Source organism: Strongylocentrotus purpuratus, unplaced genomic scaffold, assembly GCF_000002235.5.
Source record: "Strongylocentrotus purpuratus isolate Spur 01 unplaced genomic scaffold, Spur_5.0 spur5_scaffold_21, whole genome shotgun sequence".
Classification (NCBI taxonomy): Eukaryota; Metazoa; Echinodermata; class Echinoidea; order Camarodonta; family Strongylocentrotidae; genus Strongylocentrotus; species Strongylocentrotus purpuratus.
The window spans coordinates 6,180,071-6,252,159 of NW_022145607.1; the positions used below are offsets into that span (position 1 = coordinate 6,180,071).

The 72,089-nt window shown below is 37.3% G+C and overlaps 2 protein-coding genes across 4 annotated transcripts; one reads left to right on the forward strand and one right to left on the reverse strand.

The window, feature by feature from the left end:
- The first annotated feature begins 826 nt into the window (after positions 1–826).
- LOC115928156 (protein FAM228B-like) lies at positions 827–9,367 on the forward strand. The gene is made up of 7 exons (XM_030995005.1): positions 827–1,193; positions 2,047–2,273; positions 4,653–4,730; positions 5,158–5,349; positions 5,934–6,102; positions 6,619–6,763; positions 7,170–9,367. Exons 2-7 carry the CDS (start codon positions 2,184–2,186, stop codon positions 7,300–7,302), a joined length of 807 nt encoding a protein of 268 aa, XP_030850865.1. The 5' UTR covers positions 827–1,193; positions 2,047–2,183; the 3' UTR covers positions 7,303–9,367.
- A 4,222-nt stretch (positions 9,368–13,589) lies between these two features.
- On the reverse strand, positions 13,590–27,201 carry LOC582978 (centrosomal protein of 126 kDa). Of its 3 annotated transcripts, XM_030994942.1 has the most exons (10): positions 26,960–27,201; positions 25,589–25,720; positions 24,501–24,658; positions 23,977–24,051; positions 20,991–23,141; positions 18,669–18,794; positions 17,708–17,782; positions 16,392–16,462; positions 15,617–15,649; positions 13,590–14,261 (listed from the first exon to the last, which is right to left on the reverse strand). In XM_030994942.1, exons 1-10 carry the CDS (start codon positions 26,989–26,991, stop codon positions 14,130–14,132), a joined length of 2,985 nt encoding a protein of 994 aa, XP_030850802.1. In that variant the 5' UTR covers positions 26,992–27,201; the 3' UTR covers positions 13,590–14,129. The 3 variants fall into 3 exon arrangements, with proteins under 3 accessions (XP_030850802.1, XP_030850804.1, XP_030850803.1); XM_030994944.1 differs by lacking the exon at positions 23,977–24,051; XM_030994943.1 differs by lacking the exon at positions 15,617–15,649 and having other exon boundaries at positions 13,593–14,261; positions 26,960–27,200.
- Positions 27,202–72,089: the final 44,888 nt, after the last annotated feature.

Here is a 72,089-nt window from a genome sequence, read left to right on the forward strand (position 1 = left end):
CGGTTTCCGTCTCTAAAGAGAGAGCCGGCCGACCCTACCCCAATAAGAGGCTAACGAACGAAAGAGACGGAAAATTCGGTCTAGATCTAGATCTACCTCAGTCATGGTTGCATTCAATAGTCTACTAGATCTAGATCCATATCAATAGATCTAGACTATTCATAATCATTCCAGAAAACACGATTGAAACATGTTGAGTTTAAAACATACGATTTCAATGAATGAAGATCTGAAGGAAACTTTGAAAGAAGAGGAAAATACAATGTCAACTTCAGCCTTGTTCAGGCACAGCTATCGGGCAGAGCCACACAAGCTACCCGATTCCAGCCGGCTAAGCCCATCGGCTCTGCACCGCACCGCACCGCGCCGCTGGGCTGAGCTAGCTGGAGCTGCACTCCTGCAGCTGCGTTTTATCTCTGCAGAAGTGTTCTCGGTGTCAAATTTAGAAAGCAAGAAATTGTCCCCTTACATATCAACATATAAATACAAGAAAAGCTTACCTATTCCCCTATTCTACAAGCAGACAGAAGTCGGTGTAGACCATACGAGTTGATATGAACGGTCTTATTCACATGTTTACAATGTGAGGTCGATAACTTGACCTGAGGTCACGATGGGTCATTTCCATAGAGACTGCACGCGAAAACTTTGGGAATCGTAATGCGGTGGTATTGATCAAGAAAAATAGTTCGTTTTCATACAACATTTGTTCTGTACCACAAAGTGTTTATTGATTAAAAGTCATAAAAGTAGATACAATTTTTGAAATATACAGCGGTAAAAAACTATCAACGTACTTTCATGGACAAATCAATTTGCAAATTTATGAAATGGTGAAACAGACCGCGTAACAATAGACCGCGTCACATCACCATTGATACCGCGGAAGCATGTGTTTGTTGTGAGAGCTAGGATCATCAACAATGCCGTATCTGTGCGGTTGAATGACAGACAGACACGAGAATACCGCAACTATAATATTCGCTCTTCGATCTCTCTGTGAGCGTGAAGTACATTGGATCAAAATGGAATAATGCAAACATCGGTATTTTCGAGGTCTTAAAGCATAAAGTGAAGAAAATATGATGCAGAGCATGAGATCTAGAGACAGACTGGAGAATGTCAGGATTCATTCTCCAGAAGTACGGGAGATATTACTCGACGATGCACGCGAAAATGATACTCAGAAACTAGTATGTATTACTATTTATAATACGTGTGGGCGTGGAATGAGTGTAAAGTTTTCTAGTAGTTGAGCCTGCTTAGTTCAAGCATAAATTGATCAATGACAGTGACCATGAAAAAAAAAATATTCTAGAGAAGCTGATTAAGTATACTCCAAATCTTAAGACTTGGACTTAAGACTTGCGCAGTGTGATTTTGTACATTCACTGACAAAATATTGGGGCTTTATAAGTTCATGACTTTTAATTTTTTGACCTAAATTAATTTTCATGTAAAAGTTTTAAAAAGTTGTATAATATATGTTCTCATTTCATATGTAATTATACTGTTCCTGTTTCATTAGTAGGCCTACTATTATTATCTTTTTTAAAAGTATGATTATTATTATTATATTATTTTATTTTATTTTTTTAATTATTATTGTTATTATTATTATTATTTTATTATTATCACTATAATCATCAATATCATTTGCATTATTATTACTTCAACTTTTATTGTTATTTGTATTATTATTGTCATTATTTATTATTACTATTATTATTAATATAGTATTAGAAGCAGTAGTTGTATACAGTACGTAGTAGAAGTAGTATAGACTTTTTTTTGTGTGTGTGAAGTATTATAAACTTATCATCATCAGTATCATTATGACTATAATTAAATAAAAACAGCATTCAATTTGTATGACTGTAGTTGTCTCCTAATAGATTGTGAGCTTATTTTTTAGCTCATGTACAATAAAAAGTTGACTCATACATGTATTTAGGGCAATGTTTTTGCTTCCAAGTATACCAGATACGTTTCTACTCAAAAATATTATTGATCCTACATGTATATACATGTGTATTGTCTTTTCAGTTACAACGAGACATACATTTCGGAGGAAACTAGAAGAATTACCAGAGCAAACGGAACCATCCTGTTCTTCCCCTCAGCGTCCTGGGACCTCTGAACGGCGGCGCCCTTGGAGTACGCCTGTAGCTAGCAGGAACAGCATGATGTCAGCAGGTAGTGCTGGATCAGCGTTGGACCAGACAACAAAAATACAGAACTGGTTATGTCAGAAGGCAGTCAGACATGTACAGGTAAGGGCAAGACCATGGTTTCATCAGGGGCCTAGAATGATGGGAGTAGAAAAAAGTTATTGGAAGATACACTTTCTAGCGAGGAAAACAAACATAAAGGAAATCAGCCATAACGTGATGTTTTCATTTCAAAATAGTGAAAACAAAATACATACCATCTGTTTGGAGCCAGAAGGATATATTAACTCTCTGCAAAAATGATAAGTCAAGGCCCTTCTGGCTCTAAAAGACAGAATTAGACCTAAATAAATTTGCTCTGGAAAACTATTTGGAAAAAAATAGAGAATTAAAAACCAGACTTACCAGAGAAATATAATAATAATAATATTTAGCTTTTATATAGCGCTTACTGTAATACAAATGTCTCTAAGTGCTTTACAAATATACTATTACATGTACATAATTTGTAATTCTTCAAACTTTTGAATTTAAGTTTGTGCTTACCTCGAAGAGCTTTTATATAGTTCTGCAATTTGTATGATCGCACTAGTCAGATTTTGAATGTTTTCATTTTGATTGTCAAAAAGTTTTTAAATGATATTGTATATCCTCATTGAGAGGGAGAGAGAGAGAGAGAGAGAGAGAAAGAGAATATAAGGTAAACATGTTTCTGATGAGAGTCAGAAAAACTTTGTTTGAGGCATGAATATTGAAGGCCTACATGTATTATAAGAAAAGTTTGAATATAAATCCTTGAAATGCTTTAATTCTATCTATGATATTGTTTTGGGGACACTGCAAATAGTAAACAGGTCAACAGGATCATGATTTCTCAAATGACATCCATCTGAGAGTTAGAAAAATATTTAGTGTCATCTCAGATAAATATCTGCGATCATAATTGTGAATACAAGAGATATCTATGAATAGTTTGTCGGAAATTTAAGTGTAACAACGATAATCATGAAAATGTAGGAGAAGGACAATAGTTTTTAGAAAAATCTGTATCATGTTTGTAAAGTACAGTAAAGTAAATGGTCCATGAATTCTTTCACATGGCTATACAAATGGAATCACACATTTTTCAGGGAGATTCTAATGGTATTAAGTCAAGCTTTCTGTTATCTCCTCAAGTCATTCAGGAGAAAGATTATTTGCTCACTTGACAAAAGAAGTAATGCTCTTTATTTGCTTAGAGGCGAAGAAGACACTTGTGTATACTCAGAAGATTTAGATAGAGAAGAAAGGTGTTATCTGTTTGGCAGAGATCACCATAGTTGCAAAAAACAAAACAAACGTGTTATATGATTGAATATAATTATGAAGTGTATAAAATGCTGAAGCACATCTTTGTTCAATGACATTTCTAAATCAATCTTCAAAAAGTTCGCACAAAGTTTTTTTTTTTTTCAACCAAAAGTGTTCTGTGAGCTGATTAATTGACTTTTGTTTTCTCAAGAACATTCATATTGGGTGTGGTTTCGCTTGTGGCACCAACATCGATGCCTCTTATTGTTATAAACCTCTGGTAAAAAAGATGAATGTGGCATCTCAATCAATAGTACATTATTCCATTTACGTAAGTCAACCAGCAGGAGGGAAGACTATTTGTATAGAGGGGTAAACATGGTTGGGAGACCCTGTGCTGAAGGGGATAAATTGATTTTCCCCCTCTCAATTATTCACCAAGGACTGATGAATGGAATAGGAATTTTGTAGACAAGGGGATATTATCTGCAAGCTAAAGAAGTGAGAGAAAGAGACAAAAGAGAGAGAAAGAGAGAGAGAGAGAAAAGTGCGCGCGAGAAAATGAAATAGAAAGAGAATGAAGGGAGAGAGAGAGAGAACAAAAAGAGGAAGTGAACAAGAAAGAGAGAGAAAGAAGAAAGTGAAGGAGATATATTCATTTCATGAAGAACTGTAAGGGGGTATGGAACTACATGTACATGAATGGAGGACTGTGTGGAGATCAGAAGTGGTAAACAGGGAGCAAATTACAATTACGAGTCTTAAAAGCCATCAGTTTCTGTAAGACTATTCATATCTCGAGACAACTAATTAGGTCTCAAGGTACATGTAGAATAGCTACTTGTGTTGTTTGCATAGAGTCGTGGATCTATTAGGTGGTAGAAGTAATAAACAACCTGTCCTCTAATGCAAGAGATACAAGAAGCTGCATTGTGCAAATAATGGTTTCCCAGCAACCTCATCTAATGGTGGAACATGTTGTCAAAGTAACAACACAGTACATGTATGTTATACTCCCATTTGATCTCTATAATTCCCTGACAGCCATTTGAGTGCTTGTGTTCAGTGTTTATTGAGGTTCCTGTCATTTGGATGTGTAATTCTGTAGACTTGCAGAAGTTGGTCTTTATGTTTACCTGGATTTGAAATGTAATATTTTTTGTTTGTTCGATTGATTTTTCTTTTATACAGGAGAAAGCAGATCCAGAATCAAAAGAAACCAAGAAGATGTACATGGGTGTTTTAAACACAGAGAAGACATTTGTCAAAGTAAGTAACACATTACGCAAGTATATGGGAATATATATAGAGAGAGTTTGATGCATAAAGTGATGATTCATTTGTACTATCGCTGGACATGTAATTGACAACATTTATCCTGCAGGCTCTGAAATTAACTTTTAAAAGAAACATTTAACTATTAGATAGACAACAAAAACTAATAGACATGAATATTGTTTCAGTGTTTGTTTAATCAACCTGCATAATAAGATCTTTCACAGAGAAATTTATAATTTGCAGGCTATCAACGTGTTGTTGTGTCATTACCATTCTGTGTGTTTTCATGTCTGTGCTAAAGTTGAAAGAAAAAAATTAAACTGCATTGTTTTGTGTCCCTGTTCCTCGAAATTCAATAAGTTGAAAGTAAATGAACAAACTTTTGACCACATTACCCTTTGTCAATTGCTTCATATAGGATGTAGATAACTACCTCATGAACAAAGCATTTCTGGATCTACGGAAGAAAGAGATGCTGTACAAGAAATGGAGTGAGAAGATATCAGAACCTATAGATAGCAGCATTTATCAGGAGATGAAGAACTTTCCCAAGGTGGATAAGAGAAAGAGAAGCATTTACAAGGAATACCTCAGGCATGGCAATAAGAAGGTGAGAATAACAATGGAATCCTTTGAAAGTTTGATTTTTCATCAATTTGACAATTATAACTGCTTATTTGAGCTGAGGAAACAAATTAGGAAAGGGATTAAGGATTATTGATTATTAGGTTGAAATTTAGAAACTGCCCATAGTTTGCTCCAGTGAAAGTACCTGACTGATTTTAGCAATTATATGATATAAATCCATTGGTTGTTGAAAATGATTACCGATGTCAAAGGTTTTAATTTCTGCCTCATCCATAATTCTTGGGAAGATAATGACGATGAACATTAGATTTGAAATTGTATTCTATTGTTTCATATGTCTTATATTATATACTGCATAAGTAATAATGTAGCATTGGTTTGTGCCATGCAAGGGAAGGGGAGGAGGAAGGGAGTACTGCAGTCTTACAAGGTATATGAATTGTAAGAGAACATCGCCAATGAGTGATTAGAGGGAGTGGGATACGTTTGCATCAATTTCTTTTCAAACTGCACCCCTTTTTTCAATGTTCTCCGTTTTTACCCCGCCATTCTGTAAATGCCTTTTTTAAACCATGTCATGTATACATCTTTGTTTTGTGCTTACAGGGCTTTGTGTTTCTAGATACCTATGACACAGAGGAGTATGATCCAATGAAGCTTGTAGTTCCTAGACCAGCTCCTCTTAAGATCCAGAGGAACACCACAGAGGACCCAACCTTACAGCAGGAACGAGAGAGAAACAATGAAGACAGGACTACCTTAGCTTGCCAAACAGGTGAATATTATTAGTGTAATATTAATATGAAGTATAGTGTATACTAATTATAAGACATAACTATTGTATACAATATATGCAATTATTGTACTTACTATTTATTATAGTTACCATTATAGGGCAGTATGCTATATACTGATCATTGATGTATTCCTTGTATGTACAGACTACTGTGTGCTGAGAGACAAAGGGGCATTGATTTCATATAAGAGTATATTCGATTTGTAGGAGGTGACATGTTCAGCTTAATTTTGGTATCATCAACCCATCCCATGCTCAATTGTAGCTCTGTCACATTGAAAATAATAGGTCGGCCTTATAAATACAGAATAGGTACATTGAATGTGTTTGAGAACTGTGGGAATATGTCACATTGATTGTTATTATATATTTCACAATTCTTCAATTACATGTAAGAATAAGCTGCAACTCCACTCCTAGTGATGAATAAGATATTTGTTCATTGTTCATACATTATGTAGTTGTACAATAATTACCTTTCTTTTCCATGAATAGGTGAAGTTCTACCAGACAAAGCTGTAGAGCGCCATCGCTTGCCCCCACTTCCACTGGTACCACTTGGTCGTCATGGTACCGAGTGTGCTACTTGGCTGGCCATGCCCCTACATGATATAGAGAGTCCTGTTAGGCTAGGGAGCAGGTAAGATCAAGTTGTTTTTTTCTTTTTCATGCATACAAATATTTGTAGAAGGAAACAATGCACTTGTTTCCTGTATTATAATGTATTATGGAAATTAAAAGATCCATGTGGTACTATTGGTAATAAACATATTGAATGGAACAGATTGATTGATAAATGTTATTGCATTTTGTATAAGTGAGGAGTATTTCTAAACGTCATTTTATTCCAGTAAGGAAGACAGATTAAAAAGGAAAAAAAATGCTAAAGTTATATTGATATTGGATGAAATGTGTGAGAAAAGCTCACAAGTTATTTCAAGGATTCATTTTGAAAATGATATTGAAGTGGGGTGGTACATACCATTAATGTCAAGAAAATTAGTTTATTAATCCATAATTTTTATTTTCTGTCTTTCTTCCTACAGACGGAGAATGCAAGGTGTATTCAACACTACCCATTATGATTTCTCGCAACCCTTCTATGACCCTGAGAATGTTAGACTCCATCAACAAACGCTGCAATCACCAAGTCAATCACAAGCGACTGTCGTCTCATAATGCTGTATATATATATTTTTGTTTGTTTCAGAGATGTATAATATTTCAAGGTTTATTATGCAAAATATTTCAACCTGTGCTCTGCTTTTGCATTTGCAAAAATGAAATCTGCTTTTCATTGTTTTGCGAAAAAGTTGTAAATGCTTTATTTTGTGCTTTGCGTTTGTTATGCTTTGGCAATGAGTAATTCAAACATTTTTTTAATGTAAAAATGCATATTTTAGTAGTATACTCTCTCCGAGGTCGTTGTGATTCAGGGTGAACTACATGTGTGTTGTGCTCAGTGAAGCCATGTGCATATATATATTCATTAGGTTGTACTGCAATTTTCGAGAGAATATAAAAGATTTTAAAAAGGATTCCTCAAGAGAGGATTATTAAATGAAAAATATGAAGCTTTTTCATGCAGATATTTACATGTTCCGTCCATACATTCTGTAAAAAGGAGCAAGATTCGTGCTTAAATATATTCTGAACAATGTGCTAGAAAGAGATAATGCTTAATGCAACTATGCAATTGAACATATAGTGTGCCATTGTGCCCAACTAAATCCAGTGTAAGTATGTGGCAAGGCTGCATAATTTGTTAATATATCCTTCCTTAGATTTTGAAAGTTTTTGTGAATCTCATCTTAGAATGAATCATTCCACCAAATTGTGCATATGAAGGACAATTATTAAGCTTGCAGTCGTTGGTTTAGTCAGAATTGTTTTCTCAAGAAAAATTGAAGATTGATTACAGAAAAATATGAAGCCATAGAATTTGTAAAGTTTTATTTAATTCAGCATTTTATTATTTGTATTTTAATAGGCAGACCTGTTGAGTCAGAAGAACAAACTAAAGTGTCTTGATTTTGAGAGAATGCCTTGCACATTATATCCAAATATGCACAAGTGACCTTCGTTTCATGCAATTTCATTTGCCTTTGTAGATGACGTAGTTTGAATTTTTAATGTGCTATTTTGATAATCTTAAGGACTGATTTTGTTCAGAATGATGGGAATAATAAGATTGTGATATGATATGCATCTGAATAGAGAGAATGTGTGAGAATTATAAACACAATTTGAAGTGAGAGGGAGGGGGAGAGAGAGAGAGAGAGAGACTGGTAGGTATATAATTTTTTTATTTTTTTTATATCACATTTTTCTACACTAACGAATGCCAGATATTGTATGTTATTGTAAGATTTATTTTATTCGTTTTCATGGCCTCAAACCTGTACATTGGTGAGCTAATGCCTAATGTCCAGAATATCTAAAAAGATGAAACAAAAAGCCAACAAAATTGTTTCACATCCATTTTTTAAACAATTTGTTTCATGTTGACCTACATTATATTTCTTTATATGATTCTATATTATCTCTGTTTTTAATTTCATAAAACTACCCCAGAAATATTGATATCAAAGAGTATGAAAGATCATGTGACAGATGCCATGGAGTATCACTTCCTATCAGATAAATTGACTTATGGTATACAATGTACATCACCTCGCTATTGATTCAAACCTGTAATTGCTATCGTAGACACAAAGAATGTATTCATGGGCAAAGGGAAGTAAATTTCTTTTCATGGTCATGTTAATTGATCAGTTATTAGATTCACCTGCTGGTAGCAAGCCACCATTCTTTGTCACCATTCACTCCTGTAATTGATCACATTAATATCACCTTCAGGATATATTGTACTGGTTGCTATGCACACCACATATAAACAATGATCAACAAAATATGTAAAAGTGTCAATTAGGGTCAATGCCATCAGTTTGTCATTTGTGAGGCCCTTTTGGCTTTCACAGATGACGTATTTGAAGTAAATTTAGCTTTGGATTTTGATTGGAATATGACAAACAACTGTTAGTTGGTTTTGAGCTGGGCTTTTGAATATTTTATTGGAAGTACCATTAGCCATACATGAATTAGTAGAATTAATTACTGATGTACAGTGATATCTGTAGAATATTTGAAATAGTTGCACCTGAATTTGTATGATATATGTAATAATGATAAAAATACAAATGTCACATTTGAAATGAAATACATTACATGATATATAAACAAATCTTCATCAGTCTATCTATCTTTTGTTGTGTTTTTGTGTATCCTTTTTTGTGAGTGATTCCTTTGAAACTGATACCCCTGTCACGATAATCGATAATTAACAACATTTTTGACCATTCTGGGTAATGTAATTTTTTCCCATTTTATTATTAGTCTGTATTCGGACTCCTCTGTGTAGCTGGGGTAATACGAAATCATTATCTATCTGAAATGGAGGAAGGGGAGGGAAGGGGGTAGGTGTCTAAGGGAATAATAAATTTAGTAGTCAACAGGTAAAATTTATAGATTAAATTCCTGTGAACATTTACCTTTGTTTTAACAAATGGGATTCAGGACATTATCAGAGCCTTTGCCGAGAGCCTGAAGGGTGTTAACCCGATGTGATATTATGAGCAGAAAAAGCCCTCTTGGTTGTCGGCAAACAAAAATGTTGCATGAACATCACACATTTCAGAATGAAACACTATATACGGTACATGATCAATAACACTCTACACCCTTCACATACTTGTTCTCATGTCTTTTTTGTTGTTGTTGGGGGGGGGGGGGGAGGGGGGAACTAATGAAGTTAAGCAATAGCCAAACACATCTGATATAAAAACAATAAAAGGGGTTATGTGGAATCAATTCTAGGGCATATAAACTCAAGAAATGGAGAAAAAAAAACATGTTGCTTTACACCAGAGCAAGTCAGCCATAATTTAATCTTCTATATAGTCTGCTATCTACAATCTGTAATAAGAAAAGGTTATATCTCAAGGCAGTTTATTTACACACACTCAATAAAATATCAAATCCATTCACATTACTTGTCTATATTTCTTGTATGACAGCAAGTCCTACAATACACAAGTAAGTGATACCTCTTCATTAAATCACTAATTCACTGGTTGTGCAAATGTCCAATTGCAATTATTCGTATGAATATTTTTGTGCAGAATTGAAGATCCCCTACAAATAGTCAAATATCATCTTTTTCCTTTAAAAAAACACAAATTAAATGACTTGAATATAACTGGTAAACAAATTGCACAAGTTACCACATGCTGTCCTGACATGTAATACAAAAAAGAACCAACAAAGTACCAGTTTTGTCAATATTAACTTGTTACTTATAACTGAATCAAAACAGGCACGGTGTGCAAGGTACCTGGCAAGTACATGAAAAATCCTAATGAATACATTTTTGTTGCCCCTAAATCAAACATGTCATTCCCTAAACAGGCTTGAATACTTTTTGCCATTACTTGCTTAAAGAAAGGAATATCTGTTGGTAATGAACTATATTATCACTTCACTAACATGAATAATTTATGCAAACATAAGCATACATGTTGCTTGAAAAGTAGCCTATTTGTTGATACTAAAAAGTTGCTTCATTCAAGTGTAATGGGAATCTGCCAACTAAATGTATATCAATAAGTTCTACTAAAAGTTTCAAAAAATTGATAATGAATTTGCAATTTCTGAATAATCTACACCTTCATGTATACAATTTGATATATTAAATTCATTCTTGACCAATTAACGGAATGCTTGTACTTTTTATTTGTTTCAAGAAACACATGAAAATATCACAGGCACATATGACCCCCCCAAAAATAAAAAAAATGTTGGGTTCATATAAGGCCTATCTATACACATCACACACATGAAGTGCTACACCAGAAATCACCAAGAGGAATCAAACACTTCAAAACATAAACATGTCTGTTTGATACCAGCTTGGAGCAAATATGAAATTTACACCCCAAAATAAAATAAATTAATAAATAGAAGTTTCTTTGATATATGTAAATACCCTTTACTGTATTCTTAGGCACACAAATGATTTATATACTATGCATTGAATCATCCTGGATTTGAATTGAAAATAGATCTACAAAGCCATTACCAGGTTGTCCTCATTAGAGTACCAGTAAGGAGACTGGCAATTTCTTTATAACATTAACTGTGGCATCTACTGGAATGAACCCAGAAAACTGACTTTCAAGTGGACGGAATGCTTTACAAAGAGAATACAATAATGTAATTTAGGTTAATATATTTATAGCTATATTGAATAGATAATTATGTAGTGCTCGCAAAGAGAAATAATAATAATAGGCTAATCTTATGTTTATAGATTCCTAGATAATCTAAAGAACTTATCTCAAAATTGTGTCTTGTCATTTTTAGCATTCATATCATAATTGCATCTACTTTTATAAGAACAGTTATTAGCATGAAAGCGAGACAATACATCATTGTTTCAGGAAATACTCCAATACACCTTTACAATTACAAAATTTGATGATATCACATTTTTTCAACCGTTATACTAAAATTGCTAGTTTGAGCCTTAACTATATTTCAACTACCATTTTCTAATAATCTATTTTGCTTGCGTCCACATGCGTTTACGGTAGATTGTCAATGCACAAATACAATGTAATAATTACTGATTACAAGAGTATCACTACTGTTCATGTTTAACATATTTTTTTAGCCCTAAATGTACAGACAGTACTGAAATCAAAATGTACTCTCATTTGGCATGAGTTGAGAAAATATCAGAAAACTTATTTCAATACTTCTGTAGGAACACACTGATGTACCTACATGTACCTAAAATAACAAACATTTAAAGGTAAAGACCAGTATTGGAAACGCCCCAATTTCAAAAAATGAAATTGAAGCTCTCATTACCAATCATGTGAAAGAATATGTTTTGACTAATAAATGATGATAAAAAAATTTGCCGGGAAACCGCCTACTAATTCATATATTTGGTAAATTTGTTTCTCTCATGGACTGTGAGAGATATAGGGTAGTCCCATATACATATTTCTGTGTATAGTGCTTGTAACTTTGCGAAGAATGGGCCAAATTTCTTATCATTTTGATGATTCCAGAACCTTGCAGATGCTAGATGCTAGATGATCAACCTTTTCTGATCGATTCCACAACGTTTCTTTCACAATGCAATCGCATGACCATAACTGGTCTTTACCTTTAAATTAGCCTAATAATTTGTAGTATGAACATTTTAATTTCTCAGTTTATAAAAAATCTAAACCTCACTTTTACATCTGCTGCTTTGACCCTTGAAAACAATGGAATCAGTGGAAAGGTATTGCTCGGCCTGGTTTAAATGAGTATGAAGAGTAGAGATTTACATGCAACTGCTTCTCAAGCATTTGTTTTATGCTTTCAGTTAGAACACAAATTATCCTGTGCCAACTTAAATAAATTGAACATTCATCCTCCATTAGAAAATCATATAACATATAAGAGGCATAGGCAAATCTCTTTCTCCACACACACTACAAGAAAGACCCCTTGTACACAATGGCTCAGTGGTCAGAGCAATGAGCTTAGAATCAGAGATAGTAGGTTCTAAACCAAGTCAGTGTGCTACTGCAGTTGGGTGATACTTTAATCCTCAATCCTCCACAACTCGTGTAGGACTTCAAATTGTACTCTTCTTTGCTTAGCATCTCAGAAAACACCACATACCGTAAAGCCAAAGATTTCTACACATTTTGGGTGTGGTTCAGATTCACAACAGTCTTATAGCAAAATAACTAAACCACAATATGAGGTTTTTGTAGAGTAAATTGCTAAATAAAGACTATCATTAAAAAATTCACAATATTTCATGTCACAAAAGATTCTGGTTTCAAGGTGGCAAAAGGCAGACAGATTACAAGGTCTTAACTCACTGCATTAGAAAGGCACAGGGTTTTGATAACTGAATGCCTTTGTACAGTTATGGTTAAGTATATATGTAATTTAAGTAGCAAAAAGTGTACCATAACAATGGCATGACCAGTACAACTGGCACACACTGTAATGGGCACAACCATAGTTAATATACAAATAATACACAGCAGTGAGGGCATTAGTAAGAATTACCCACACAAGGTACCTTTGGAACAGTCTAACACGCCCAAGGCAATAGCCAAGGTCGTTTGGACTGTTTTGAAGGTACCAAGTGTGGGTAACTTTACTAATGCCCGAACCAAATGATGTGTATTATTTGTTTTATAAGATTATGTTTTATTTGTTTTGTAAAATGATGTTTTATAACATGATCTTGATAATGACCGGTCATTACCATTGGATAATGACCAGTCATTATCCAAATTACGTGTTAGGCAAAAAAATGCATGGTCACATGTACGCTTTCAACCAATCATTTGATTAGGATCCACGTCATCATCTTATAAATACTAATATTTCAAACTTAAGTATTGAATTGAAAACCGGCCCGGGCCCCGAATACTCTACCTTCTCTCATCTTAGAAATGGAGATGAAGAAGATGAAGTACACTGGAGCTATACTGACATTCATGTGTAGAACCTTACACATTATATCATCAGCTTTTGAAGAGAGCTAAAAGGGGAGGGGTGGAGGGAGTCGCCGACCATGTAAGCCTTATGTAGGTGTATATGGAGCTTGGACAGCCAAAGGGATTCAATGTAATGGATGGGAGCCTGGCTCAGCAAGATGGAATTTGTGAGCGAAGCAACATTGTCACAGACTCTGATGACCCTTTCTGGTCTACACTACCGATAGAGACTTGGTAGAGTCAGAGCTTCCCATAGGTGACTCTGAATGGGTAGCTAACCATTAATGGGAAGGTAGCAAGCACGATCAAGGCCCTGTAAATCAGCACCAGCTAGGATACCACTAGAAACTAGAAGAGCTAGATGATCCATCCGACCTCCATCACTGGTAGAGCTTTTGAGTTTACATTCCTCTAGGTAGGTAAGTCTGCTCATCTGTGATGCCCCATCCTCACACTACTCCTGTCAGCAGACTGGGCCCTCGATCTGTGACTTGCTGGTCTCGTGACCCCATTTGCACCGGGTCGTGAACTCACAGGACGGTGACCTCTGAACCCTGGAGTCTGGAGAAATAAAAAGAAGTTATAGAAGATACAAAAAAGACTTAAGTTTTAAAAGATTGCTATCGAGACGCTATGATTATGAAGGCAATCAAATACTCTGACAACTATTGAACAATGTATAATTACAAATAATTATAAGGTTTGGAAATGAATGTAAGAAACAAAAGAGGAAACTGTCTTCAGAGTAAGACTATGATATCCGGAGTAGTCTCATGGTTCCATATACATGTACTTAATCAGTTGTAATAATATACCGTTATTTCATTTATTTCATTATTATCCAATCTTTTTTACCCATCGGCTAAGGGAACTGGGTCATTCCTGTACATAGCCTATGGGAATAGGAGAATTCAATACAGTCAAACCTGCTTTAGTGACCACCTGTCTACAACAAGGACATTTTTGTTTCCCTTGAAAATGGTTTCTCATTGAAACATGTCAGTACTAAAGCAACCTGTCCACAAAGACCACTTTTTTGTGTTTACCTTGGGTGGTCGCTATAGACAGGCTTGACTGTAGTTGATGAGTTAATAACATATAATGAACATACAGAATGGATTGTTTTAAAAATGAGCAACATACTCGATACAACCAGCACACTCTATGGCATAGTAGTAATAAACTTGATACCTACATGTACATGTACTTTGGCATTCTAACATGCTACTAAACATACTATTTGCACTCAAAAGTGTAATGACACAAAACAGACTAGCAGAATATACACATCACAGAGATAAAATTATCATCTATACATGCAACATAATGGTGAAATGAAATCTATAGAATTAAATATTTATGATGTCTCTAATTACATATTAAACATGATGACCTCTGTGATATCACTAACTTTCTATATTTATGACATTTTTACGGGTGTATGCAACCTAAGTATGGGTCTCTACTGCATCGGATTGAAGAGCAGTTATATTCTAGTTTATTCAAGTTTATTTTTCCACATCTCATTAAAAAAAACAGCAAGTACCTAATACTACATTGAAAATTACACAATAAAGAAAAAATACATTTAGTAAGTGTTCTGAATAAAACATTCACAATCACACAAAGCATAAATGTACCGTTAAACAGGCACTGTTTAGAAGAAAGAGAGAGATTGAGAGTGGATTAGGCACTTATGGGATTCTGACTCTGTTGAAACATTTCACATGCAACTACAAGAAAATTATCACAAACAAAAATAAAAAAATAGGCAAGGTTTGTTTTCTCATAATCTTGAAAAAAAAGGAAAAGAAACTACTTGTACTATGGCTAAAAGTGATGGATCACAAAACTTGCTCTACTTGAACGTTTTTATCACAAAAACTACCGTACTACTCAATGAATAAAGAGCTTACATTTACATCATCTAAGTCTTCTTTGAGGGTTGTCTAATGAGGGTAACAATGAAAGCAAAAATGATGTAAGGATGAAAACATACAATGCCATGAATCACTAATGATTATGCAAAGCTTTCCTGATGTAAAGTACATACATTTGATGGATAAGTGTTTTAAGTGATAATAAAAAGGATGAAATAGTGAATCAACTGCAATTCAAGGACTACATGCATACTTTCGATATAGACATCGTATTCCAACTGTGCCATGTAAAATACATACAGAACTTTTTCAATCACTTGGTGGTTAATAAATATAGACTAGATATATTCTAAACTATATAATTACATTATTAGGTTTCATGCTTCATTAATGTTATGATGTAACGAAAATAATGTTGAAACAGATATTTATGTAACTTGAAGGTCAATCCTCTTCACAAAGAGAGAAATTCATATAAATTCTTACTTTCTATCTCATGAGCCATATCATTCTGGTAAAATTAACACAGGAACATACTATTGTGCAAACAATTTATCCTTTTACATGAAAGAGCATAGCAATCAGTATTTAAGACTGTGGTCCTTAAATAACCTCATTTTCTTTTTCTTACAAAGTCAGTGCAATAATAGCCTTCTATTGAAGTTATCCTTCCTCAATCACCTAGGAATCTAACCCATAAGTTTACATGCAGTTCAATAACAAGCTTATAACATTTTCTTAACACTTGGGTAATATAAATGTATCAGTCTACTCTCAACTGATAAAAGACTTAACAAGCATCCATACTTACATGTTGTGGCGGTCTGGGTGGCATTACAGGGTAGATGGGATTGAAGGATCCATTCATGTCAGCAGTGACAGCTAGAAAAACAACAATTAAACAAAATATTGAAATATATCGCACTTGTTAAAATGATTGATATAAGCAGCTTGGACATGGAGAATTACATTTTTTGTATTTGTAGGATCTTTGGTGAACTGGTTCTAGCCCTAATGTAAGGTTATGCTCGTCTAATAGAACTGAACAATATCATGACATGAATGCTACATCAATGAAACATCTCCTACATAGATGTTCCTTATAAGCATCGGTTTGCATGGTGATGTAGATATACAGTAGGCTTATGCACTTGTCATTTGTAAGACGCACCTATTGACCCCCGGGAATGGTGCGTCATTGTACCGATGTGAGTCGTACATTTTGATACCATGACGCACCTTCCGTCACAGAAAGTGACACACCATTACATTCCATCGACGCACATTTGAGTCAAACATATGACACACCATTTCATGAAAATGACTAGCCAATGACGCACATTTGAGAAACACTTCTGCTTGGAGAAAGTGACAGTCCCATTGACACACCAAATGACGCAACATGGTAAAGTGACTTACTATGACGCACATATGGGTCAGTATTGTGACGGACATTTTGCGGCCATGACGGTACTGTGCGTCACGATTTTGGGGAACATGACGCAACCATGACGCACCATCCCCGGGGGTCAAAAGGTGAGTCTTACAAATGACACCTGCATTACGGTTGCACCATGTGAGAGGGGGAGGACTGGCGAGTCCTAAAAAGGATTGTTGGTAATCATCTTATGTGTGTGTGTGTAGTTCTGAAAGGGTCCTTTCTCAGGACTCCCCAGTCCTCCCCTCTCTTACATGGTGTAACTGTAAGCCTACTGTATATTTCCTACATATGCATAATCCTTTGTAGAGTGAATGAAAAGAAAAGATGAATATAGGTTATCCATGCAATTTGTCTTTCTCCAAGGATGGGTTGCTTGAATATTATCTGTGGCTAGCTGCAATCTATTTAAGTTAATTGTGAAGTTATCACCTTTCTGGTACTATGCAGGCACTAATGTACATGCGTGTCATAGTTTATACCCTTTGGCCCGAATTCACAAAGGAGGTTTGTAGACAAATCTAGGTTTACGTGCGTCATATGACGCGTTTTGATGCGTTTCAGACCAAGGTTTAGAAACGCTTCATATGACTCACATAAACCTAGGTTTGTCTATAAACCTCCTTTGTGGCCCTAGAGTTTAAAATAACAGAATGATTAGATTTAAATCCCATTATTCAAATACTTACTCTTAAGTCTTGCATTCAGCCGATCTAAGGACTCCAATACCTTGGCCTCCTCCATGGAAAGTGCACTCGGATGTACTGAAATTATAAATATAGATACATGTATGTAACTTTAATGGCCAGTAATAATGAAAGGATACTCCATAAGAAAAAAGTTTCTACATTTGTGTTACTCTGCAGGATAAGCCTCTGCCCCCATCTGGTGAGAACGACAAGCTCATCTTGCCTTATAAGGGTACTAATTGAAGCGATACAGAAATTAGGTGTTAAATCAGTCTGTATACCGTATACCAGTGGTGTATGCAGGATTTTTCCAAGGGGGGTTTTAAAATCGGACCCAAAATTTTGCAACGACTCAGCCAGCCGCTGAATAAGTGGGGGGGGGGGGGACACTTTTTTTTTTGGGGGGGGGGTCTTGAAATTTGAAAATTTGACATTTTGTTCCGTTGGAATCAAATCAAATCAAAACATACACATAAAAAACTGAAGGGTTTATTTTTTTTTACCCTAAACCCCCCCCCCCCCCCCCCCCCCCCCCCCCGCGTACGCCCCTGCCGTATTCTATTACTCAAATCAGCCAGTTTACAGATACAATCTGCGCATGGGTAGATAAAGGCCATTTATACAAAAATGGTAAAACCCACAGAGATGAGTACTGGATATGCGCTCATGAAAGTTATGTAACATTATTCATTTATGCACCAACGGTACATTTTATGATATGCAGGTGGAAGTATTCTTTTCAGGAGGTCAAACAAAAGGTATTCATGAAGCACAACTAGGACTTTGGCAGTTATTATTCCAAGATTCTCAAAGTGGAACTTCTCCATGTGTAAAAGATCTGTGGATATTTGGGGTCATTTGTACCTTGTGCTTATCGTAAACTCCCTTATTACGAACTTTCAATTCATGTGAGACATCACCAAAGGCAATTGAGAGAACTTTGTGAAGTCTTTGTTCTTACTTTTCTGCTCATGATGAGCCTGATGATGGGGTCTCTGCTGATCCAACATGGCTACGATATCTGAATCGTCTGCATTCTGCTGTACCATCTGCTCTGCCTGCTGGAAGGTCATCAAACTTTCTGTGACTGTAAGAGAGTGCAAACAAATACATAGTCAGACAAGGGGGAAAAATCCATCAGTTTCTTTGATAGAAATAAATTGTCCTCACGTCAAGTTGTTTATGTACATTGGTTCAACACAAACAACAATAGTGGCCCGAATGCACAAAGGAGGTTTGTCGACAAACCAAGGTTTATGTGCGTCATACGACGCGTTTCAACGCGTTTTTACAAACCTTGTAAAAAACAAAAGGAGGTTTGTCGAAACAAAAGGAGGTTTGTGAATTCGGGCCAATGTGTTTACTACAGGTATGTGAGTTGACCTTAACAAAGTGAAGGAAAATTGTTTAAAGAGAAGGTTGAGTTCTGGGAAGAGGTGAAAAATAATTTGTGAATATTACTCATTCTTATTATGCAAGTATGGAAGAACATCAGTTAAGACATGTTCCCTGAAAAGCATGGCTCTTCAAATGCCTTCATATTCTAAATATGCATGTAACATCGTAAAAATCGGGGGGCCGGCTTTTTATGCCACGTGTTCGTATAGTCCCATATGTGTATTTTTATGATACTGGAGAGATTTCACCATGGATATTTCAGATCCAAGTATAAAAATAAAAGAGTATTCTATGGTGATAATTTTGTCCATGTCTTAATGCAGATATGTAGTGGAGATAACTTAAATAACGTTGTGTTTCAAAACCCCTGGTTTAAATTTTTATGTAAGGTGAAACCCATTTTGTTGCCCTATTTAGGACACCAAAACGTGACATGAAAAAACCTAGTTCCTGGTAATGGGTATTCTCTAAATTTGTATGACTATCTGATGTTCAATTATTGTCTGGTAGTAAGTGCTGAATCTATTTATGCTCATGTCATTAAAAATCTTAGGTTGCGTGGCAAAGTTTTTTCATAATCACAATATTTCACATCTTGTAACAGTTGTTATGCATGGTGTCCACCATGTACACGCATTTCATTTGGTGCTTCTGCATGATGAATGCACATTATATGAACAACTTTGACAATTCCCAGTTTATTTCTTGGAAGAACTCCATGGATCAAATCAATTAAAAAAAGATGAAGCTTGAAATGTAATAGTTAAAAAAACAGCACATGTTTGAAATTCTAAAAATTCTTTGGTGTCCACCCATAACACGCGTTATATGAAAAATACAAAATACAATTTTGTTTAGAAAACTTCATTTATAATCTTTCTAATCTTTCACAAGAAAGGCTTTCCACATTGTGTATATAAAATTCATTGAATTGTTCAATTTTGATTCAAATAGATATTTTTAAAAAAATGATGAACCTTTGGTGTCCACCCTAGAGGACTGGGTGATGAATGTTATATGGCATTGTGCATTCTCATGAAAAATGAAAACAATTAAAAGTTAATTGTTCTAAAGTTATTTTCTTCTTCAAGGAGAACATACAGTATCACTATCAATCAATAATAATAATTATGTAAGTAAGTAAGAATATTTATTCTTAAAGTTTGTGTAACGGTTGTTATGGTGGACACCAAGGTTTTTGATTAAACTGACCATGGAAGTGCATGTGTCATTCATATTTTTATAACAGAGTTAGCAACTATTCAAGTTGGTAATTATGTCTCACTTCACAGCAAATACACAATTAATAACATTCTCTAAAAATGAACCATATTTAGGCAGATTTTAGAGGGTTTCATTTTTAAGCATTCATGTCACACTTTCATTACCCAGTATTGTAAAAGTACACATATACATCTTTCTGTGCAAGTGTTTGTAATTTTACCAAGACTTGGCCAAATTTCTTATCATTTTGATGATTCCAGAACCTTGCAATACACTTTTATACACACAAATTCCTATATGCTAGATGATCAACCTTTTCTGGTCGGTTCCACAACGTTTCTTTCACAATGCAATCGCATGACCAGAACTCAACTTCATCTTTAAGCAATAAACAAGTTTATGTATTGCGTGCCAAATCAGAACGTTAAGTGTATAATATTTTAAATTAAGAAGAAGTATATTTGTAGATTAATGGTATGAGATTATTTAGTTATCTTTCAAAAGGCTCTAAACACTGATGGAGTCTCCATATCATAACAAATATAAGGCGAGGCTAAACCATGCAGATTCAACCTTCACCACTAGCTAATGTACATTTGTGTTTTAATTTTCATTTCAAGGTAAAGAAAAAATGAGGTTAGTGATCTCTGCATGAACTTACTGTCTGCATTATTATATTGCTGGGCTACAGTAGCAGATCTTCCTGGTCCCTGTTGGCTTAGCTCTGGTCCTCGCTGTCCATTAGCCCTTGATGCGCTGGAGCTCCTCACATGAGGGCGACGTTGCTGAGATACAGGCGTCTGCTGGACATGGGTTCCAGAATCACTGTTAGTCCTGTAACGAGGGACAATGACTTGCCTTCTGAGAGTATCATTATACTGGCTGAAGCGCGGCTTGTTAGATGGTGGAGCCACTCGTAGGTTGGCCGTTATTCTCTGTTCCTGGGGTTGGTTTGCACTAGATGACTGCCTTGTGTTGGGTGTCTGTGTCACAGGGCCATTCTTCAGATCTGCTCCTTCTTCCCGCGTATGCAAGCAAGTTCTAACCTTATCCCACAACCAGTTGATTTCATCGTCTGTGGGTGTCTTGTCTAATCGTATTCCATTCTGAATGACAGGTGCCTTGTTAGCAACCACTTTGTCTTTATCGCTTACGACCTGTTTGCTATTTTGGCTATTCGGAAAGCGATTATTCTTTACCTGCATGCTACTTTTACCTTTTGCACTATTTGCATTTCCAGACTTTGGCCTAGGTGGAATGGCAGTAACAACATTCTCTGTCTTACCACCTAACCTTTCATGTACAGTCCTTGCATCAACACTTGATATCATCCTTGGCTTGCGAGCAGGTGCCATGTTTTCCGTTGTCGCTTGCATCTCTACACTCTCATCATCACTGTAGGTCAAGTCTGTCCAGCGGACGCCTTTCTTAGGTGACTTGATTCCGCTCAGTTTGCCAATGTCCAGACTATCCTTCATGATTGCAGCTGCCAGTCCTTTTGCTTTACGGTCCTTGGTAGGGGTCTCACTCTTGTGCCATTTTAAGATACTCTTCGGTGGTGACACAGCTTCAGGTTCTTCCTCTTCTTCTGCTCTATAGTCCTCTGGTGCCATCATTTGTTGAGGAGTTTCCTCAAACCTTCTATCCTGAGGAGGATATGGCATCCCAGGACCGACTCCTCTGTAACCATCATTCGCTCTTATTGCAGTAACCGCTGAAGCATTTGAATGCTGCGGTTCAGCTCCTTGAGTTCTTGTTGCATATGATACTGCTGGTGCAACAGTAACTGCAGTAGCAGTTGTCCTTGCTGAATATGGCCTAGACCTTTGACTTGTGCTAGCTGTTGGGGCACTAACATGTTGATGAATAGGAGGTTTACTGGCATTCGAGGTTGACCAAGCCTGAGCTGTATCACTCTTCTTTTGATTGTTTTCATTACTTACAGTTTTCTTTTCAGTTGCACCATTCTGGGAACTAATTGCTGTACCATTCTTTTTACCACTGGTGACACTATGAGAAGAAACACTGGCAGTAGACACAATCCCATTAAAGGCAACCCCATTAAATTGCATGCCATCATAAGCTGAGTTATTCCTAGGATTTGAAGTAGTCCTGGTTACCTGCTTTGTGTCCTGTTCCTCTTGAGTCTTTTTGTCATCACTGCCTCTCATCAAAACATTATTATGATACAGACTGAAGTTACTGGGATCTTTCTTAATCTCTGAATGCCGTGTGACACTGTGACTATTGGAAATCTGTGTGCCATTGGCAACTCCATAACTTGGAGCTGCAGTTCCACAACTTGAAGTGTCATACGCCCCATGCTGTTTGGTCCCATAGTTCTGCGTCAAATCTTCCCTTTCCCTTCTGTGTTCCTCCAAACTATCAACACTTGACAGGCTCTCGCTCCGTTGAAGGCCACTTCCACTACCTCCTTTACTAGCCTCATTCTGAATAGCTTGACTGAATTCTTGCAAAGTCCTCTGTTGTTGCTGAATGAGCTTCTGTTGCTGTTCTGCTATTTCTTGCTCAATCAGACTGGTTCTTGAGTCTGTTCTTCCCTGCTTTGCAACCGACTGCAGGGCAGAGTGTGTTGGTTTTGTATACCCTCTAGACTCACTGCCAGCAGCGATGTTCGCATTATTGTCTACATAAGCTCCACTGTAATTTGATGTCGTGGGGTATGTGGATACTGGGACTGTTCCATTGTGTTGGTAGGTTGAATAGCCTTGTCCATACTTGAGGGACAGAGAAGAAGGAACACCAACCATCTGAAGGACATCATCTAGTGAAGGCGTTCCACTTCCATGGCCTTAAAAAAAAGAAGAAAAAAGAAGATAATTATAAAAAAAAAAAAAATCAAATTGCTATTAGCCCATAGCACACACAATCTCTCTTAAATTAGATTATTGAAATTAGTATAGGTAATAATGGGAAACATATTCTCATGAAATCCATTCCAATCCAATCATATTTTTCAAGAAGAAAAATAAATTATACTGCCATACGATTTATGTAGAAAGTTTATTATAGCTTACATCTCTGATATTACTTAGTTTAGATCAAAATTAAAAACCTACCTAATGGAAAATGCATATTCAACCTAGTTCTTAAATTGTTACCTAGTTCTTAAATTGTTACCTAGTTCTTAAATTGTTACCTAGTTCTTATATTGTTACCTTACCTTGTTATCTTATGTTTCATAATTTCACTTCATATTTGTTTTCTTGTCATTACTCTGTTTAGTTTTAATTGTATTAATATTGTAAAGCGCTTTGATATAAATGTCTTACGAAAAGCGCTATATAAGTAAAAGTTATTATTATTATTATTATTACAGATACCATGTATTATATATTTAGCAATAAGCAAACAAACGGGTTAGGAGCTGGTCATCACAATACATGCATTTAACATATGGCAACATATATGTGCAAATGAGAAATGATATTTAAGGGATAATAAGATTATAAACATTTTACCAGTTCAAACAACATGCTTGAATCTACTGCCCTTAAAAAAATATAAGTCTATCACCAGTTCCCAAGATAAGTTTAGCAAAGTAACTTATTCTAACACAGGGGACTATATTTACATGATTTTCCAAAACTTCTAGTCAATATGGAGAGAGAGAGATAGCGACATACTTTGAGGCGATTCCATGTGATAACCTCTGGCAATGTGGACACCATCATGCAGGGGGGCACCAGGATAAGCTGGAGCTGAATGAGATGAATCAAAGCAATATTGTATGTAGGCTATTAGCTAGGAGGGCATTTGCCATCTGCATATATTAAAAAAATGCCAAATTCCTTTTGGAAGACACCCTATATGTATATTTATAATTCACATTATTTTAAATTTAAACCCTCTCCCTCTTTTAACATCCTTTACTCATTGGGGGAAGAAAAAAAAAGATTAAACACCAAGTTCCGAAATCCTGACTATAGGCGCGATTGAAGATGAGCTGAGCATATGATAGATGCAAATGTCAAAGGGGTGATTGGAGTTAACCTCATTCCCTTTTATATTCAATAATTAGAAATTAATGTTTGATAGGTAAAGTCTTTCAAGGCTGGTATTTTTTTGTGGCAGCATGGAGGCACTGTAAAAACTTTGAGGCATGGTCAGGAGGCAAGCCTGGAGATTTTGGCCGTGTGAGTGAATGTACCTGTATGATAAAAGTCATGATGCCTGCGAGCAGAGCCTTTGTTCTGCCTCTGAAATCGATTGGTAGCTTCTCTCTGCTTCTGACGTCTCTCATCAAGCACTTCTTGTCTTCTCTTGGCCTCTCTTTGTGCCTCTAGCTTCTTCTTGGTTTCAAGAGCTCTGGAGAGACACAACATATAATATATTTTACTATTTAAATACCTGGGCCGGTATTCAATTTGATACTTACAATAAGAAAGAAATTTACTAAGTAAATTGCTAAGCTATTAAGAACTTTACTTATCTCGTATTCAAATCACATTTTAGACTTTTACATACGTAAGACAAAATCTAAGTAAAATACTTACATGTACTGATAAGTATTGTGACATCACATGGTCAATCAAATGCAATTAACGCGTCGCAATAAATGCGTGCGAATATAATTGTGCGCAGGTTATGATACTGCGTTAGAAACCCACATGACTGCCAATCAAGGCCTCCAAATAATTGGATTAAGACTGGTAGGGAGCTGTCTTAACTAGGGTAAAATACTTGGCCAGAAGTTTTAATTGAATACCCAAATTAGCTGAGTATTTTATCTAAGCCGAAGACTAAGTAAAATACTCATATTTATAAATTAAGTTTGGAATTGAAAACGGGCCCTGAACTTTCTCCATTATGCTAACTATTAGCGCCAGCAGTAACATATATATATATTAATGCGAGAGGAGAAATATATAATGTGTAAAGTATATTTGTTTAAAATATGAAAACATTGCTTTGAAAATAAAGTACCATGAATAAAATGTTGCCATAAAGACATCACTCAAAACAAGACAGAAAAATGTTTCTAATTATGACTGTTCATACTTGTACAGTAGTCCAGAGATGACATGAAAATTGAAGAGAAAAGATAAAGAAAAGATAAAAGGATGGTAAGGGAGAAAAGGCAAAAGGATGGTAAGGGGGGAAAAGGTATATCTGAGAAAGATACAAGTACGTATGTAAATATAGAGAGAGGGGGGAGAGAGAGAGAGAGGGGGGGGGGGGGGGGGAGGTACATGAAATATTGCTTTTGAACGACAGCCTTCCAATCATGCCACTTACTTGCGTCTCCTATTGGTTTCCACGGAGAGCTTCTTGGCCCGGTCCCTGGCAGCAACCTGCTTTGCATGCTCTGATCCTACATCTTTCATACGAGTCAAGTGCTCTTGTTCCAAGATGTTATATTTATTATTACTGGTGATAGCAACCCAGTCAAGGAAAAACAATTGGCACATACACAAACAGGGTCTATTAAAAATTGAATTGTTCTATTTACAAGGCACTGACAAAGTTCATCAATAATATGATTATCAGTACAGTATTTCTCCCTATCTTTCTCTTTACAATCTATGCTCTACATGACTACATGCAATTTGAAATTATCAGTATTGGATGAAAATTTCAACTATAAGATAATCCAGCTATAACTTTGCATACATCTAGTTCTCACAAAGAAGACATACTGCGCTGACTGTGCATCCATACTTTCTCTTTGCCATTTTGAATTGACGATATACAACATTGGATGAATAGGACGAGGAATCACCCTTTTACCCATCAAAGAATTTTTCTAATTATCATTTCAAGTGGTTGACCGGATGCCCAGAGGAGTTGATAAACATTGCAATTCAAAATTGTAATTACTACTTCTGTACATTTAAAAAAATGTGCCCCAACCCACTGTTTGAAGCGTTTTCCTAAGGCGGCGGAGCTCCCTGGAGTTACCTACAGTATCCTAACACTCACTACACCTGGGGCCCGTTCCTAGAAACCGTCATAAGTCTAACTTCTTGACTATCCCATTGAAACATGTGCTAATTCTATAACACACGTTTCAATGGGATAGAGTTAGACATTATGACGGTTTCTAGGAATGGGGCCCAAAGTTGTAACTTCTACTAGAATCTTCAACAAGATTGAAGGAAACAGACTGCACCAAAGTAAGAAGCAAAAGAAGAAGATATTTTAGAATAGGTCTAGAAGTCTAGATCTAGATTGATCGGGAAGTATCCAATCAATCTAGGCCTATTCTAAAATATCTTCTTCTTTTGGGTATCCGGGATACCCAGAGGAGTTGAATTGCTAGATCTAGATCTAGAAAGTATCATTTATTCATTGATTGTTATCAAAAGTTTGACTCAGATAATCAGATTACAATGAAATATTAAATGTAGAATTAGACTCTAGCTTTAAGCAATAATACAAAATAGAAATAGTCAGATGGCTAATCATCGTCTAAATAGTCTGCAATCGCAATCGTTCTCGATCTCTTTTCACACAAAGTCAAACCCACACTTGTCTTGACTCAGCTCAAGTCAAGTGACAGTCACAATCACACTCACAGAGTCACAGTGCAGCATGCAGTAGACACACATCTACGATCATCTTTACATCCCAACCCACATAGCGTTCCGTTGCGAATGAAAAGGATACGAGTAATATCCTCGAGCTGTATCTGTCAACATTGTGCATTCGTTAATTTGATGCTGTTTGACGATTCTTTTTTAACACACATATTGCACATTTCAATATCTTCAGGACCAGTGTACTCCAAACGCCAACAAATCGACATTTCACGAGATAATATCCAAAACAAGTCAGCTATCACTGTCCGAATGGGTACAATCGACGTCCATGTTGACTGTTTCCACAACTATGTTATGCAAATGAGATGACGTATATTTTTGTTCACACGCCATCTACGTTGAATTTTGGTATAGTATACACGTAGTGCAGTATGTTTTATAAGTTCACTAGTTCAAGTTTTAATTATCTTTCTTTCATAACACACATTACAAATATCACACGAGTATAACAATTTAGCAGAATATGGCGTTACAATAGAAAGATGAGGTGACCTTGGTTGAAAGCTAGGCTTGTGGAATTAAGGTCCCTCATGAGAAGCTTATGAGTTAAAGAGTACACATAGTGTAATGATGTCTGGCCCTGGGTTTTTAGAACACCTTTCCAACTTATAGTCTTGCATCTTAGGAAAGTAAATACTAGTTACTAGTATACTATTACTAGTACTACACAATCAACTCACAGTCGCACAACCTCCTCCCTCCACAAATAGCCGTAACCATGGAAGAATCCTGGATCGATGAACAGGCTTAGACCTACAACATCGTGTATTAATGTAAGTAAGTAAGTAAGTAAGTAAAGTAAAATGAACAAACTCGTCACATAAGAATAATGCATACATTTAAATGCTTACAAACTAAGCTAAAACAAAACGGAGAGAAAAGAAACATAAATAGGTGTGATAGAATCTACTGAATACTAAATAATGGTTATAAACACGAGCAGCAGGAAAATACTACGAGCAACAGGACTGGAACACAAACAAAGACTATAGTAGAAATTTGTTTTCACGTTGGTGTTCCATAATACAACACAAACATATACTTCACACCGAGAGCCATAAGAGCGTTAACCTAGCTATGTGAGAGTGTATAAGTAAACTCCAGAGAGAGAGAGAGAGAGGGAGGGAGAGAGAGAGAGAGAGAGATAGAAGGGGGGGGGGGTACAGAACAATGTAAATTCAATCCGCCTGAACAACAAACAATATACCTATACCCCTTCTGCCCATTTAAAAAACGTCTTGTCTAAACGCTGCTGGGTCAAAAATGTAAGATATTCATCTCATAATGGCTAGAGGTGGATTTACCTGATACAGCTGGCGCAGAATTATCAATTTCGAAGAGTGTCAGATGAAAATCCGTCTTATCTATCGGCACATTTGTTTCTTCAAAATTAAAGACAAAACGCTCACTTCTTACTTTAAATGAAAATATTTGGCCTGGATGCCCCTGACCCCCTCGACCACCCCCCCCCCCGCTAGCCAGGGTCCGGATACACCACTGAGCTTCAGTGAGTAACGAATGTGCCTATTATTTTCTTCTGTTCAAGTAACATTCATATTATCCAGCTTACATATATTGAGAAGGACCAAATACATAAATACACGTCGCCAATGATGAACCCGTCATTAATTCTCTAAAACTGAACGCATTCACTTCTTTAAAATCCATGTTTACAGTTTATCTTGACTTGAGAAACTAAACAAATTATTTTGAAGCAAAATCTCTAAACCACCTAAGAAGCCTTTTCATGTAACAATATAAGTGATGTATCAATCAACACGGATGAGTGAGGTCTAAATATTTTCTCCTATATAACCAGTAAACTTGCCGGGTCGAATTGCACTGTCTCAATACCTAGAACTGGATCGATAGTCATTTTCTTCAAAAGAAGTCAACAAAGGTTGGGCCTTGATTGGTTTCATTTCAAAGATACCTTAAACGTGACATGAATCTATATTTATTTTTCTTTGTTTCTTGTTTTTGTTTGTTTGTTTGACTATTATTTGTTTTCATTTTACACATTCTTTGATTTCCTCGAAATATCTGACACCAAGATGATGATCTGAATGATGATCTCATTTTAATTTTAATTTCAATTTATTCATGTTTTAAACAAAACCGTACAAATCAATTATAAGCATTTAAAACAAATAAAGAAATACATGTTGGAAACAGAGGGGTCCACTAAAAAGCAATGCTTGCACAAGTGTGAATACCTCAAATGATACTTAGGAATAATGAGTAATAATTTAACAAGTCCGTAGCTACAAAAGGAACTACAAAATAGGGGATAAAGTGGGATGCCAACAGAGACAAGAAAGGGACAAGACAATACTTTACACGACAAAGATAGAAGAACACGGTTATGATACAAAGAGTACACAATGCCAAAAAGAAGTGAGAGATCGGGGGTACAGAAAATAATACAAAATGATGAGCTGCATGTGGGGTTGAGAAGAAGATAAGGAAAGAGAAATGCGCATTAGAAAGGAGATAAGCATGATAAGGCACGATTATATCAAATTACATTTTGAGTCAGCGAGTGGAGAATGATCTTGTATTCAACAAAAACAACAACAACGCGTATACTTCAATGAGGTTTATTATGATTGTAATAAAAATAATTTCATTTTTTTCTTCTTAAAAGTATTAATCGATGGAGCATTTATTTTATTTCATTACTGAATCATTCAAGGACACTTTACAGGCCTTGGAGGCACCTTGGGCCTGGGACTGCGGTTTCGTGCAAAGTACCCCCCCCCCCCCTGGGAAAAAGAATTTCGATATTCTAGCAGAGATAGTGGTTCTGTATTTGCAATTTCTTATATGGTATTTAGATATGGGTCTTTTTAATAATAAATAGGCCTTTTTTTTCCTGTGTCTAATTTTTTGCTCCCTTACTTCGCTCGCTCGCAAATATAAAGACATGACAGACTGCACCCCTATTTTGCCAGCTTCTTATTCCCCACAACAATACCATTCACTGAGTGAGTTACACCAGATATTTAACCACAAATAATTTAGCCCCATGAAACTACCCCTAATATGCACCCCTTTTGTTATAAGAAGTACCCATTTCACCTCTGGTAATATGTGCCCAATTTACTTTGAGACGTGCCCCTTTTCCTTTAATTGTATTAAATGTTCTTTCCCCTAATACAGAAGCATATTTTTTACCTCTGATATTAAAATGCTCCTTTTGAATATGATAAGTTCCCCTTGTTACTTTTGATACATGACATATTCCTTTCTAACAATATGCCCCTAATCGAAAACGATTGATAGCATGTTCTCCCTCAAATTTCCCCTAAAAAGCAATGGGACCTCACAGATCTTAAAACCATCAGAGACCATCACACACACAGGAAAAGTATGGTGCTGAGGCAGTATAATGGACCACATGAAGAGAAGACCTTGATGATTATACCTGGTAGTGCACTGATTACAACGTAGGGGTACGAAACAATGTCTAATGTCTGAAAAATGAGGCTTTGAGTTTACTCTATGTAGATGCCCTTTTTCCAGAAAGTGCCCCTTTTTGTTGGTGCCTCCCACTTTGGAAGAAGCTTCGCCACCCCGGCGCCGCCCTTCTTTGTATAGTTGGTAAAGATGAAAATAGGAGTACGGGGATAGGAACTTTCCTAGCTGCCCATTTACTTTCTTTGGGATTTGGAATTCACCTGGGTTTTAGTCGGGGGGGGGGGGGGGGCTAAGCCTTCTGACTGCCTTAAAGATGAATTTGTAATGAGGCCAGAGTCTCTCCATACATGAATGCGGAATTACTTACGCGAAATCTACAAGTGACATCATCAAGTGTAGGTGTGTACACAGTATAATAAAACGAAAAACCAACCTAAGCTTGATGGCAAACTACTAGTATATATTAATACAGGAAAGCAGCAAAATCAGAGAAATAGACTGGTGAAAGTTTTAATGAAATCGGGAAAAGAATTATCTTTGAAAGTTGTAATCAGTATAGGTATGGGCTCTTCGATTTTGCTGAATCAGTAATGTATCTGTGATGTAGTGGCGGACAACCACTGCCATTTGTTCCAACACACAACATGACTAAAATGTCGAATTCTCAAAAACGTATGACTCACTAGGGTTTATCCTCTTTAGAGGACCTTTGATAATATGCATCCATGCTTTTTTTAAGGTAATGCTCCAAGGGAGAAGGCACTTAGCATAAAAATATAAATTAACGACATTTTTGTACATGACAAACGGGAGAGTTACCCGCGACTACGTCACAACCTAGTGACCAAACTGCCGATATGAGATTTGCATAGACTTAGTGATTTTAAATTTCAAATATTCATAACTTCCTTATTATTGGTCCGATTTATTTCAAACTTTCGCCATTCTTTGTATCTTATTTTGTTCTGCTTTCATACAAATGAACTTATTACAATGGTTTGATTGCCCTTTACAACTAGGCCTCTGCCTTATATGAAATTGTTTGTTTAACTTGGGAATTAAACCCACATCGGAAGCCCCATAGGTCTATGAAAGAAAGAGCCTTTATATCAAAGTTGTCACTGAGGCGTCATTTTGATTTATACCTTATTACTTTAATACGCCATTGTAGCCTACGTAGACGAGTAGTACTTAAGCCAGTAATTCAAAGCAATGTTTCCACTTATATTGTTTTCACATTTTGTACGATTTCACCCTTATGCTATTGTAGACAAGGCTTCATTTAGATTGCGTTATTACCTATGTAAAAAGATTGTGAACGTAATCATCCTATGCGCTAGTGATTAAACACTCTTCATTTTGCATTCACTATTTGTACGATATCACAATCATTGGCGGGTCAGAGGTAAGCCGCTGACACGGTCCTAAGTTACCCGAAATGACGCCTTAGTGTATGCAAAGGGCACAAAAGCCCGAATTCACAAAGGAGGTTTGTCGACAAACCTAGGTTTATGTGCGTCATAAATGACGCGTTTCGATGCGTTTAAGACCAAGGCTCAGACAAACCTTGGTGTGAACGCGTCAACACGCGTCATTATGACGCACTTCATGTTTTTAACTAATCTTGGAGCTGGACAGTATGCAATCAATTTCTAACGGTAGAGCCTACTTGATTTTTTTCTTCACCAATTCGTTAAATGAACTGATTGTTTCTGCCGATATCAAAACCACTTATAGAAAACGCTTAACATGCTTGAAAGTGGTCCATTCAGCATTGGTAGATAATACTCTCAGAACAGCTACTGCCCCCGCTACAGCCTACAGATCATCACTTTTCTAAATTGATTGCTGATGACAAAGGCCTATTCCATTACAATTAAAATACAAACACGTGTTTTATGATGCACCCCAATGGAGACAAGTTAGTTTCTTAATCTCAGTAATTACTGTTCCCATATCGACCGAACAAGAGCGGTAAACTTTAAATTAACGGCTGCTGTATCTAAACCATTATCGCTATTAATGAAACGGTGAAAATGGGACGAAGGGAAGGGGGGGGGGGATACCATTACTTTTGTGTCTTTCCGTGCTCACGAGAGCCATTCGTATTATTTAGGTCACACATATTGTGTTGGACTATTGTTCGAATATCTGTGGCACAACCTTAATGTCATCATGCTTGTCAAAAAATAACTTTTAAGCTTGATTTTCAAAAAACGATTGAAAGACAAAAGTGGAAGGGGAACTGTACCTACTGCATGCTAAACTCAACAACTTAAACCTGCAATGTGATTGCTATAGTTGGATCCGAATGTTGCGTTCACTATTATCGTCATATTGTTTCCAGGATGTATTCATGGTAAAGCGTGCGCTTACAGATTGTATTTTGTAGGATATCAGTGGACGCACTGGGCATAACTAGCGTCCAAATCGCAACAAAACAACTTCATTCGCTGTTACAAGTTCTCGATGCTCCTTGCCTGAAGATGATGAACTCGACGTCATTCCATTTTGATCGTCCGACGGTCATTCTGCCGTTCGTCAACCTGTCCCTCTCCTTGCTCGCTAATGCTTTCCTTTTGATCATTTTACGACAGCAGCAAACGATAGACGACAACACACGTCTAATGTATCGCGTTTCAACCGTTCTCCAGTTAAGTCTGAGTGTGACATGGTGCAGTTGGGATGTCATTTCATACATTTCCGACAGTGTGGATTTGTGTAAAACCATCTCCAAGATTTTCCCGTACATGACGTTTACAATATTATTTTCACAACTATTCTGTTACTGTTTCATCAGCATTTGCAAACTTCTCCTCATAACACGCCCTCTTCGTTATCACATATTTCTAACGCCCATCAAAGTAAAATTAGTGCTCTTCTTCATCATCTTGACATCCGTTCTATTTTCCACTCCATTATTGCCATTGTCGCATCTTTCATTTAATTACTACGCCTGGTATTGCGACGATACGTCAACAGACGATCTCGACTGGCTTTATACTTTTATCGACATTTTTGTCCACGTTATTCTGGTCACGGTCTTGGCAGTGGCCACACTCGTAAATATCGCTATCTTGAGAGTAATTTGTCAACACAAACATCGTCTTGGTGTAGCTGCTAGGATCACCGAACACATTGATAGCTCTCCCCGGGTCTGTGTCTATCGGCGGTGGCATTTCCCAGGAAAGGGTGTCGTAACAGTGCTTCTACTGACGATCTCGTTTTACACCTGCTGGCTTCCTTGGGTGGTTACTTTTGGCGACGATGTCGGAAACATTATGGCAGAACTGAACGGCTGGCTCCAACCTTTGATTTATATCGCGACAACAAAAGAGGCAAAAGGGATTGTTCGCTGCCATTTTAACACACTCAGAATGGCTTTCATGAGACGATGAAATTTACGTCTTGGTTGATTAACAGAATGACAACTTTTAACACAATTGGACATCTCAGAGATTGGGGATACCAGAATGCAAAAGTGTTTTCCCTGTGAATTATGATGTCATGTTTTCGTTAATGAACCTAGGATATAGATGTCTAGATGTATATGAATGTAATGAGTTGCCCAATGCACATAAGACGTTATTACATTACCGACAATTATGCCAACTAGTTCAATTGAGCATTTTCGTAATGTAATCAAATATAATGCACAAATCTTTGTTAAGTGTCATGTTACAAATTATTTTATCAACTTTTTATGAATAATTATATTTAAATAGTTGGAATGCGAATTGCATACATTATTTGTTGCTAGGTAGGACAAACATAATGGCTTCGTAATGTATGCAATTTGCATGGAAATTACAAAAAAGAAAGATGGATAATTGGACATACATGTAATCATGTATCTAGCATAAACATTTCTGAATCTCTTCAAATTAGACATGAGTATCTTTTGATGTATAAAGTGGAATTTACTGTTGAAGAAGAAACAAAACAATAATATTGTTTAAGAATATAAAGAGAAACGTTAAAGTGCGAGTGGGTGTGTAATAGTGATGTCTATATTCATGATTAGAATAGTCAGGCGCGTACGCAGGATTTTTTCAAGGGGGGGGGGGGGGGTTTAACATTTATAAATCGGGCCGAAAATTTCGCAACGACTCAGCCAGCCGCTGAATAAGCGGGGTGGGGGGGGGGGGGGGGGGGGGTAAGAGGTCACTTTTTTTTTTTTTTTTGGTCCCAAAAAAATCGCAACGACTCAGCCGACCGCTGAATAAGGGGGGGGGGGGGGGGGGGGGGGGGGGGTAAGAGGTCACCTTTTTTTTTTTGGTATCGAAATTTTGAAAATTTTACATTTTGCTCCGTTGGGGGGGGGGGGGGGGTAAGGTCAACTTTTTGAGGTCAGCCATGGGAATTTTTTTTTTTTTAAAAAAAAAAAAAAAAAATCCAAAAGGGGGGGGGGGGGTTTAGGGAAATTTAGGGGGGGGGGGTTTACACACAAAAAAATACCAAAGGGGGGGTTTAACCCCCCAAACACCCCCTGTGTACGCGCCTGAGAATAGTTAAGTTATTAAGGATTACACATCGTGCAACGACCAAATGTAATTTTGTCTTGTTTACTTGGGGTTGCGTTTTTTCCCCGAAAATAAAGATTTCTGAATGCGCATCATCTTAATTTCTAAATCGATCGTTGATGGGCTAGCCCATTAGGAAGTAACAGTAAAAGGTGTTTTGTGTACTCAGTTTGTTTTCATTAACGTTCAGGCCGGTACGTTTGATGGCTACAATTAACATTGTAACTATAGCGAGACTAATCAAAAGAGGAAAGTGTAGTAATACACCTACCATGCCAATATAACCATTTTCGCTAAACACCCAGTCATCATGTAAACGAATCACTAATCATTTTCCAATCAGCAAGGGGATATCAACAAAAATCGCAAGGTGGAAAGGGGTTGTTGGCCCTTCCATCGTACCATCCTGATCGTAATGACCATACGTGAGTTTGACTGGCATCACTTGATGCTGTTCAGACAGAAAAGCTTTATAGGGGTATTATTTTGATTTTTTTTCTTCAACAGTACAGAAGTGACTGGACATTCGTTCTATTTTTATCCATCCGATTTGTGAACACAGTTTTAGAAGATGCAGAAAAGAAGAAGAAGCATTATCTATCAAGAGTACACTCATGAGGTATTCATTCGTTATGTTATTCAGCTGAATCGGTCACTAAAACTATCTGAAGTGAACGCAACCCGTCTGTAGCCTACGGATTTGTCTCTTACATAAAACCATCGACTGTGGAATTATGTATTAAATAAAAACGGATCGTTTTCTTTTATCAGCCACGCATTCATCACAGATACGAAAGCGAAGAAACAAATTTATTGTGAAAATGACAGATATTGTACAAGGAATCACCGACCGTGGTGACATGTTGTCATTCTCTCCATTTCTTGACGAATATACTCTTCCGTCTGTAAGTAATGATGAATTTAACTTCACGATGTACAAGACCACATTCCCGGTTGTAGTTCTGTCCTTAACCAACGTCGGATTGTCTCTTCTCGCTAACTCGTTGCTCCTTGTTGTTTTACGCCAGCAGCAAACTGTAGACGACAACACAAGACTTATGTATCGAGTTTCTGCAGTTCTTCAGATGATTCTAAGCATGGCCTGGAGCAGTTGGGATTTCGGGACCTACATCCTGGACGATGCAGAATCGTGCAAATTTAATTCTTATACATTGTATCTTTTTCCATTCGTCACACATACCTCGTTTATTGCACAACTCTTTTGTTACAGTTTCATCAGCATGAACAAGCTCTTGTTTATCGCCCGGCCACTGCGATACCATATCATGCTAACCTTTACAAAAGTCAAAGTAACGCTTTTTGTCATTATCATGGTGGCTATCTTGATTTGTATTCCGCTGTTGCCATGGCCGAATCTGGAGTATCATTTATACGCCGCGTTTTGCGTGATATCATTCAAAACCGTATGGCTTGTTGAAATCATCATCTTCGGTCCTGTAGTTACCGCCTTACTAATAACTTCTGTTACCAACATCGGTATCCTAAGAGTAATTTACAAGCATCGGCGTCGCCTTGATGTAATTTCTACGGTCAGTGACACCAATGGTGATCCTCATCGCGCACCAGTTCGACGTTGGCGTTTGCCTGGTAAAGGTGTCTTGACTGTTCTTACGCTGTCGGTCTCGTTTCATGTCTGCTGGTTTCCATGGTTAGTGGGGTTTGACAATTTAGGACTTGCTTTCGCCGTGATCTTAGGCGGAGCGAGTGGCTGGCTCCAACCTTTGCTTTATATCGGTACAACGAAAGAAGCTAAAGGGATCGTCTGCAGCTATATGACCAAGCTCAGATCGCTTATCATGTGTCGTTGATTCACTGCAGCAGGCTTCGGCCTAGTTGATGTAGTTTAAGGCATCGGTTTACGTACTGGTCATTTTAATTGTACTTTAAGTCATTAAAACACTGTATTATGTTGGTAATGGAATTATTATATTTCGTTAAGATCTTTGTATTGAAATTGAAAAAGGTGGGCTTTAAGCAATTTTAAAACTATCACGCCGAGTCATCCCGACCAGCTTCATTAGCCCCTCTCCCCTCACCCCATCTTGCATCCAATCCACCTGACATCCAACTGAATTATGTGTGAGGTGTTGTTGTTGTTGGTAGTAGTTTAATGGCGTTCATTCCGTACGGAATATATACGCCATATCTTCAGTTATATAGGAATAATCAGCTATCTGTTAAGAAAATTGAAAAATAAAAAATTGTAAAAATAATAATAATTACAGTGCTTATATAGCGCCTAACACTTACTTTGTCAGAATTCTCTAAGCGCTCTACAATAATGCAGCATAATTACCCTGGCTTTAGCAGTGCAGCTGTTACGCGCGCTGCGTTTCAAGGAATAAATTCCAACCAGGTACCCATTTACTTCACCTGGGTGGAGTGTGGCAAATGTAGATCAATGTCTTGCCAAAGGACATTAGTGCAGCGGCGGGACTCGAACCGCGGACCTTGTGATTGACAGTACGGCGACGTATCCACTCGACCACAACACCTCTACATATAATTAATTAACCAGTATCGCAATTTGTTAGGAGTCTCTAGATGGTTTACAACTTCGTATTTTTGCTTTTTTGTTTTGTTGTATATGTTTAATCTGGTCAGCCCGGTTTTGATTGCATAGAAATCTAGCTTTGCTCGATTTGAAACAGGCTTCTCGGCTACTCGGCGTGCGTGCGCAGTGATCTTTTTATTTTGGAACGCACGGTGCCTAGACCACTCAGAAACACAGAAACACTAAATTGAGACACAACGTATAGAGACGCTCCTAACCGAAATTCTTTTCCATTCGAGTAAATTGTTATACACATATATGTATATTTATTTATGTGTGATGTCTGTTATGTCTTCTTAAAAGGAAGATACAAACTTTATTTACATGTACCATTGTAGACGCTTTGGTACATTTACAAGTAATTCATTTAAATCTTATTTTATGAATAGGTGTGGCACCTATTCTGTTAAACCATGATCACTATTAACTCAAGATACATTGCATTACGATTTTAGATATATCACCTTAAAGGTGATATATTTTCTAGTAACTACTTGTAGCTATTGTAGTCGCGTACATTTATATGAGTTCACAATGGTCTTGTGGATATAATATGTACATATCGTATAATAGAAACTTTTAGATTGAGTGGACGAGAGAACGGCGTGAACGTCCACTAATCATGCGTGTCTATGGCAAGCCGTTTTAACATTTATTCCTATTTCTTGATATCAAGAATTTCCATTGCTTTACAACAGAAAATCAATTCTTGATATCAGGAAATAGGAATAAATGTTAAAACGGCTTGCCATGGACATGCATAGTAAGTGGACGTTCACGGCGTTCTCGTCCACTCAATCTAAAAGTCCCTGATGTCGAGTCATGGGGGAGGGAGCGCCTGACTGCCAGGGAGGAGAGCGTTCTAGCGGAGATGAAGAAACCATTTAACTTCACCTTTCTCTTCATTTCTTCCTAACTTTTCTTACTCTTCTTTCTTATACCTCTCCTCTATTTTCTTCAATTGCTACTTTTCAGTTTGCAATTTAAGCTCAGCGTTTTTTAGACTTTTTTCCTTCAATGTTGCTGTCTTTAAAGTTTTGTTAAAAAAGCACTTGTTTTCAGAAGATTTTAGTTTTGTGTTTTATGAAGTAGCACTGTTGGGAGTTTGCTTTCATCACAGCGCTGTCCAGTATATTTATAAAGTAGCTGCGCTATATAAATTGATCGTGCACATACAAATCTACTTTATTATGAAAACGGTATTCTAAAACTAGAAGATCTCTATTCAATGCAACTTGGAATGCTCATGTTTGGCATTCACTCTGGGGACCTCCATCCTGCCCTTGCTCAAATCTTTAGAAGAAATAACCAAATTCACACCTATAATACTAGACAGGCTTCTGCTCTCCATTTACCATATGCAAGGACAACCTTCACTCTGAATACACTAATGTCCACTGGCCCCCAGGTTCTAGAATTCACTTGATACTACTATAACAAATGCTTCAAGTGTCTCAGATTTTAAACGTAGACTTAAGTCATAGTTTCTTCACAAGTATGTCGATGACACATGAATGTGTTATAAAGCTTTATTGTTTGTGTACTGTAGCATATTAACTCTACTCTTGATCTTTTTTTCGTTCATTCTTGACTTTGACATAATCCCCTTGATCCCTTTTCTTGTTTCTTCTTCTTACCCATCTGTACATATACCATATATTCCTACTTGACCTCTGCACTCAGAGAGCAATAAGTCATTGATGTCTCGATTGAGTGTCAGCTTGGGTTTGTCCATATTAGATCGCCCTCCAATGGGTTGGTTGATTTTTTGCACATAATATGATACATATTTTCACACACACGGTGAGTTTGTTAGCTCACCCGGTGTGATGGGGATGTGCGCTGTGGTCGATGCATCGTTGGGTAGTTGTTCTCTGAGAGTATTTTGTAAATAGTTTTATATATTCCATATTTGTTGTTGTATTCATGAATCAGTTATCTTCGTCATATCATATAAGGGGGCCTTAACTTAAAGGGACTATGTCCCATTTGCAGGCCAAAAAAATGAAAAAGTTAAATTTCCAACTGCATTTGAAAGATAATACTAATTTAGAACTTCCCTAAAAAAGGTGGGGCTTGAAAATGTCTTCAAGTGGGAAAATAATGACTATTAGTTGTCAAATCGACTTTAGGGCTATAGAGCCCAAAAGTAATAGTCTTGATTTTCAGACAATTGTACCGAATGATCATACGTTTTATGCTGCGCAAAGATTCAACCAGTTTAATCTTGGCCATCACAAGAAGTGGGTTATTGATATAGACAAATACTCACGTACCCTTTACAACTCTTTTCATGTATGTTATTACCAAAGAAGGAAAAAAGCCAATCAGTCGCTCAATAGTGTCTGACAGTGAAGTCTAGCAAGTAAACGGTTTTCCTTGCATAATTTGAATATGAGGACACTGCTAACGTTTACATTTCACAGATAGGACATACATGACATATTCATAATTCCTGCAAAGTTCTACAGCATTAGAGGTTGGCTGCAAAAGGGACATAGTACCTTTAACAATCTGTGCTTAAACCAAGGTCTCCTTGTCTTCCTTTATTATACATTGTACTGTTATGATTATACTCTATTATATTTTGTCACATGTGTTTTCTGGAAGACAAATAAACTTGATACTTGATACTTGATCTAATTATGGATACGTTTCGTTGTCATGGTTGTTATTTACGACATGATCGGGTCCACGGTCATAACTCGTTATTACATCTATTTCGATATAGATCCATCTAATTCGTCTGTCTCCATACAAAATATTAAAAACAAAGACAGGCACTGACATTGCACAAACATGACCACGGTATATCTTTGCACCATTTTTGACGTATTTAGATTAAAAGCTAGGCTATTATGTCGTGGTAATTTCCTGTCGGTGTTTGATGTATGATAAGTAAATTTGTAATACGCTCGGTGTGTAGAATAAAATGGGCTGCTGAAATTGTTAACACATTAATACTAAATAGCTGCCATGTGGAGGGCACTAGACATCGAATGGGTGAACATTATAACTACTGGATATATTGTATTGCCATCAGTAGTAGCGTACGCAGGATTTTTTTCTAGGATTTCCGGCTTTCTTTCCCCATCACTAGTCATATTATTCCAACATAATGTTAATTTTCATTCCTGCCCAACGAGGCATTCCAATGGCTATCCCCTATTTTACGCCAATATCGCCTTAGCTCACAAGTATGGTGGCCTAGAACGGGCATCGCGAAGCGTGAATTTCGTCGTTAATAATTCGTGACAGAATATACGACGTCGCATATTTCGTCGTGAATGTTGTACTCGCTTAAGTGGTATTCTATTATTTTTTTTTGTATCTACCTCGTTTCTTTGTTTCTCTCTCTCTCTCTTCCTCCCTTTATATCTTTCTCTTTTTATCCCCTTTATCTCTCTCACTCTTTCTCTCTCATCTCCTTCCCTCTTTCTCTCTCTTTCTTACCCTGTCTCCTTTTCCTTTTCTATCAGTTTCTCTCCATTTCTTTGTTTCTCTCTCTCTCTTTATCTTCTCATGTTTCAAACAGTTCGGTGTAATTCCATGGAACTAGAAGAACCATGGAGCTATTAACTGAGAGAGAGAGAGAGAGAGGGGGATATTATTGATATATATTTACATAGAAAGAGAGGGAGAGAGAGAGAGAGAGAAAGAGACGAGGATATGTGAGATATTAATAATTATATATATATATATATATACACAATTATATATACATAGAGAGAGAGAGAGAGAGAGAGAGAGAGAGAGGAAACAAGAGAGAAAGAGAGAAACAAAGAGAGGAGAGAGAGAGATACAAAAAGAAATGGAGAGAAATTGAGAGGAAGGGAAGGAAACATAGAAAGAGAGGACAGAAAGGAGGATAGAGAGAAAATGAGGGAAGGGAATGAGAGAGAGAGAGAGAGAGAGAGTGGGAGAGACATGCAGGGAGAGGGGATATACAGTGAGAGATATAAATACAGAGAGAGAGAGAGAGAGGGAGAGAGAAAGAGAGGAGAGAGAGATAAGCAAAGAAATGGAGAGAAACTGAGAGATAGAGAGAAGGAGCCAGAGAAAGAGAGAGAGAGAGAGAGGAAAGAAAGAAAGATAGAGAGAATAAGAGGGAAGGGGATGGGAGGGTTAGTGAGAGAGTTATGCTACGTTTCGCTATGTTCCCGGCGGCTACGGCAAACAGGCCACCGTGGACAAAACGGGATGGACGTGAGACAGCGCAGGGGACGGAATAGGTTAACGTGACACGCCGTTATAAGGGACTTCTAGATTTGCGTGGACTGAAACGTGTGACGTCCATTCAAGGCAGTGCTTTAAAAGGACGTCGACCGTAGCAATCCACATTGTCTTCGTGCGAATCTAAAAGTCCCTATTGCCGTGGATGCCGAGCCAGATTTTTAAACCGTCAAAAAAATTGCCACGGCACTCACGGTTCGGATGAGAATTAAACCACACATGTCACATGCATATTCACCTGTTCTACACATTTCTCCATAATAGCAGTGATGGAATGTTCCTTTGTCTATCACAGCAATTGTTGAGGGTAGAATGAGGAACTGTATATTTTGTCTTCTTTATTTGTCCGTCATGTTCAGAGTGGCCTACTTGGGATTCTGACTAAACATTGTTTTGTATACAAACATTCCAAGGCTCCGACTAGCAGGCCCAGGTTGACAGTCTTTAAAAACCAGCTCGCTGATCTCACATTCTTATTCATATTGTCCTCAAACCTCGCGAATTTTCTCATTCTATAGCACATCTCAAATGGGCCACCCAATATTCAAATGTGCATCTTCTTTATGTTTTCATATATCAAATTGAATTCCAACTACCACATCTGTGAATACTGATGTACACCTCCTCTTTTTCCTACTTTTTTTTTTCTCTCTCTCTCTTTCCCCTTTTACCAATATCTTTTACTCCATATTAGTATCATTATGCATCCATTGAGGGCTCATGCTTTCAAGCTTTGCTTACTTTGTCAACCCTCCTGTTTGATGTTTTCGATTAGTTTCAGCCAACCTTACTATATGCTACATAATATGTAGAATATGGTAAGATATAATATTTTGTTTGTTATGTATAAAATGTAGAATGATTTGTTTGTGATATATTTGTAAACTGCAAAAGAAAAAGAAAATCAAACAGAAATAAATTAATACAAATAAATCAAATACATCATCTTATTTCCCACTTTATCCGATCTATTTGAAATTGATTCACTACGTAAAGGTACTAATTAAGAGGTACTTTATAGAAAGACAGTGAACTCCCCCAATAACGTTTATTAAAGATATCAATGACACACCTACACACACCCACACGCTCACACACACACACACACACTCACACACACACCTCTAGATAGTAATGTAGTAAATGAAAACAGTAGATTTTAGTAAAAACATAGCGTAAATTTTTAATTTCAATCATGGTTATATAAGGTGCGTATCTTTTTGTAACATAAGATTAGTTGCAATACATACCATATTCATAATTGATTTGGCTTAATCTCGACATAAACTATCTGTGAAATTCATTGTTATAGAAGTCTAAAATGTAAAATGTAATACTGCATTATCATATTTTAAAAAAAGTGTAAACATATAGAGCGCGGAAATGCTTGACTTCAACTTAGGGTTAAAACCGCATTTACCCCCTCTCAAATAAAATAGTTATTAAAATAGTATGACTAGAAAAGAGATATTAAAGATGAAGTTGAGTTCTGGTCATGCGATTGCATTGTGAAAGAAACGGTGTGGAACCGACCAGAAAAGGTTGATCATCTAGCATATAAGAATTTGCGTGTATTGCAAGGTTCTGGAATCATCAAAATGATAAGAAATTTGGCCAAGTCTTGGTAAAGTTACAAACACTGTACACAGAAAGATGTATATGGGACTACACGAACACGTGGCGTAAAAAGCCGGCCCCCCGATTTTTACGATGTTACATGCATATTTAGAATATGAAGGCATATGAAGAGCCATGCTTTTCAGGGAACATGTCTTATCTGATGTTCTTCCACACTTGCATAATAAGAATGAGTAACGCTCACAAATCATTTTTCACCTCTTCCCAGAACTCAACCTTCTCTTTAAATGTTCACACAATTCATACAGTTAGGACATCAAGAAGAAGTTAATTGGCAACGTAAATTTGGATTACCTCTTAGTTTATATATCCCTATCCATAACAATGGTATATTATATATATGGCCCACCCGAGGAGCCCCACCCCTGCTACTACGCACGACAACGCACAAACTGACTACGCACATATAAGAAAGTACCGCCCCTGTAATAAGGTCTAGAGCGTTTCCAACTAAGGGAAGTGGTCGGCGTCGACCATTATGACGTCACTGGTTTTAGTTTTGGTCGCTCTTCATCATCTGCTCGATGGCCGCGATGAGAGCAGGATCGACAGGAATGGCGAAGAACTCTTCAAGCGAGATCATTTCATCAGCTGCGAGGATGCACAGAGAGAAAAGGAGAGAACAAGAGAGAGGTGTGAAAGGAAAAGAGCATGTGAATGGTGCGACCGAAATAATAAGTGAGAGATATATAGTATAACTGGATAAAGATGATTACCTCTATTACATATGTCCGGTATTTAACAGCGATCTAGCTGGAGAAACCATAATTCAATCAAACCTTTTATTCAAAATTACATTACAGAAGACAAATACAGGTGGGCCGTTTTCTTTCGTATGCGAATGTTCACATCTTTCACTCCATATCCCTCTGCATGTCCGAATTGTATTTCTGTTTCTCTCTGTCTCTGTCTCTGTCTCTCTCTGTCTTTTGTCGTCTCTTTCTCTGCCCCTCTCCCGAAAAACGTCTTTAGTGTAGAGTCGGAAATGCATCACTCATGAAATTGAGATAACAATAACTTCCACTTACAGTTATTGTCGTGGAAGCCGATCATCTCAGAAAATGGTCTGACTTTACCTCCGTCATCGGACCATTCTTTAACATCAAGCTGGTCGTCATTGTTGATATCGAGTACTTCGAAGAGTTTCCTGCTAATGTCGATATCGTGCAGGGTCTCAGTTTTGATGCTGCTCATGACGCTAAATTTGGGGAGACGAAACAAATGAAACCTTTTGAGCTGTGATGAGAGATGTTTTTGTAGTTTGGCAAAACATAATTCTATTATTATTATTTTTCTTTCTTGTCCTCTTACCGAGGTGTTTTATTTCACATATTTCATATATATTTAGATCATTTAAAAAGATAAAAGTAATTAAATAAATAGTTATAACCTGACAATTTTTGAACAATTTTCTTGTGTTTCGTTAATAAAACACTATCGTGATATCGTAGTTTTAATTTGAAATTAATGAACATACTTTTCTATTGTACTCTTCACTTAACAATCACACCGAAGTTGGATATACATTATGTATATTATGTATTGTCCTAAAATTAACATGAAGTTTATCACAATGTTTTCCCTTATTTCAATAAAATAACCTAAAACTAATACTTCTTCATTAATATTTATTTGTTCATGAAAGTAATTTTTATATAAATTTTCAATAATTTTCCAAAAAACTCATCAAAATAATATCACTAGAGGTATTATTTTCGATACTACATCCGCAATGAGTAATATATTTAGCATTAACTCTCACCTTATTACATTCTAAAAAGACATGAAAAGTAGTTTCTGTTTCTTTACATGTATCACACTGGTCATTTTCCATTATACGCCATCTGCATAAATTATGTTTTGATGGAAATATGTTATGCAATACTTTAAAATTAACTTGCTTAAACCTACTATTTCCTATTTGTTGGAATTTGAAATTAACTACTTTCTGCCAACTTAAAGATAAAGGTAAATACAAGTAATATTCTCAGTAGCGTGTAAAAATTGGTTTTTGAAGTTGTTTTTTCCGGAGGGATAAATAATAATGTTTCGTCTTGAAACTAGATATATTACCAAAATCTCCTGTAGCAACTTCTATCAAATCTTAAATGTTTTGTTTACTAATTTATTGAACATTCTCTCGAACATATAATTTATTTAACCAATATCATGGGAAACATGTCTTCAATTATGCGTATTCGAACTCAAATGATAATTGATGAATACCAACTTTACTATTCAACGAGTCTATTCAACTACCATGTGTTATCACGTGCTTTACTTTACAAATTCCAGCTACGTATCACTTTCAAAACTATAATGTAGATTTTTAATCTAATATGACTGTTTTTCCATAATACCTCCTTTTTTCTGTTAGCTCAACTAAACCTCGACATTTAAAGTCTGACCATGCAACAAGAAGATTTTGATAAAACTCTGACAGTCCATTTTGTATACACAGCATTTTCATATCTTTCTTATTCAAATTCCAATCCTGTCAATCCAACATCTGAATAATGATTTTCATCTACTAGGTTGTTCATCCAAAATTTGCTTATCCAAGATAACTACAAAGAGTTTATTTTCGAACCCATGTCTACCATATCAAGACCACCATCTAACTGTTTATTTATACAGACATTCCTTTTCACTCTTTCTCCCTTTGAACTCCAAAGAAAAGCAATAAACTTGTATTCAATGATTTAATAACAACATTAGGAAGAGGTACTACAGTTGCCGTATACAAACAAATCAGTGAAATGATTAAGGCTTTAATAACAACCATTTTACCATAAAACGTAAATATTCTCTGTTTCCAGTTTTTCAATATATTTTAAATTTTTCGATTTTTTGTTGTCTCCATCCAAAATTCAACAATCATTTTCCTTTTTTTTTTCCCCCGATATATATTCCCAAATATATTATTGGTTGTTCAGTACTTTCCCCACATTCTCCATTCGCATAATCTGCATTGATCTTCATTACTTTAGCCTTATCCCAATTTACTTGAGGACCTGCCACTGCTCCAAAATTTCTGACCTCCTCCATAACCTTAATCAATGATTCAAAACTATTTACCGAAATGGTCGTGTCATCTGCAAATTAATACATTTTTAATTCAAACAATGCACAACCTAATATATCGATTCCTTTTATATATTCGTGTTGTCGGATCTTACATGCTAGAAATTCAGCTACAATAACGAAAAGTAAAGAAGACAATTGGCATCCCTGTCTTACCCCTTGCTCAATAAAGAAAGACTTGGACATCCACCCGTAATTTATCACCTTTCCCTTTCCATTACAATTCTATTATTATTAATCATGTAGATTTATGTAACTATCCATACATCTCTTTTCATATAGCATTGAGGAGGAACCTTAAATTTATGCGACGACACAATTTTTCCCTTTACTCGTTCGTTCGTTCGTGTCTCCTTAGATCAGGATAGTTATGTAAAGTTGCTTAACTAAAATTGAATTAAATTAAATCAAGTTCTTCCATCGCTCGATTGCTGCAATGGCCGTTTCATTAACAAGGGCCAGGTCTTCATCTGTGCATCCCGTTCCGCCGCACTGCAAGATGTGGTCCATCGTCTAAGTCTCTCCACAGTCGCAGAGAGTATCTCCTTCATGGGCATAGCCCCATCTTGCCATATTGACCTTACACCGCCCCATTTTCGTCCGCATTCGATTTAGGCATTGCCACTTCGGCCACTTTTACTAATTTCTGACGATTACACATTTTCACTGGCATTGCCAACGCTGAATAATAATAATAATTATCAAAATAATTATAATGAATCACAAACATATTATGTAATAAATGAATTAAAATTTAAAAAATGGGTGAGATCGAGCCGTTACGAAGTAGCCGTAGGCATTATGTTTTCGGGTTGTCCGTCCGTACGTCCCGTTCTCGTGATCGCGTTATCTCAATAAACTGATTGATGGATTCCTGCCAAACTTTAGTCATGTATGTAACTTGCAGAGCCAGTGAATTGATTAAATTTTGGGTTCATGAGGTCATAGGTCATAGGTCACAGGGCTCAGTTTGTATGCCGAAATAGCTTATGATCACATTATCATTAGAACAGATGGACAGGTTACAATGAAACTCAGGACATGTATGTATCTTGCTCAAGCAATGAACTGAGTGGATTTGGGGTCATGAGGTCAAAGATTAAAGGATGATATGTGAGAAATAGCGTGTAATCACGATATTCTGAGAACCTGTTAATGGATTACAATCGAACTTGAATTTGAAAAATTGCTTCTGATTTGGTTTGTAAAATTGCTCCATGACTGAGGCATCATTTTCGACTGCGCGCAGTCGAAATTCCATCTAGTTTATTTTGCCCCTCCTCCCCATATTACTCCACCCATGGACATTTCGTATAACCGTCCGAATTCCAAAGATGGGGGCTGTTCGCCTCAAATCTAGGAGGTTGTCGTCACATCCAATTTGTGAATAAAAGTATGAGTGGTCCATAATAATTGAATTGAATTGGAATTTGAATTTATTAATAACACATCTCAATAATGACAGTACATATGAACAGTAATGACAGTACATATATCGTCATCATCACAACCATCTAGGCTTTTTACACCTCTTTTTCTGTAGTCCCGTACTAAGATAGTCCAGAACTGTATTATTTTGCTTTTCACGCCTCAAATTGTAGTCCCAAAATAACCGCTTGGCCTGCGCCGAAAAATAGGCTATCATCTTTTTCACACCTTAAATATCTTAATAGCGCAGTATTAAACGGTAGTTCACGATACTTATGAGGCACTCCTGTATCCGAACTAACCAGCGCGCGTATAAGGTGCTGTCATTTCATTGGCGGACGCCAGTTTTCTCAGTCCGAAAGCGATAAGTGGGCTTCATGCATGGCTGCGTAGTCCCGGACTAACTTGTTCTTTATCAGACATCAGGGCTTAGTACCGCAATTGACCAGGGCCAGAATACTCCCGGACAATAGTGCTAGCCCACCTCAGTAAAAAAGAGATGTAAACGCGAGTTGGGCCAAGATATAGTCGGGGACTGTAGGTGGTAGTAAGATTGTCCTTAGTACCACCAAAACAAAAGAGGTGTGAAAAGTATATTACTTACCGGATATTCAATCCAACTTTCCCGCATGGTTGATCAATTGAATCCACATCGACCCCAAAGTCCACCCTGGTGTTATCATTTGGCCTGTATAGTTTTTATAATGTTTAAGAGAGAGAGAGAGAGAGAGAGAGAGAGAGGAATGGGGATAAAAGATTGCAGGTGAGAGCAGATTTGCAAAAAACATTAAATTTAATAATACAGTGCACTAACAGCCGTAGTCATTAATAATAACCAGCGCTCAAAATACACGGGGGCGGTGGGCGATTCGCCCCCGTGAGCTACAAAATCGCGCCCGTCAGGTTGCTCACGGGGGCGATTGCAAAATTAAAAATCGCCCCGGTGGAATTATAAAATAAAGATAATCTTTTTTGTTATAACTTTACCACAATATTGAGTTTCAATATTGAGTTTCAATTTTCAAACCTTAAATGAAATGGAACTAAGATTAGCGTGCAAGATTTCTCGTTTTATGAGTAGGCCTATTATTACCGATTCAGCTCGCAGTGCAGTGCCGCCGTCAGCAGTGGTTATAGGCCTACTGCGCCGTTAGTAGCGGCGGGAGTAGCGGTGCGTGTGCACGCTGCCGCGCCATGTCTGCTGGAGCTGGAGGCGATCGCGCAAGGGCAGAAACATGGTCATGGCCTGGGGAAGTTTATCGTTGTCAGCAAATAATGAACCTCGACCAGTAAATCAATATTAGGGACTTTTATATTTGCACGATGAGAACGTGGACTGCAACGTGTGACCTCCTTTTAAGGCACTGCCAGTGCTTAAAAGGACGTCACATGTGATTGCCAGTGCCTTAAAAGGACGTAACACGTCCACGTCCACGTCCACGCAAATCTAAAAGTCCCTTTTGAGGAGAAGAGGAAGACCAAAATGTCGTGGAATGATATGGTAACATGGGCAGATCTACGGCGGGGGGGGGGGGGGGGGGGGGGGGGGGGGGGGGTTTACCCTCCTCCCACCCCCCCCCCGGCCCCCTTGGGAAATGTGATATTAAAGCGGGGGGGGGGGGGAGGGGGATTCTGGAGAGGAGGACTACTAATCTATTTTATTTTTTTAGGGGTCGGGGGGAAGTGAAGCGCCGTTTTAGCATGACTTTCTTTTTAACTCTTACTTTCACCTATCTCAGATAACCCTAAGTTTTTGGTTGCTGCTCTATATGTAGTTGATAATGCATGATTAAAATAAAGAGAGAGAGAGAGAACCACCATCATTTTGCAATGGTTCAGGGTTCGTGTAATGTACATTTGAAACCATTTCTTAGCGTCTCAACCCTAAAATAATAGCAAAACTATTTTTGAGGAAAAGCATTATACTGAATTAAATAAAGAATAATAGCTTTATATTGGATCATACTAATACTGATACGGGCTAAAGACAATGTGGTATTTGTATAGAGGTATTCTAAAATGACATTCTGATAATCAACATTTGTTCTGGTATCATAATATACGCATAATACAACTGATCTTTATGATTTCTTAACGTGACATAGCTTCTTCTCCCTCTGCAAACAAAACAGAAAACAAGGTTATTTAATAAAAGGACCATGCGACAAATAATCATTGTGATTCAAATTGATGCAAGGATTTTTTTTGAATAAGCAATGCTTTTCAACAGAATCTTCTTTGTAAAAACGACTTTTACAAATCTCAGCCATGCAATTCTGCCACTGTGTTGTAAGATCACTTTGAGATTAGGAGAAGTGTATTATGTAATGGGTATTTTAAATTGAATGGAACGTCTCAACTCAGTAAGCATGGCTGAGATTTGTAAAAGTTGTTTTTACAAAGAAGATTCGGGTGAATAGCAGTGCTTATTCAAACAAATATTCGCATCAATTTGAATCACAATCATTATTTGTCGCTTAATCCCTTTTAATGACCATGTTCTCTTTTTCGTTTGCAAGGGGAGAAGAAGATATGTCACGTTAAAGACATCATAAAGATCAGTGTTGTATGCGTATATATTATATACACAGGCCAGTAACGGCTATGTAGCTTGTAAATTTGTAAGAGGGAAAATGCTGATTGAAATGATAATGATGAAATAGCAAATAATTGAGGAGTATTATAGGTACCAATTCAATGGATATTTGTATAAAAAAGAGCCCCCGTCAGTAATAAAAGAGCCCCCGTGAGAAGGCTCACGGGGGCTCTTTTTTCGGGGGAAGAGCCCCCGTGGAAAAAAAATTAATTTGAGCCCTGATAATAACAGAGCCATTTGAAACACAGGCTGAGAAACTATAATACATCTTTTTTTACGTATTAGTAATCATCTTGAATGACTTCCGTATGTTCTCTTTGAATTTATCACAAGGAGTGTACTATTTATGGCACCCTGACACTTGCATGATTTTTGTTCGCGCATGGTTTGCGCATAATTTGCGCATTGCTTTGTTCCACGTTTTTGCCACAACGGGAAGAGTTCGCGGAACATGCGGGAGGATGAGGCCAACGCGGGACAATAGGCTTAACATTCGTGGCATAATTTTCAAAATGTTCAGAATTTTGGCACGACAAATTTGGTGGACGACTTTCGTGAACACTTCGCGAACTATGCGTATACTATACGTATCCTTCCCGTGTCGGTACTGATCGGTTCGTGCCAATGTCCGAGTGGCACGCATATGTACGACCAGTCCACGACGGATTTACGAATAGATTGCTCACAATTTGCGCATCGGCTGCGTAGACCATGGGCATGTGACGGTGACACAGAAAAGAAAGGAAAATAGGAAAAGAAAAATTGACCACTTAATGCATCTTGTGACAATGTGTGAATAAAAGCGTGAACAATACGTAAGTTTGCTCCGTTGACACTTGCCCGCATTTTGGTTTGCGCGTAGTTTGCGCATAGACACACATTCTTGGGTGTCAATTAATGCGGGAAGTATTCGTGGTAACGTGCGGGGGGGGGGGGTGCGGGCCGTGCGTGAAATGCGTGACAGCATTATCAAAATTTTCACAATTTTGGCACGACAATTTTTTTTGGCAACTTTCGTGAACACTTCGTGAACTGTGCGCAACCTATGCGCTACCTAGTCGTGCCAGTGCGCGCCGATGCGTCCCGATGCGTGTCCGCCGGCCTAGTGGCACGCATATTCACGACTATTTAACGACTTATTTGCTCACAATTTGCGCATTGGCCGCGCATACTTCCCGCTCAATTTTCTCATGCCTTCCGCATAGTCTACGAATGTGGAACACGTGCTCTTGATGACAAAATTTCACTTAAATTGTATAATGATACGAAATTTGAATTGAATTGATAATGATTTTATTGAGAATAAAAAAAACAACAATGCATCGCGGCCTACAAGGCCGAATTTGGGCAATGTTTTACAAATATAAAACACAATATATAAAATCATTCATATTAAATGACATCAAATTAATGAACTGAACTTGAATAAGTAAATTGTTAAAAATTATATTTAACTTTAATATTCTTAGTATTATTTGGTCTCCCTAACTCATTTTTATATAAAAAGGAGATAAAGAAATTGAGGAAGAACATGATGGTGGTGTAGAGTAAAGAAAGCATAGCAAAGAGGATGGTAAGATTAAGAAGAGAATGAAGAGGAGAAGAAGAGAAAAAGTAGAAGAGAAGGAGGAAGAAGAAGAAGAAAAAGAAGAAGAATCAAATGGGGATAGTAAGATGATAGACAGAGGGTAGTGCGAATAGAAACACTATCATGATGTATCGGTATCAAAATTCAAGCATTACACATTATCAAACTACTAATGATAGAGGCGAAGTTATGTAGAAAATAAATACTTATATGGAAAATTGTACGAATTAAAAATTTATTCTAGGTAATAGCTACTCTAAGGAAAAGGTTATAATGTTTCAACCAGACTATAAAAAAGGAGAACTATTATACGAAGCGAAAGCAGAAGGAGAAAGAGGGAAAAGAGGATTGAGTAGGGAGGATAAGGGTGAGATGAAGAGATGAGGTGGGAAAGTGGAGTGGTAGAGGAAGAGGAGACAACTGTGACATTGGCCATGGAAGATAATTTCAGTCATCTAAACAACTAAAAATATATGGTTAAAGGAAACCAAAACCTTCATACTAAGTTACTTTTATTGTAAAGTTTAAAGATTTGAATAAAATCAGTGAAAATGTGAACAAAATCGGGCAAGGAATAAGGAAGTAAGAGCTTTTTGAAATGACTAGTCACTAGAGGGCGGTATTCAATTTGATGACATCATCTGTGAACAACTCTCCAGCTCTCCTTGCCTTTTATACATAAAATTTCACAATTTTTTTGTTTTCTTCGTATTTATTTGTGTTCTTAATCCGACTTCATAACATGTGAAGTAGAATATCATTTTGCATTCTATATCTTGCTTTCGGGGGAGTACATTATCTCAATCACAAGAAAGAAAGAAAGAAGGAAAAACATGAAATTTGATGTACAAAAGGCATGGAGAGTTGTCCACAGATGATGTCATCAATTGAATACCACCCTCTAGTGACTAGTCATTTCAAAAAGCTCTTACTTCCTTATTCCTTGCCCGATTTTGTTCAAATTTTCACTGATATTTTTCAAATATCTTAAACTTTACAATAAAAGTAACTTAGTATGAAGGTTTTGGTTTCCTTTAACACAGATGTTTAACTTCGTTATGGCAAATGTAGTGATTCTATTATACAGATACAAAGATTAGACCCCAGTATAAATATAAAATTGGTATATGTGTATAAATATTTAAAAATATCTGCATAAAAACTTTATTTCATACATTGTGTGTAGCAGTAATTGAAACCATAGTTTGCCGTTAAGTATTGCGCTTATAGGATTACATCACAACTATAATATTGGTAGTATTACAAGATAAATAAAAAATTCTTGTTAGCTAGAATTGTAGATGCATATAAGTGATGGTATGGGGCTGTTTTTCACTCTGTTTGTTCGGCAACGTAGTTCAGGTAATTTCTTAGTATGTCTAAGGACTCTTTTCTGAGTAATCCGGGTAAGATGTTCTTTAATTGGTTCCTGGAAATATTTTTTCCAATGAAAGATGTGCACAGCGAATGTGGATGTCATTCAATTAAAACACAATAATGCCCCGTTGACACTTGCCCGCATTGTGGTTTGCGCATAAACACATACTCTTTCGTGCCAATGCGGGAAGTATTCGTGGTAGCGTGCGGGAGGATGCGGGCGGATGCGGGCCGTGCGTGAAATGCGCGACAGAATTTTCAAAATGTTCAAAATTTTGGCACGACAATTTTGTTTGGCAACGTTCGTGAACTATGCGCACCCTATGCGCTACCTAGTCGTGCCAGTGCGCACTGATGCGTGTCCGTTGGCCTATAGTGGCACGCATGTTCACGACTAGTTGACGACTACTTTGCTCACAATTTGCGCATTGGCTGCGAATACTTCCCGCGCAGTTTTGGCATGCCATGCGCATAGTCTACGAAATCGTGTCCTGGTGGTTACGCATTGCGTGAACTATTCATAAATTAGACGTGATCCTGCGTGCGACTGCGTGCCACTAATTCACACGCATTGGCACGCCATGGAGCGGGGCAGTGCAGGACCAAAATGCGTCCAAGTGTCAATGACGCATTTGTATCCTGTCATCAATATTCGTCTTCGAATATATTTTAGGGTAAATCTTTGCAGAGGTGTATGTTTTATGACATCCTCGTTCACACCATAATAGAATTGAAGTTAAATTTTGCGATACCACTTTTGGAATTTGAGGCCCCCAACCCTTTGGATGGGCTTTAAATGTCTCATTATTGTTACAAATCTTTAATTCATAACACGTACTTATAAAGTATATGTAAAAAACAATACTTATATTTTGTTTAGCTTCCCGCATCGGTTGCGCATACTTCCCGCACAGTTTTCACATTACTTTCGCAAGGTCTACGCATACGCATGCGACGGCACAGAAAAGAAAGGAAAATAGGAAAAGAAAAAGTGACCGATGAAAGCATCTCGTGCCAATCATTCAAAATTTCCTGGATTAAGACATTGGTAATTGGCTCAATACATAGCAATATCAGTGGCGGATCCAGCCGGCGGGAAGAGGGGGGCCCAATCCGTGAGAAAAGATTAGTTGCGACTCAACCACCGGTGAATAAGCGGTTTAGAGGTCATTAACATGCATGCATATTCATGACCTCCTTGTAGATGTACCCATATAGAGGCTACCATTGGTGAAGGCATAGCATTGAAAGAGAGAGAGAGAGAGAGAGAGAGAGAGAGAAAGGTTAGGAGCGGTAGACAAGTATAATGTGTCACGTTACTTACCGGCGTTCAAGCCCCAGACGAAAGGTTTCTGTCCGCGAGTTGTAGTCTGGGTAGATCACCGTGTTGGGGGAGAGGTCTAGGCCAAGCGGGTGACCGGAACTAGATCAACGGACTCTGAAACTATCGCTCCAGAAGCTACTACCATCGCTACCACCACCATCATCGCTGCTCCAGTAGTTACTACCAGAATCATCGCTGCCAGAGTGGCGGCCACCACCACCGCCCCCGCTAGGGGTACACGCAAGTGAGATTGCTATCAGTTGAACAAGGAGAAGCGCGACCGCTATGAAACGACCCATTTCTACTTTGACATGAAGAGAGAGAGAGAGAGACAGAGAGAGAGAGAAAGAGAGAGGGTAGTAATTGTGTGTGTGTGTGTGTGTGTGTGTGTGTGTGTGAGAGAGAGAGAGGGGGAGGGGGGGGGGGGGAGAGTGGGGAGATGGGGGTAGGATGGGAGGGAAGGGAGGGAAGGGAAGGAAGGGAGGGAGAGGTTTAGGATAGAAATGTAAAACGGGAGAGAGAAGGATGAGGGAGAGGTGAAAAAAGATTGAAAGAGAAAGAGAGAGAGAGAACGTAAGGGGGAAGAGAAGTAGAGGAATCAGATGGGAGGGAGAGAGAGAGAAAGTAAGGGGAAGAGAAGTAGACGAATCAGATGGGAGGGAGAGAGAGAACGTAAGGGGAAGAGAAGTAGAGGAATCAGATGGGAGGGAGAGAGAGAACGTAAGGGGGAAGAGAAGTAGAGGAATCAGATGGGAGGGAGAGAGAGAACGTAAGGGGGAAGAGAAGTAGAGGAATCAGATGGGAGGGAGAGAGAGAACGTAAGGGGGAAGAGAAGTAGAGGAATCAGATGGGAGGGAGAGAGAGAGAACGTAAGGGGGAAGAGAAGTAGAGGAATCAGATGGGAGGGAGAGAGAGAGAAAGTAAGGGGGAAGAGAAGTAGAGGAATCAGATGGGAGGGAGAGAGAGAACGTAAGGGGGAAGAGAAGTAGAGGAATCAGATGGGAGGGAGAGAGAGAACGTAAGGGGAAGAGAAGTAGAGGAATCAGATGGGAGGGAGAGAGAGAACGTAAGGGGGAAGAGAAGTAGAGGAATCAGATGGGAGGGAGAGAGAGAGAAAGTAAGGGGGAAGAGAAGTAGAGGAATCAGATGGGAGGGAGAGAGAGAGAAAGTAAGGGGGAAGAGAAGTAGAGGAATCAGATGGGAGGGAGAGAGAGAACGTAAGGGGGAAGAGAAGTAGAGGAATCAGATGGGAGGGAGAGAGAGAGAAAGTAAGGGGGAAGAGAAGTAGAGGAATCAGATGGGAGGGAGAGAGAGAACGTAAGGGGGAAGAGAAGTAGAGGAATCAGATGGGAGGGAGAGAGAGAGAAAGTAAGGGGGAAGAGAAGTAGAGGAATCAGATGGGAGGGAGAGAGAGAACGTAAGGGGGAAGAGAAGTAGAGGAATCAGATGGGAGGGAGAGAGAGAACGTAAGGGGGAAGAGAAGTAGAGGAATCAGATGGGAGGGAGAGAGAGAGAAAGTAAGGGGGAAGAGAAGTAGAGGAATCAGATGGGAGGGAGAGAGAGAACGTAAGGGGGAAGAGAAGTAGAGGAATCAGATGGGAGGGAGAGAGAGAACGTAAGGGGGAAGAGAAGTAGAGGAATCAGATGGGAGGGAGAGAGAGAGAAAGTAAGGGGGAAGAGAAGTAGAGGAATCAGATGGGAGGGAGAGAGAGAACGTAAGGGGGAAGAGAAGTAGAGGAATCAGATGGGAGGGAGAGAGAGAGAGAAAGTAAGGGGGAAGAGAAGTAGAGGAATCAGATGGGAGGGAGAGAGAGAGAGAGAAAGTAAGGGGGAAGAGAAGTAGAGGAATCAGATGGGAGGGAGAGAGAGAACGTAAGGGGGAACAGAAGTAGAGGAATCAGATGGGAGGGAGAGAGAGAGAAAGTAAGGGGGAAGATAAGTAGAGGAATCAGATGGGAGGGAGAGAGAGAACGTAAGGGGGAAGAGAAGTAGAGGAATCAGATGGGAGGGAGAGAGAGAACGTAAGGGGGAAGAGAAGTAGAGGAATCAGATGGTAGGGGGAGAGAGAACGTAAGGGGGAAGAGAAGTAGACGAATCAGATGGGAGGGAGAGAGAGAACGTAAGGGGGAAGAGAAGTAGACGAATCAGATGGTAGGGAGAGAGAGAACGTAAGGGGGAAGAGAAGTAGAGGAATCAGATGGGAGGGAGAGAGAGAGAAAGTAAGGGGGAAAAGCAGGAGAGGAATTAGAAGGGAGAGAGCAAGGGAGAGAGAGAGAGAGAGAGACAGAGAGAGAGAAGGAGGGAAAGGAAAGAGATTTAGAACGACACCAAAATGATCAAATACATGTTATCTGATTATTACAGAAAATAATTATTGACCATTATACTGGGCGTATGGGCTGTCATATATTGCCAGAATCTGCCCTCAATATTGCTTGATGCTTACCCAAATATTTGCCGACACTTTCCCGAATATGAATAAAAAATTTAAAAAAAAGCACAATGCACTATACCGTGTGAGTAAAAAAAAAGTTAACACCCAGAAAATTATGAAAGAACGTTCTATCTCAACTCATTTGGTCTCATTTTTGTGTGGTATGTGTTCACGCTTGGATGAACAGGAGGCATTGTTTGCGAGATTGCAAAATTTGACTTGCGCCAAAGTGATGCCTACAGTATGTGATATGTTGGGATTAAAGTGAGAGAATGAATTGAATGAATCAAATGAGATGCATCGCATATGTTTCTTGCAGAAGCAAAGTCATACACACGTACAAATGTTCGTTGATATTTAAATTCGATATTTGATATGTGTGGCATGATTAATTTTGTTAGGAATATCATTTCGATCTGCAATGGCCGAATTAATACCCAAATCCCAATTGTTTTATTCACACATCACATACGCAACTTTGGCGCAAGTCGATTTTCGTACTCTCGCAAACAATGCGATTTGTTTATCCAAGCGCGTGAACACATACCACACAGAAATGATACTAAATGATTCGGGATAAAACACGCTTTCATAAGATGTATGATAATTTATTGTTCAAATAAGATTTATAAAAAAGTTAGCAATTTTCTACGTGTAAACTTGTTTTGACTCACACTGTATATAGACCTATGTGAGAATAGAACATGAAAAAGGAACATACTTGAATGCAATATCTTGTTGTTGGTAGGTTCTATTAATTGGGTTAACATTATCAAACCATTAAAATGTTTAATTAATGTCATTGGGGAAAAAAATGAAAATAACAAACAAAATATGTACATGTACATAATACAGGAAATAATACAGCATAAGAAATGAAAAGGAAATTGGGAAGAAGTGAAAACTAGTCACTGAATACATATCAAGCCGACACACGATGCGTGCACCATCTCCACTCCCAATGGGGTATTACATTGCCATGACAAATTCAGTCCCGCATTATCACATCCTACTATAGGTCCCTATTTCGCTCCTATAAAGTTTAAAAGGGAGCAATGTAGATAAAAATGCCTCGCTGACGGACATGCCGGAGGCTCGAACCTCGGGCTCTCTGATTGGGAGCGGAGTCCTCGATCCACTCGACCATGATACTTTAATATATATATAGCCTATGCATTATAATTAAACCGAAAAAGTTCAGAAATTCAGGGAAATCTGTCAAATAGTGAAGAATTAAAACTCTATGAATTGAACTAAACTGAGCTGATTTACTTACCGCTAATATTCAGTTCTGCGATGGTCCAAAATGAACTACAGAGGAGGAGATCCTGAGAGATTTTGAAGCAGATGGTCGTAAGATGAACAACAAGCAGCAGCTATTGGAGTAGTCGTGAGTTGCTCGATCTTATACACTCTTATCTAGCCTGAAAATGTAGATGATTATTCAAGAAGATCATTGCAAAAGTTTAGAGTGGTATAGGTGGAACCGACCCAAAATAATATCATTAAAAAACAAAAAGCGTACACGTGGTAGTTATAGAAAGTTCTAATTTGGTCATTTTTGTTTTGTTTTGTAGTATTGTTTTATTGTATTCATTCAGTACAAAATATATAACAAACAAACATACAAGCTTCATTGATTTACATTTATCAAAATATAAAGAAAAATTGTACATCTCTCAAAAAATACATAAGATAGTTTAATACACAGTACATAATGTTACATTTAATTATACTGAACGAATATTATAAATCAAAGAGTTATCTACAGACAGACAGACACACCACACACGCTCACATACTCAGACACACATACAAACTGACATATCCCCTCCCCCCTTCATTCCAAAGCTCAACAAACCCCCCTCCCTTCCGGAGCATTCACATCTACATATTTGTTGGAAATCATGTCTCTTCCTTTTCCTTAAGACCAAATTATATATTTAAAAAAATGTCTGAGTCTGAGAAAGAAGTATTTGAGAAGAAGTCATAATGCTCCCCATTTGAAATCCTGAATGGACGATGGCAACACACGTGATCAAGGACGAAGTCTCTGATTGGATGACGGCGTTTATCCTTCCGTGGCATATTTTGAAAATAGGTAAGTCATGCACACGTTCATCACAACGTGGGAGGGTAAACGCTCCATCCCTTCTGATTCGATGGTCGTTTACTCAGAGCGAGCTGTGATTGGATAAAGTACAAACCTCCCACACACAACACGAGGTAATGAACTTTTTTGATTGGCCAATTGTAACGGCATGGTGATTAAAGATTCAATTCAACATTTTTTTTAAAAATAAATAAAAACATTAAGCTTCGTGAAGCTTAATGGTGTCTCCATGTCAGGATGTTCAGTATAGAGTTAAAATTGATCATCTGGAGATTTTGTTCTCAAAAAAGAAAATCGATTGCTGTAAGAAAAAGTGCCCTATACATTAATTTTATCAACCCGTTATGTGGACTAGTTTATTCTAATCTAGTCGATCGTCATCTATTACAGGTATATTTGTTTAGATTTAAGAAGGTTAATTATTTCATGTGGAAATGATTATAAACATTAAACTCCGTAGTTCTGTATTTTAACTCCGAAATGTCAACAGTATCCGTAGTAGTAGTAGTAGTGGTAGTGGTAGTAATAGTATTAGTAGTAGTAGCAGTAGAAATAGGTGTAGTAATAGTAGTAGCAGTAGTAGTAACAATAGCAGTAGTATTAATAGCAGAGTAGTAGTAATAAAAGTAGTAGCTATAGTATTACTAGTAATAATAGAAGTAGTAGCAGTAACAACAGCAGTATTTTTGCTAGTAATATAACAAAAAATAGTAATGCTAACATGTATACATTTGGGCAAATCCTTGATCCTTTGCGGGTGATGAGCATTATTATCTAGTTTAAAGATAAAGTTGAGTTCTGGTCATGCGATTGCACTGTGAAAGAAACAAGTGTGTAATGGATCAGAAAAAGTTGATCATGTAGCATGTAAGTATTGGTGTGTACTGAAAGTTTCTGGTGTCATCAAAATCATAATTTGGCCAGTCTTGGTAAGGTAACAAACACTGTACATAAAAAGATGTATATGGACAGGGGCGTACGCAGGGGGGGGGGGGGGGGTTCAAACCCCCCCCTTTGGTATTTTTATGTATGTAAACCCCCCTAAAAAAAACCTAAAACCCCCCCTTTTTTCTTTTTTTTTTTTTTTTTTTTTTATTAAAAAAAAAAAAAAAAAATTATACCCACGGCTAACCTAAATAAGGTGTCCTTACCTCCCCCCCCAACGACAAAAAATGTCAAATTTTGAAATTTCGAGACCGAAAAAAAAAAAAAAAAATGGGTCCGCTTACACCCCCCCCCCCCCCCTCCCCCCCCCCCCCAATGAGCGACTTTTCGGCTGGCTGAGTCGTTACGATGTTTTTTGACCTCCAAAAAAAAAAAAAAAAGTGTCCGCTTACCCCCCCCCCCCCCCCCCCCCCCCCACTGAGCGACTTTTCGGCCGGCGCAATTTTCAAATTTTCGGGAGCAAAATATTTAACCCCCCCCCCCCTTGGAAAAATCCTGCGTACGCCCCTGTATATGGAACTTCATAAACGGTGTCGGGCCTACTTAACGTGATATCGTGATCTTCCTATGCTCCTTTCTCAGCCAGTATACATTTTCTACCAACATTGTTTGGCAAATGACATTTATTTGTAATGTTGACCATTCAGGGTAAGTTTGTTCGATTCTGCGAGAATTCCTTTTCTTTTTTGACCAGAACTCGAATTTACTTTAAAGACAAAACAATAATGCACTTTGTAACCCCTATAAGGAAAATTACACGAACCATTGGCGACCCTGAACTTACAAAAACATTGCTGTTGTGACTTCCTTTCTCACGGATAAAATAACCTGGGGACAGATTCATGAAGTTCCGTTAAAAAAAAACTTTAACAAAGAAAGAAGAAATAACGTCAAACCATAAGAAACGTTTCTGACAAGAACATCGAATATATAACTTTGGAAGATGTTACAAAAAATAGAGCTCTGTTACTTTGTCAATACCTTTTGAAACCTTCTGCTTCAGAAAAAATATAGTCCTATTATGTTTTTGTTAAATTGTAGTTTTGTTGATGAATTAAGGCAATACACAAATCTGCAGGGCGTCATTCTAAAAAGTAAATTGTAAAATGCAATATACAGTTTAAAAATTGGAATGCAGTTGTTTTCATAACTGTAGATTAAGAATTTTTCCCTCCATAATTCGGACCATTGCCCTTAAAATGATTTAACTATTCATTTTATCATCTTACTCTGTTCTCGATAAATGACATTTTGACATTTTGCCAACAAGCGAGAGGGAACCCCCCCCCCCCGAATGTACTGCTCAGCCCCGCTTTGCAGGCTACATCCTCTTCGCTATATAGTCTTAATTTTAGATCCACGAATTCCCCAAGTAACTCCCAGGTACTACATTATCAAACCGAACGTCTCACAATGAGGCAAATTAGGTTGAAGAGGGATTTAACCAATTTTTTCTTTTTTTGCTTAATTGTGTTTATTGAATACCAGCCAAGATCATCATCACAAAGGTACCGAAAGGTAGGCGCCCACAAGATCTCCCTTTTCGTCATTAAAGGTAGTAGTTCTCATTTGCACACCTTCTCCAATTTCGATGCCAATTCCATTGGCAGAAGCTCTTCGGTTTGGGCTAGTATTCAATTAACACAATTAAGAAAAAGATCTATAAGTAATATGAAGGAAAATGATTGATGATATTTTATCTAGATTTACGACCCAGCCAAGGACATGTATCATGTTTTGACGGCGGCTTGGGTGGGTCAGTGATGAGGATGATGAGTAGAAGGAGCGTTAATCCTAACCAGAGAACTTGTGGACGAAAGTAAAGAGTAGAGGAAGAACATTTTATGGTAGTGTGATCGGCGGATCGAGAGATAGAGAGAGAGAGAATGTTGTAACACAACACCCAAAAGCAGTTTGCTATACTACGCGGCTGTAATAGAATAATCTCTTCGTTAGGACTAATATTGCATAAATCATGCATATGGCACATGTCATGAAAATTTCATTGTCATTAATCATGTCTTTCATGAGATATGAAGCGAACAATATCTATACAGAAAGAAGAATAAAAAAAAAAGAAAAAAGAAAGAAAGATAGAATCTGACGAAATCGTAGCGTGGCAGAACTAAGCCGTCGCGGAGAAGCATTGGGTGATCTATCGCTTTAATCGAAACATAACACAAGCAGAAAGTCAACGGGAGATTTGGTCTTTAACCAACAAAAAAAATCCCACATTCCTTTTATATTCCACGCATATAAACACATTCAGTCCCCCATGATGCTCGCACGGACATGGGTGCGATCAACCAGAAGTTTACCAATGACGTCAAGTTCACGCATACCAAATACCAATTATAAATGACTATCCATAAAGGAAATATATAACACAAACTGAATAGGAGATAGCACGTATACGTTTTCCTTTATGTTTTTTCCTTGACATAAATTCAAAACATTTACATTACATACATTGTACAATTCATGAAAACAAAAATGATATCAGTTGTATCATAAAACAAATAACCCCATCCAACCAAACACACTACTACTACTACTACTACCCCCTCCCCATAATGCGACACACACTCCGCCCGACCACACACTGTTCCTAGCCCCCTCAGAATACCCCAAATTGGAGCGACAAACAAAACCGAAACAATCTATTTAAAACTTTTAAAACAAAATCATTTAAACGAGGCTACAATAGTCCAGTGTAAAAAGTTCATGAAAACTTTACTTGTTCCAACTTCTGTAAATGTAAGGCCAATTTACCTGCCCTCCCTGCATTATTCTTTTCTTCTTCCCTAAATTCTAACAGTTCTTTTTTAAACTCCCCCAAAGACAATATTACGGACTTTCCCCTGCATCTATATATCCAATATTTCAATGTAAAAATAATTGTATTAAACATTTTTATTCGTGGGGAGTTACCAGACAACCCTAAATGAATATCTATCCAGTTGATAGACCTTAATTCCCTTAGCTCAAACTTAGCTATTACATTTTGCCATAATATTTGAACATGTACACACTCCCAGAACAAGTGTATATAGTGTGGCGTAACCAGGCTCTGCCGGGGTAGCGTTCTGCCTTGCAGTCTCTCAAAACCCGGTTCATGCTCTCGACAATCATTCATCAACTATATCTCTCAGTGGGCTCTCACAAAAGTATATTGTGTAAGAAATAACGTGGACTAGCTCTCATTCACTTACTCCCGCAATCACTGAATGTCTGACAGGACTAAAGAAACAACACTTGCACAGTATCTGCAGTTCAAGTAACTTTACTCGTTCCTGGTAACGGACCTGTCGCAACGACAGCCCGACGCTGACTGACGGACACGACAGCTCAACGCCGAATCACTGACATCTCACGATGTACACATATAACTGTAACGCCCTCTACGTCTTACTAAATAACTGGACTAGTTATGCTACAATATGTTTCTATCTTTCGCTTACAAAATGAGCACAAGTTATCTACAACAAAGCCGAATTTGAATAAATGTTCTCTAGTATATATTGCTCCATGAAGCAGTTTATACTGAATTTCTCTTAGTCTGTTAACAAGAGTGAATTTCCTAGGCATACTAAATATCTCCCTACATACCTTATTTGAAAAATCTGAAAATTCCCGTCCATCATGAATCTTCAAGACAAATAAATTTTGTAACTTCTCTATAAAATATTCATAAACCTTCCTCGATAATACATCTCTGAGGAGCTTCACAGTACTGTTAAACTGCATTAAAATATCATACTCTTTTACATCCACTAAACTCCAGTTATCCTTTTTTCCGCTTCTCAAAATAGCTTCCCCAATATTCCATACATCAACAATTTTGTTTCCTTTTAACCCCAAATTTTGAAAATGAGATATTGCCCGCATGCCATTTTCAGCAAAAATATCTTGAATTAAAATTATATTGCGTGTAAACAATTCCTCATCAAAAATCATTTTCTTTTTCAATAAGAAATCTTTATTATTAAAAATAATTGCATTATTCTTTTCTTCAAAATTCCTACAACCTTCTAACTCTTCCCATGCTTTGTTCATTTCTTAATAGAACTTAGGTACTTTGAAACTTAATAACTTGGAATCATAGTTACACAAAAAAATAAATCTACCCCCTACCATCTTGAAGCAGAAATCAAAGTATAGCTTCCATCTCATAGATTTTTCTCCGTACAATAGTCTTTTCACCCACATTACCCGTTGAGTTTTTACAAACGAGTCAAATTAGTCATTCGTAACCCTCCTTCATCATAACCTTGATACAATATTAATCTCTTAATTCGATCTTTCCCATTCCATATAAATTCAAAACATATTTTCTGTATTTCCGATATGACCCACTTTGGAACCACTAGTGAAGCAAAAACGTAATTAAATTTACATAATGCATATGTTTTTAATAAATAAATTTTTCCAAACACCGTAAGGTCCCTCTGTTTCCACCATCCGAGAAGTCTTTTTATCTTGCTTAAAATCTCCTTATAATTCAATTCCTCTCTTATTCTGACGTCTAACGCAAAATACACTCCCAAAATCTTAATTTCTTTAACCACATTCCCGAAGGGAAGTTTTTCTGATTTGTCTTTGTTTATCCCCAATTTCATAATTCTATTAGTTTTGTCCGCATTAACCCGTAAACCACTTTTTTCTTAAATAACGTATAAATCTCCTTTACTCTTTCTACGGATTCTTTATTTCTAACAAATGATGTCATGTCATCTGCATTATAAAACTTGTTTGACTTCAATTCCTCCAATATTAACGCCTTTGATAGCCTCATAATTCCTCACTACTGTTGCCAATATTTTAATAGCGAGAATAAATAAATAGGGCGAGAGTGGATCTCCTCGCCTTACCCCTTGATTAATATCAAAATAACCAGTAGCAAAACCCCCATTCATAACACAGCTACTTATATTACTGTAAATAGTTTTTACCCACGAACAAAATGAGGGATCGAACCCAAACCTTTTTACACGTCTGTAGAAACCCAATCACACACACACACACACACACACCAAAACTTTACCTCGCTGCAGTTCTCTTTCTGAAAGCTATTACTTGTCTTGGAAACCTCCTTACTTCCTTGCTTTATTTCCAAGCGTAATCACTCTTCATGAATCTCATATTAATTAATCGGCTACTAATAACTTAATCAACGAATTTCTACAATATTGAGATATCATTCTATCTACCGTAGCTCATAAATTAGCGTCTCAATTAAAAATTATATAGACATGATACAATAATGTCAGCATAACCATCCCAATACTATATTGCCTACTGAGCTTCCTACAATTTACGCTCCGAGACTGAAAATCAATTGTGCACATAGACCCTTAGAATGATTCTACTCTCAGCATCCACTAATCCAGAAATTAACAAGTCATTTATTGTATAAAATATTCAAATTAATACTGAATAAACTCATAATAGGGTGATCACACTGCCTGTGCAAACAGTCTGCCCCTCGAACACACACACACACACACACACACACACACACAACAGCAGTCAGTTGGTAGAAATAGCCATTTTTGTAAATGTATTTAAAAAAAACAAAAAACAATATTTTTAAATTTTTATTTCACTAATATTTCAAGCATACCTTTAACTACAATTCTGTGTAGGATGATGTTTGAAGGTTTGCATGGTGGTATGAATAATCACGGTAGAGGTTTACGGTACACCATGTGTAAAGTCCTAGAAGGACTAAGGAAAGTGGATAGAAAATAGAAGTGAAAATAGAAAGGCGAGAAAGTGGAGATTGGAAGGAAGAGTATCTTTCAGAAGTGAGTATAGTCCTGAAAAGGACTGTAAACCAGGTTTACAGTTTACAGTCCTTTTCAGGACTATACTCACTTCTGAAAGATACTCTTCCTTCCAATCTCCACTTTCTCGCCTTTCTATTTTCACTTCTATTTTCTATCCACTTTCCTTAGTCCTTCTAGGACTTTACACATGGTGTACCGTAAACCTCTACCGTGATAATTCTGTGTAGGTTGAATGCTATAGGCATGTGGGAAATATGTCAATTATTTAATTAGAATATTGTCTTTTCAGCCATGTGTGACATGGCCCGCTGATCGCCCATTGACTCGAGCTGCTATTCTGCGTGGTGAAAATGCACCTCAATGTATAACAACTCCCCTACAAAAATGCAATATCCTCATGTGTTTCACTCATTAAATCAATTTGTTATTTACACTCAAGGTAGCCACAACAGTATTCGGGTCACCAAAGATTTTGCTACTCTAAAATTCAGTCCCTTTAGAATGTTATGGCCTGTTGAATGGTTTCTCGGAAAATCGTCATAAATCCTTAAATCTGACATTTTTTAAATAGGCAAATATACTGTGATGTAGTTGAAAGTCTACCAATTCTTATCATATGATCGGTTTTTCTGAATTATTTGTGAATCACATGAGGAATTAGCTGTGACGGTGATCCAAGGAATTTCCATCGCCATATTTTATTGGCATTGCAAAAATATTTGGAATTTAAGGTTAATATTTAGTGTAAATATGATCTATGAATATATGATTTAAAAAATGCCCCCAAAATGAACAGTTTGACTTTCCTAATTTGCATAATGAGTGCGAGAATATATAATCATCTGAAATGACCTAATTTGCACATTTGATGAATATTCATGATTTTTTAAATTTCAAATGAAATATATTTCCATACCTGTCTGATATACATAGGTTTCACTGATGAATCATGTTCGGTTTTTATTTGATTACATATGCGCATATTAATTAGGCGGACTTAGTTATTTTTGCGACTTTTTCATATCTGCAGATTGGCAAAAATGGCAAAAATGACTTATTTTGTTGGCTCCTGTTTTCAAAACGGTAAAAGATATATGAATTTTCTTTTTTGTATTTTTTACCACAAAGATGATATTTTAGTGTCTGATAATTTAATTTATTATTTGTGTCTAAGAAAGTGATGAATTAAGTTGTCAACTTTGTCGAATTATGCCATTTTTGCCAATTTGACCATTTCTGGCAGGTTTTTCGTTAATTTTGCGATATCAAAAAAATGGTATAAAATCACAACGCATTGACCGATTTCAATTCTGTTTTTTGTTTTTTGAAGCTTTCATAAAGCTTGATCATTTGCAACCATCAAATAACATGTGTTTGTTGTAATCATTTTTGGTGTGCTATACCTACTCATAACACTTCCTAAACTATTAATGTATTTTCCAATAGTCCTCTGTATTACTTTGATCCAATACTTCCTTTTTCGGCGAGATTACATCTTTACAACTTATATTATAAATTCCTTACAATATTCACATAACTATATAGCAAGTAGTCTTATTCTGCACTAATTATATAGCACTAGTAAACTTACAAACAATTATGATTTCTTTTATTAATGTAATGCTTCCTGGGAGAAATTTCAATAGTTTAAACATATTAGTGGCTTACACCCAGTAAATAAGATTGATTGATCGATCTGTAATTGAATAACGAGTCAGACGAAATCTTGGAACCAGCGGGATTTGAACCTGCCATCTACTGCTTGCCGGGCAGCGACTCTACCACCAGGCCATCACTGGTCCATGGCACAGTCACGATGAACTAGAAACAAATACCCAAGCTCTCCTGATTCATTCTGACCTATTAATATTCATTAGGAGATCATTTGCACTGGTGTGACGAAATACTGTATTTGAACAAAATATTAACACTGTTGCTCATATAGTTGGAATATTTCTGTTTTACCCCAATTTATGGAATTATTTTGACAATGATTTATTCCTAATAGATCTTAATAACAGTATACATATTCAGATTTTATTGAATAATAATTTCCCAATGTGTGTTTTGCGTGATTGCTAAAGCATGTGTATGCTACTATGCTTATCAACTAGGGGACCTACGCTCTTAAGTCATAAATGACAGTAATGAGGATTAATGCCCACAAAAGGGCACTAATATAGCACATTGACACGGTTTTGATCTTGGAGCCTCACAGTTACAAGGCCATTGCTTTGTCACTGAACCATGACTGTACGCAGTTGGGGCTAGGGTAGGGGGCAGTTTCCATAAATAAAATAAAAAACAGAAAATGCAATAAATTTTCAATAATTTATTGCATTTTACCCCAGTCCCCAACATAAAGAAATCCTCTGGACGGCCATGCATTATGGCTCAAGGCATGGTCACACAGATAATTTTGTAATGTAAGGAACCGGGGTAAAATGCAATAAATTATTGAAAATTTATTGCATTTTCTTTGTTTTTTTTTATTCATGGTAGCTGCCCCCTACCCTAACCCCCGCTGCATACAGTCATGTTTCAATGTCAAAGCAATGGCTTCGATATTGTGAGGCTCCAGGATCAAAACCGTGTCGATGTGCTATATTAGTGTCCTAATATGCCCGAAAAATATTCCAACTTTATGAGCGACAGTGTCTTTAGTGAATGACTTGCCATTTTTATTTCGATGTCAAAATGCCTTTCATTCAATTCAGGTTCTGATCCTTCTTAAACTCATTTTTAAACGGTGTTGTATTTTAAAGCCCAAAATACTTTTTGTGTTAGTCTTGATATTCATTGTACATATGTTAAAAAGATGATATTAAACTCGTATTTTACTATATTAAAGTGTTTTATTGACTCCGTTTGTTTAAATGCTTGACATCCCAATTTTTTTTTTTTTTAATGGAAAACAAAAAATGGGGAAAAAGTAAAATTAAAGAAAGACAAAACAAAAATATTACTAAAAAACGAAGAGAAGAAAAAAAAAAATTCGCCCCCAACTCCAGAAGAGCAATCGAGGACAACCAAATGATTTTTTTATTTTAGTCTAAAGAAATGTATGGGATAACCATGGTAACGAAATGTACGGGAGAACCATGGTAACGAAAGGTACGGGAGAACCATGGTAACCGTGGTACGGGAGAACCGAGAACCGTTGTACCGAGAACCATGGTACATGTGTATGTGGTAACGAAATCATGGTAACCGTGGTGCCGATAATCATGTTTTTCATGGTTCTGATTGTGGTTTGTAATTTCAAAAAAAGGACCATGGAAAACATGGTACTGAGAACCATGCTAAAACCTAACAATGGTACAGAAAAAAATTCGTCTTTGGATTACAAATTGATTCATTGTTTATATAAGAGTACTGATTCACGGTATATACGAGTATTGAGCACTGTGGTAACCTTGCATATTTGTAGAAAAAGGGGACTAGCTTGAATAGGTCAATGTCGTATTCCGGTCTCTCACATTCCTACTCTACCCATTATTTATTTTGTAATTTTACCCTTGTTGTTGTATTTGTTAATGTATTTTAATGTTATATTGCTATAGATTTTTTATTAGCTGTGAAATAACCTGAATTGAACTGAAGTAAAGTCTCATCTACAACATAATCAAATATGGGAGACATCATAGCAGGGATAGACGAGATATTTTCAAAACAACACAGGCAAATATTTCCAAATCAAATCCAATCCAATTGTTTTCCATGTGTCACTGTGTTGACGTTAAAGCTTTCAAACAGCAAGCGTGATACATCGCATCTTCAATTCATACCCTATCAGAACAGGGTGTTTCCATTTACAGTACCACTTCTTTCTGACCTACCTGACACACTTTAATCTGACACACTTTTTTCCTACACCCACAACAAAAAGTGAGTCACCCTTACTCAAATTGATGAGTCACTGGTTTGTCCGTACAGCGAAACACTTGAAGGATCATGTGAGTCACTATGACTCGATACAAATGAGTCATTTGTATCGAGTCATAGTGACTCACATGATCCTTCAAGTGTTTCGCTGTACGGACAAACCAGTGACTCATCAATTTGAGTAAGGGTGACTCACTTTTTGTTGTGGGTGCATCATGACATAGACCCCCCTACTCCCTAGGCCTATCACACACATACCATACCATGCCAGAGTCACTGTCCACATTTGCAATGGAAAATATATCCTAAAATATCACATTTTAGCGATGTAATCGGTGGTCCCGCTACCCGAATCTGAAAAATCTACTTTGTACGCACTAAATTAAGCCTTCACTTGAGATTTATTTGTCACCCATACTGTCACGAAACAATCTTGAATTAATTCGTTTTACATCAAATAACAAGGATCTAGGAGTTTCGTTGTATAAAACAATGATGCAAGATCATGCATGTTTTCATTCGACACGGCTTCGTGCGATACAGTAGAATCTATATATACCTCAGAAATTACAAAGCTGACTCATTATAAAATTTTCTCGCTCAAAGTGTCATTTTCAGGAACTTTTTGAAAATTTGATCGTATTTTTCGCAAGACCAAAACAAAGGATATGAACTGTGCGCGCGATCTTAATAATTTGCATAATCATGAATATTTACTAGCAAAAAAGCCAATCACAGATCATGGCTCTTGAAAATGCCTCTGTGTAGAAAATGAATAGGAAAAAAGTGTGTCAGATTAAAGTGTGTCAGGTAGGTCAGAAAGAAGTGGTACAGTAAATGGAAACACCCATCAGAACATGAAAGAAGAATTGGGGGTCACCAGCCACCTTAAACTGTTATAGGGGGTTCAAAATAGGTACTTTTTTAAATACCGTTTTGGGCACTTTGTGCATATGCGCGCGTGCATCAAATGAGGCTTAACGAATGTCTTTGAGCTTAATTTAGGTTAATAATGGATTGAAGTGATTTCAAATTGCTAAGAACTGTATGGGCAACACAATACAAGTGAAACAAAATGGAGTTGATAGATTCCTTACGAACGCCACGCGGAAAAACGTGCGTGAATGCGTCCGCGTGCGCACATTTCTAAATGTTAAGAAAAGTCTTAAACGTGTAGTAAATTGGTCCAACAAGCATTTGGCCAATTTTTCAGTTTAAAATGGGTGTGACCAAGAGTATCATCTACAATATACTTGGAGTCATCAAAATCATAATAAATTTGACCGAGTCTTGGTAAAGTAACAAGCACTGTACACAGAAAGCTATATATGGGACAACACACAATGGTGTCGGGGCTAGTACTACCTTGATTTCCTTGTCTTTCTATGCTCATTACTCAGCCAGTATACATTTTCTTCCAAAATTGTTTGGCACACGTCATTTATTTGTAATCTTGAACATTCAGTGTAAGTTTCGTTTGATTCTGTGAGAACTAAGTTTCTTTTTTTTATTTTTTTTTTACCAGAACTGGAGTTTATCTTTAAACGTGGGAAAAATGAGAGTAAGGACAGACGAGATATAGTCAAAACAACAACAGCAAATATTATCTAATCGTATTAAATTCGATCCCCCCCCCTATAAAAGTAAATATGAGTTGTGGTCATGCGATTGCAATGTGAAAGAAACGGTGTGGAATCGATCAGAACAAGTTGATATTGTCAGCATTTAAGTATTGGTGAGCACTGCAAGGTTCTGGAATCATCAAAATGATAAGAAATTTGTCCCAGTCTTGGTAAAAGTAACAAGCACTGTACAAAGAACAATAAGGGAAAGCAGAAACATGTAGCACAAAAACGAGGCCCGCATTTTTAAAGGTGTTATATGTCATATTTATGATATGAATAATAATAATAATAGTGGGTTCTTGTATAGCGCTCATGTCAATCAGATTTGACCCTCCTAGCGCTCCGGATTATTATTACCCTGGCTTTAGCACGGCTGCCATACGGCGCTCTAGCATATCAAGGAATAAATTCCTACCAGGTACCCATTTACTTCACCTGGGTGGAGTGCGGCAAATGTAGATTAATGTCTTGCCTGCGCGTAGCCAGGGGGGTGGGCGCGGTCCCCCCAAAAAGAAAACACCGGCCAAAAAAGGAAAAAAAAAGAAAGAAAGAAGAAAGAAAGAGGACGTAGGAAAAAAAGGATTAAGAGTCGAGAACAGTCGACGAATCGTCTTCGTTCT

Excerpts from the sequence above, each read along its gene's own strand:
- LOC582978 (XM_030994942.1), bottom strand. The coding sequence starts at position 26,991 with ATGTTGACAGATACAGCTCGAGGATATTACTC. Across the intron at positions 25,721-26,959 it reads ACAGCTCGAGGATATTACTC|TAATAATAAATATAACATCT; the intron begins GTATCCTTTTCA and ends TGCTATCACCAG. Across the intron at positions 24,052-24,500 it reads TCATGACTTTTATCATACAG|CTCCAGCTTATCCTGGTGCC; the intron begins GTACATTCACTC and ends CATCTCATTCAG.
- LOC115928156 (XM_030995005.1), top strand. The coding sequence starts at position 2,184 with ATGATGTCAGCAGGTAGTGCTGGATCAGCGTTGGACCAGACAACAAAA. Across the intron at positions 4,731-5,157 it reads CAGAGAAGACATTTGTCAAA|GATGTAGATAACTACCTCAT; the intron begins GTAAGTAACACA and ends TGCTTCATATAG. Across the intron at positions 5,350-5,933 it reads TCAGGCATGGCAATAAGAAG|GGCTTTGTGTTTCTAGATAC; the intron begins GTGAGAATAACA and ends TTGTGCTTACAG.